Here is a 63,081-nt window from a genome sequence, read left to right on the forward strand (position 1 = left end):
AGTACCCCTTCGGAGCGTCAAGTTCCACTACAAGATGTACCACTATCGTCGCCGAAGACCGTCAAGTGTACAACTACCGCCGCCGTTGATTTGACAGGAAAACGTGTACCACTACTTCCCACGACGACCCCGTGAACAACTACTTCCCCGTCGACACGTGTACCCCTACCGTCGAACTCGATCCGTTTCGATAATGCTCGCTTCGAAGGTATAACCCTGAGACGACGTCCGTGAACGAATGCTTGCGATGTTTGTGATGCTCATATTTGCACCGTGTCCAATTTGTCACTCGTTTCCTTGTCACCCGTGGGAACCCGGTTACCGGGATCACCCCACCTTCTATCACATGTCACGCTCTCGTCACTTTCCCTTTGGCATCGGTATCTCCATGAGCTATCGGAACCGATATGTTGCCGTGGCATCACTTTCGGATTCGTTGCCGTGGCACCCCTTTCGTTTCCGCCACGATGACAAATGCCTCGTATCTTATCATGATAACATTTTCATAAATATTGCATAAAACTTGCTCATGTCATCCGCATCATCAAAACAACAATTAAAATGTTGTTTGTTTAAATTTTGCTTAAATGCCATGTTAAAATGATTTAATTCATAGCTATATAACCGTAACTCCGATTTTAATAAACTTTATATGTAAATGGGGTAGAAAAATGCCTAGTTTATCATGGTGACCTTACTTTGCATGTTAAACAACTCTAAAATTGTGTTTAGGACAGATCAGTACCAAATCTAAAATATGCTATGGGGAGTTTCCGGAATTGTTGTTCGTTGCTTCCGGCCTCATTTAACCTTGACTAGATAGGTAGTTTTTTTTATTTGCTTCACCCTCTCGCCATGTTAATCAACATTTAATATTGTTGGGTACATAAACGAGATCGAACTAAATAACTTGCTGTGGTGTTTTGTCAATATGCATCCCGATGCATATTGAGCTCCACTTAATTTGTAGGATCGTTTGTGCACTTTGCCATGCCATGCCTCCTTAAACCGGATATGCATCATATTTGGTTGTGCATCATGCCATGTTTATGTGGTGGTTGTTTACTATGTTGTGTGCTTCTTTTCCGGTGTTGCTTCTTCGGGTTGGTTCCGATAACGCCGAGTTTGTGAGGATCCGTTCGACTACGCCCGTTTGTCTTCTTCATGGACTCGTTCTTCTTCCTTGCGGGATTTCAGGCAAGATGATCATACCCTCGAAATCACTACTATCTTTGCTATGCTAGTTTGCTCGCTCTTTTGCTATGCCATTGCTACGATGCCTACCACTTGCTTGTCAGCCTCCCAAATTGCCATGTTCAGCCTCTAACCCACCTTTGTCCTAGCAAACCGTTGATTGGCTATGTTACCGCTTTGCTCAGCCCCTCTTATAGCGTTGTTAGTTGCAGGTGAAGATTGAAGTTTGTTCCTTGTTAGAACATGGAGATGTTGTTCCTTGTTGAGACATGTTTACTTGTTGGGATATCACAATATATCTTATTTAATTAATGCACCTATATACTTGGTAAAGGGTGGAAGGCTCGGCCTTGTGCCTGGTGTTTTGTTCCACTCTTGCCGCCCTAGTTTCCGTCATATCGGTGTTATGTTCCCGGATTTTGCGTCCCTTGCGCGGTTGGGTATATGGGAACCCCTTGACAGTTCGCTTTGAATAAAACTCCTCCAGCAAGGCCCAACCTTGGTTTTACCATTCGCCACCTAGCCTTTTTTCCCTTGGGTTAGGCCAGCCCAAGGGTCATCTTTATTTTAAACCCCCCCCCCCCCGGGCCAGTGCTTGTCTAAGTGTTGGTCCGAAATGGGCAGCCTGCGGGGCCACCTCGGGGAAACTTGAGGGCTGGTTTTACTCGTAGCTTGACCTATCCGGTGTTGCCCTGAGAACGAGATATGTGCAGCTCCCATCAGGATGTCGGCGCATCGGGCGGCTTTGCTGGACTTGTTTTACCATTGTCAAGGATGTCTTGGAGTACCGGGATACCGAGTCTGATCGGAATGTCTCGGGAGGAGGTCTATTCCTTCGTTGACCGTGAGAGCTTGTGATGGGCTAAGTTGGGACACCCCTGCAGGGATTTGAACTTTCGAAAGCCGTGCCCGCGGTTATGGGCAGATGGGAATTTGTTAACGTCCGGTTGTAGAAAACCTAAAGTTGACCTTAATTAAAATGAATCAACTGCGTGTGTAATCGTGATGGTCTCTTTCCGGCGGAGTCCGGGAAGTGAACACGGTTGTTGGAGTTATGCTTGACGTAGGTAGTCCAGGATCACTTCTTGATCATACTTTTATCGACCGTGCTTTGCCTTCTCTTCTCGCTCTCATTTGCGAATAGGTTAGCCACCATATATGCTAGTCGCTTGCTGCAGCTCCACCTCATACCTTTACCTTACCCATAAGCTTAAATAGTCTTGATCGCGAGGGTGCGAGATTGCTGAGTCCCTGTGGCTCACAGATACTTCCAAAACCAGCTTGCAGGTGCCGTTGAGATCGAGCAGATGATGCAACCAGGCTCAGGAGGAGCTCGATGAAGATCTTATCATTTATGTTGTTTCGTTCTAGTCGATCAGTAGTGGAGCCCAGTTGGGGTCGATCGGGGACCTTTGTCGCATTTAGGGTTCTTTTATTTAGGGTTCCGTAGTCGGACCCTGAGTGTATTTGATTGATGTAATGTTTATTCATGTAATTGTGTGAAGTGGCGATTGTAAGCCAATTATGTATCTCTTTCCTTATTATATTACATGGGTTGTGTGAAGATTACCTCACTTGCGACATATGCCTTCAATGCGATTATGCCTCTAAGTCGTGCCTCGACACGTGGGAGATATAGTCACATCGAGGGTGTGACACCACGACCATTGAGTGTTTCTACAAGTTCTGCAAGGCAGTGGTGGCAGTGTTTGGACCGCAATACTTGCGATCACCCAATGCTGAAGACACTGCTTGGATCCTAGCACAGAATGCAGCAAGGGGATTTCCTGGGATGCTTGGAAGCAGCGACTGCATGCATTGGAAATGGAAGAACTGTCCATTTGCTTGGCAGGGGTTGTACAAAGGCGCCAAAGGCGGTTGCAGTGTGGTACTTGAGGCAGTGGCCACACAGGACCTCTGGATTTGGCACTCTTTCTTTGGGATGCCAGGAACTCATAATGACATCAACATCCTGCAGTGCTCCCCTGTCTTTGCCAAGCTTGTTGAAGGTCATTCTCCTCCGGTGAACTTCGAGGTCAATGGACGGCACTACAACAAGGGGTACTACCTAGCTGATGGCATCTATCTGAGATGGTCGACATTTGTGAAGACTATCTCAAACGTTGTGCCAGCTGGAGGCAAGAAGTCCCACTTTGCCAAGGCTTAGGAGTCTTGCAGGAAGGATGTCGAGCGGACATTTGGTGTGCTCCAATCTCGATTAGTTGTTGTCCGGTACCCTGCTCAGACCTGGTCAAAAGATCAAATGTGGGAGATCATGACTTGTTGTGTCATCTTGCACAATATGATCATTGAGAGCGAGCAAGAAGAGCCAGTGTTTGACACTGAACCATACTACAGGCAGGGTCCTCTTGCCCAAGTTGATCACCAGCTACCGGCAACTTGGACTGCCTACCTCAATATGTGTCAGGAGATCCGAGACCCACATGTGCATCAACAACTGCAGCAGGATCTGGTGGAGCACCTATGGAGGATCAAGGGTGACGCCTAGCTTGACGTGTGATGAAATATGAGTTTTTATTTGTTAAACTATATAATTTGTATTGAACTATTTAATTTCTATTGATTTTCTATAATGAACTATGCGATAAAAAATATTTATGTTGAGAATTCACGCCAAACCACACCAAATAGATTCGCGGCGATATCGAGCCATTTTTCACTGAAAATAAGCCAAAATATGAGCGGACATCGGCGCCTGGGACGACGGCTGAGTGTCCAACCATCTCCAGAACCGATTATATCACCGGCTCGCCCCCAGGAGACGATTTTTATGCCTCCTGGTGTGCCAACGGCTGACCATGCTCTAACCTCCGAAAGCTGGGTGTCACTGTTGGCCCGGCTGCGGCACACCAGCGCATGCATGCATGTCTAGCTCGGTGCAGGTTTGGCGCACACGTATATAAGCATGCACTTTGACTGTATCGCTCTTACGTGTAGGCTGAGTCCTCGGTGTAAAAATTTCTCCTACTGTACAACTTCTCTTAACACGAACAAACCTCCTCTTCAACCAACCGAAAAACAAGAACAAACCTCATCTCCGATTCACTCGGTAGACCACTATTTCAACGAGCTCATGACAAGCCATGTCATACACATAAAGATAAAACACACTGTCAACGTTAGCCCCATATGGCGAACCAACATATGGTTGGATAGTTAGAGGGACTGTGGTATCTTTAACCCATCAGGATTCAAATCATGTTGCTCGCATTTATTTCTGGATTTATTTCAGGATTTTCGGCGATGCGCATTTAGTGGGAGGAGACGTTCCCGTCGACGACGAGGCGCCTACGGTGACTTCGTAAATCTCAAGATAATTGCCAGCTCAGTATTTCGAAGATGCTCACAAGGATATGATGTGCGTGTGTGCGTTCATAGGAGTGAATATATGCGCGTGTATATGAGCTCTTGTGTCTGTACTGATGTTCAAAAAAAACGTTAACCTTGTGTCCGCCACAGTGCCCTCAACGCCGGTCACCGGACGGCCAGGGGCTGACCCGCAGCCATCAACCATCCTAAACATTCAAAAGTGATCGCCATAGAGGAATGAAATGACCGACGACAATATCTTCACCATGACGAACCGAGCAAAATAAGCTCGGGACATGATTGCCACGGGCAAAGCAAGGATAACAAGCTTGGCACATGGTCGTCGCGGGCAAGGCAACGATAACAATCTTGGGGCATGGTCACCACGGGCAAAAAGATGATACCGAGCTTCAGACATTGTCGCTAGAGTAAGGCAATGATCATAAGCTTTGTGCCTGGTTGCCACCGACAAACATATGATAACGAGACCAGGACATGGTCGTCGACACCAGGGTAACGAGACTACAACGAGACGATGATGCCTTGAGGAATGGACTGAAGAGCGTCTTGTGGAGCCTTGAGCACTTCACACCGTTGAGTATGGCATGACGGCCTGAGCACGAAGCTTGAAGGCAAGGCCATGCTCGTGGCAATTTTTGGCCTAAACTACCTACATTATTTAATATGCATAGTGCTGGTATACATAACCCAATCAAATTCTTTTAAGCTACCACTGTACATATGTATTTTTTGAAACCAGGACAGGACGGACTTATGTTGAGGTTGTGGGGTTGGGCATTTTGTGGTCTTGTTTGAGAGTCAATACAAACTTTGTGAAGTGTCGGATCTGCCTATTGCCGTGATACGCTTTGTTCATCAAAAAACTACACATGGCACTATTGTGAACTAACCGACCGTAACTTATTCAAAGTAGAGTCGATATATAACTCACTAAATTAAAGTGAATTGAACCATGACAAGATATTCTCACCATTACATGGTCGTATAGCTTGTATGGTTCTTCACGTCCGTCGTGTGGCGAGCGTGATGGACGATTTCCGAGCCATCAAAAGCATGATCATCCATCTCCGAACGACTGAACACGCCGAACGCATGACCAAGGAAGCCAACATCAAACTCGTGAGAAAAAAATTTAAACAGGCGAAAAACAATATTTCTAAAAATTTGCTTTTGGATTTCGAGAAAGCACACTGCCTGGTAGAGTGAACCACTGATCGTCCAATGAAAGCATTCCTCGCGGATCGCTGGCGTGGCGTGCTCGTCTCGGCGTGTCACATCACTCGAGGCCCCGCATAATAAATCACCCGGTCCCACCTGTAATACGCTTTGTGGGTAGCCAAACCATGTGGTCGAGCATGCATGATGCATAGCACCCACCAGCAACGTAGCTGTCACAAATTGTATTCTAGTACGTCAATATTTTTGCTGTTGTATTCTATTAGCAGTAGTACGTGTTGTAGATGGAAAGCTTTCAATTTGGCGCTACTCCTGTACTAGTATTTTAGTGGTGCATGCGCCATGCACAAGGAAAGGGTCAAAATCTTGGCTATTTAAAAAGGGTAATTACCTGCTAAAAAGAGGGTAGATGCACATATCAAAGCCGCGATTGTAGGGACGGGCGGTTGGTGGTGATGGGTGCGTGTCCACCGGGTTCTCCCATCCTATATAAGCTGCCCTCGCAGCCCCCACCTTGAGCCTTGGTTCCGTACCCCTGTAGTTCTTCTTCCTCCTCCCTCCAAAGCAAAGCAAGTTCTTGCTTCCTCTTCCCATGCAAAGCTCTGCTCGTGGGTCAAAGCAAGGCCAAGTTCTTGGTTCTCATCCGGTTCAAGGTTCTTGTGTACTTGGGCATGTGTTGAGCACCACGGCGCCAGTCCATCTTTCTCGCGCCCACAACGGAGAAACCGGCCAGCCGGCCGGTTCCTCTCTTGTTTGCGAAGAGAAAGACGGATGGCTTGGCTGGGTTTCACCGGTACAAGGGAGGGAGAAGAATTTGGGAGCAAGTTGTTTGTTGTTGAAGCACTTGTAATTTTCTGTCCTTTTTGCAGCGACGAACAAGGGACGGATCCACCCAAACCCAACCCGCGCCCATTGGATCCATGCCGCGTCCGACCCGGCTGGAATGGACCCACCGGAACGGAACGCTGGCCGCCGTTCCTCTCAGCGCCCCGTTCCCCCCGTTAAGCCCGCTGGCCGCCGTTCCAACCCACCGGAACGTAACCCACACCGTCCCGACGGCTGGAACGCCGTTAGGGTTGCGCGGCCCTACAAATAGGCGCGCCGTACGCCCATTCCCCCTCCCGTCCTCCCACCCCGCCGCCGCAGCGCTCGCCCCGAGCCTGGATCCTTCGCCTCGACGGGTCTGGGATCTGGATCCCCGCCCCTCTCTCCCCCCAAAATTCCTCCAGTTCCTCGAATCGGTGTTCATCTGCATCTGATTTTCCGTTGGTTTGTGATCTGCAGGTGCGATTGGATCGATCCGCCGGCCTCTCTCCCCTCTCGCCACCGCCGACGAGAAGACCGTGAGGTGAGACCTTCGTCCCCCTCCCGTGATCTCCGCCGTGGTTCTACCCCGTCTGTCATATGTGCGTGCTTGATCTGCTTGGTGTTGTTTAGATCTGATCGGTACACCCCCCCTTCAACTGTTTAGATGTGGGTTTTGTTTGTATAAGGGGAGGTGAGGGGAACAAGCGTACGGCTCAGTACCATAGCTCGTATTGTAGGTTTATATAAGGGAGGTAATCTTTGGGGTGGAATTCAGTGTTCAGAATCCTGCAGGCTGTTCCTTCTATGCACAAATCTATCTGTTGATTCATGGGCTATATTTTATCCGTGGTGAGATCTGTCAGTTCCTGCTGTTTGATGTGTCATAGATAGCTTGTTGCATTTCATTTTACATGTGTCATGATTTGTAGACAGAGCTTGTAGATTAATATAATTTGTTTGTCAGCGATTGGTTACTGTTTTTGTGTCATCTTTTAGGTCTGTTCTTCTCAAAAGCATCGTACATGCCCTGTGTATATGCTTGTTTTTGAGCAATACTTGCATTTTATGTGTCCACTACTGTTGACTTTTGGCATCTTGTTTGGCTTAATCTGATTGCCCTCTGATTTAGTCCATAGTACTGTTAGTTTGTGCCAGTTCATTTCACCAGACAGGTCATTATACCTGATTTAGTTTCAGTTTTGCACTTGCGCAGCTTAGAGTTGACAAAAGATCGTACATATGTTTGTCTCAACATGCCTTCTTGTTTGCAAGTGTGAAGTAGCTTTTACTTTGACCTTGTTTTGTTACTCTAGTTTATCTATCAATTCGCCTCGCCCGTACAAAGTTTTATAGGTCGTTCCTTTTCGCTGTTCGTTGCCCTGACTTAATTTGTTCGTCCGTGATATGTACAAAGCTTTACAATAGATCGGTACACCCCCCTTCCACTGTTTAGATGTGGGTTCTGTTTGTTAAGATATATTAGTTGACCCATTAAATAGATCCAGACCATGATAGAGTACCTGTTTAACTCCTATAATTCTTTGTGATGCGGTCTGTAATTTGTTCTTAGTATTGGTACAAATGTCATTATTGTAACAGGCCCTTTCCTTAAATTTGCAGGTGATGGCTCGTGGGAAACAGCTCCCACGTGGGTATGTAATCGCGACTCAATTTCTCATATTAACAGTCATCACTGCATTTGCTCAATATTGTGATTCTGCAGTCAGAGGGACCTTCCCTCAGACAGGCCTGCGCACACCCGCACAACAAGACCCATCGAGATCCGTGAAGTTACCGCTGATGGGATCGTCATGGCCTCAGAAGGTTAATTGTGCTTCATTCTTGTCTACTTTTGAAAGATGCAACTAAACTGACTTTTTTGCCTGTGTTAAATTTCAGTACCGTTCTACGAGGTCATGCCTAAGGCCTGCACCAAGCGCCAGCTGAAGTGGCGCCGTCTTATACAGAAGCTGGGCACCTATGGCAACGCAACAATTGTCTATCCCCTGACAGAAATTGAGCAGGAGCTGTATGATTCATACATTTGATTTTTGTATATACCGCTGATGTTTTTTGTTGCACCTGTGTTTCTCATCTTCAGTTGGTTGATTTTCAGTCTTAATGCGATGGGAGCATTGGCCGTTCAGCAGTTTGAGGACTGAAGGTTGGAAACCCACTTTTTTTGCTCAGGTTAGTTTACTGATAGAAGTGTTTAATTTGATTACCTTGTGAAGCAGCATGTGTTTGCATTTTGTATGCTATCCTTCATGTTTGGATCATCAGGGCCTGTTGTAGATCGAATGCTGTTGTCTCATTATCTGCTTTGAGTTATGATGTGCTATTTGTCATCATCTATGGAATAGAAGCTAGTGTCACAATATGCCCCTCTCTTTTTGTGAGTGGCTGAATTTAGCTGGTAGTTGTGAAGTGCTATATCTTTGTGCTCTTGAACATGGTTGCATTGTCTTTCTGAGGTTACCTAATAATTAACAACATTGTATTTCTTAATTACATCTTTTACCATTGTGAAGTACTTTAGCTGGAATCATCTAGGCTTCTACATTTCCAGCTGCCAGTAAATATTGTATTTCTTTAGCTGGTAGTTGTGAAGTGCTATCTCTTTGTGCTGTTGAACATGGTTGCATTGTAGAAACTTGTCTTTCTTTAGCTGGTAGTTGTGAAGTGCTATCTCTTTGTGCTCTTGAACATGGTTGCATTATAGTAACTTGTCTTTCCAAGGTTACCTAATAATTTACTACATTGTATTTCTTAATTACATCTTTTACCATTGTGAAGTACTTTAGCTGGAATATTCCCTGTGCTGCCAGTAAATATTGTATTTCTTTATCCTAATTGCCCTTTTTTGTACAGTTAACTGGTAAGGAGTAGATTGCAGTATCTGTTTGTTTATAAGCTCTTGTAATGTTCTGATGAATGACCTTTCATGTTTTAAATTATTCTTTTTATTTGTACAGTTAACTGTCATAACTTTTGAATGGCTTGCTGCAAATAATTATAATCCTTAATATATTTCTCTTTCCTAAAATGTATTTTGATTCACTTTTCAGGTGAAGGTTCTCGTCTCATTTTGCTTAGTCTTTGCTGCAAGTTAAATGATCTTCCATGTGCCTAGCGAACATTCCTCTTGATTTTCGAACTCCTGTTGTGGTCTGTATAACGTCCGTCACCTTATAAGCTATGTGCCACTTATGCTGAGATGTTAACGACTCTATGCTATGCCACTTGTGCTGAGATGCCACTTACGCTGAGATGTTAACTACTATGCTATGCCACTTCACTCGTTTATATGTCTTGTTATCCGAATGTGATGGAACAAAATGCTTTTTGTTTATGATAAAATCGGGGTTGAAAAGTAAGTGCTTATTTCCCTTGTTTTGCTTTTTGAAGTGCTGGAGTAGTGCAGCATACTGGTAAGGAGTAGATTGCAGTAGCTGTTTGTTTATTTGAGCTATCATTTTGCTTCCGTTGGAATCTCACTTTTAGTATGGTCAATGTTTGAGGTGTTTGTGGATGAATGGGTAGATATGCTGTAGTCGGTAAGCTGAATTCTCTTTCTTAGTTAGTTTTTTGAAATCAGACGATGGTCGCGCCAACTGCGTTCTGTTTCCTCGGTTTGTTGCAAACAGAATATACTTTAGGGCTATAAAATGGGGATTGAAGTGGATTAAATTCTATACAAGTCAAAACCTCACTCAATCCCCTCCAAACCTCTTAAATCCCCTCCAGGAGAGGTTTAACTGACTAAGGCTTTAGTTGCCCCATCTGTGATGTTGCTTGCTCGGTTCATCACAAACACCAAACACAGGATAGTGAGGTTGAACTGTTCGCAATCAGCAAATGCCAACGCAAACAAATGTTTTTTTTAATACATTGAGATTGGAAAGCTCCACTTTCCATGCAACGGGTGAACTATTCCAAGAAACAAACAGTGATCTATCGTCTTGCACACCAAATCTCTACTCCTAATGAAGCAGTTGGTAGCCTGGTACTCCGGTTTTATTTTCGTCCGGTTTTATTTCATCCTACCTCCCACTACTGACTTTTTTCTTAATTAATAACTCCATCCTCCTGCTGGTTTTTTTTCTAATCTAATTCAATCTATTGATCCTTCCTTAGTCACAATGCACTTACATGTAGCCCGACAGATCGGTTTCCATATGAAATAAAACACAATCATCAATCAATCCTTGGTTCTCTTTTATAGGACTTGTTGCCATACATGAACCATACGATAACTTCCATATACAAAATAAAGGGAAACACAATCAGGTTTCCTTCCTTTCCAAAGTTCTAGCCACCAACCCCCTCCCCAGACCGCGTTCTTTTTCCCATGCCACCATCGACAATCTGCTCTCCCATTTCCTCGTCCTCCCCACGTTGTGAAGTTCCAACGCACAACTACACAAACACCAGTGACATAGAAAACCACCGCCTCCTCCTCCGCGCCACCGCCTACTCTATTTTTCCCCTAGGCGGTGGATCTGGGATGCGCCTGGTTCCACAAGACGTCAGGCGTAAGGAAGGATGGAAAACCACCGGCTGGATGGCCAAGGGTGGCCCATTGAAGGTTTGAAACCTCTTATGGTGTAATTTTGTGCAACCTGCATGAAGATTGTAGGAGCTATCCATGTGGTCGTTCCATCAATAACAAGTACGTATTGGATAGCACATAATTTGAAATTCTTGATGGAGTTGACTGACCATGACTTTGATTCTCACAATGTTGCATGTTCTTCGGAGTTGACTGGTGGCGTTTTTAGGTTATTACTACCATGAAGATGAGAGGAACATCGAGAAAAATCCTTTCCCAAAAAAATGGATGGGAGGAATATCTTGGTCTATGATTTCATGATGAATAGGACCCTGAGAAAGCAGTGGATGATGCCCCGTTGATTCTCTTTGAATTCGGCTACAATGGGAATGTGTATAGTCAGGCTTGGAGTGAGCGCTTCATGCATGTGTGTCACTGGCACTCAGAGATTGGTTGTGCCGCTCTTGTGAGGGTGTGTGGGAGTGGTGTGCTCGAGACAAGCCAATCTCATGAGCAGGTGCGGAGATGAGTTGCACAAGAGAAACATTGGTGGGATGAACCCAAACCTTTATTTTTTTTAATATAAATGATCCTTCCTTCTTAGAAAAACATGTTTTGAGTAAAGTTATCTTTACTGTAGACATATATTGACAATTAATCAAGTATCAACATCATTGCATGCTTATTGTGTGGAATGTGTGTCCCAATGTTGACAGAAGGTATAAAAAGATTGTCTTGGAATTATTATTTTCTTGGGAAGATATTGCCCTGAATTCTCATTTCTCATCAGAAATTTAGTATCCATTTTCGTTGATCTTATTTGCAACATGTACAAAGTAATAATCTAAGAGGGTGCCCTACCGGAGAAAATTATGATAGTTGGACAAGAAACTTGGTACTGTCGTGCAAGATAGAGGTAGGAGAAATAGGAGATAAAAGCATGCATGATGGGAGAAGGAAGTCGAGTGTCGCGTGATAGCTCAGACATGCAGTGTGGAAGAAAGACAATGACGAGATGTATGTACCTACTAGATCATGACCATGAGATATCATCCCATAAAAATGGCCTTTGACTCTCATGTCACATGAATTTTCTTTTTGTATATATATATTTGTTAGTCCGTGGCAACGCACGACACTTAGCTAGTAAGAAATTAAAAAAGGACTTCAACTAGAGTTAGGACCATAAACAGATTGTGTTGTACAAGATTTTGTTATGAGCCATCAACGACCTGACTTGGTGCATTAAATCTTTTATTTTGCAGGAAAAAATATATTTAAATCTGATAATTTGTTTCAACGGCTTCCTACTTCATTTTACTAATCTTATGTTTTACAATGTTAGGAAGCTTAGTGGTGGAGATACATGTCTGATGAGTTCAAAGGCCTCTTTGCCCCCTACGCCATGAGATAACTACTGTAATTCTTGCAACCTTTTGTGGTGGTTAGAGAGAAAGAACAAATCACCAGCAAAACAGGGCGTCCGCACTGGCAGAGTTCATGTTGATTTACATGCCGAAGCATGTCGAAAACAACCTGCCGCACCCATGTTGGAACCTGCGTGTGCATGTAGGATGTTTTCTGGTTTGAAGTAAAAGAACGGATGGCAGTGGTATTTTGTTCGAGCTAGTCGTGTGGAAGTCCATTTATGTTGTTACTCAGATTTGACTGAGCAAAAGCCTTTATATGCATAGCTGTTTCTGAAGCACAAAGTAAAGTGCACATAAGCAGCTTTTGAAGAAAAGAAATGCAATCTACAACGATTTCCACCGGGCAAGACATGAACGTTCCAGATATACTAGATACACAACTAATACATTTGAACAAAAAATGCAATCTACAATGATTTCCATTGGGCAAGACATGAACGTTCCAGATATACTAGATACACAACTAATACATTTGAACAAAAAATGCAATCTACAATGATTTCCACTGGGCAAGACATGAACGTTCCAGATATACTAGATACACAACTAATACATTTGAACAAAAAATGCAATCTACAATGATTTCCATTGGGCAAGACATGAACGTTCCAGATATACTAGATACACAACTAATACATTTGAACAAAAAATGCAATCTACAATGATTTCCACTGGGCAAGACATGAACGTTCCAGATATACTAGATACACAACTAATACATTTGAACAAAAATGCAATGTGATCTGACGGCCAAGATACGGCTTCCCAACGTTTTATCGCTTTTGATTTATCCAATTTATTTATTTGTTACTATCCTTCACCTACCAGTAACTCTCGTATTACCAATTACTAAAATTAATGTTACCACAATCAGAGAGAACTCGTATAATTTCTCTCGCTGGATTTGATAGAGAACACGATTATCTTGTCCTGACATCATAGGACTCCTTATGTTAATTTTTTGTCTGGCACATTACAAAGTAGCATCATCTGCCCCATTTCTTAGAAATCATAGTACGACAAAGAATGGTTAATGATAGATTTTCACATGAGTAACAGGTAGACGCAAATGTCATAATCCTGGAACCTTGCAAATTATCACCTAAATCGACAATCTGTGCATTGTAATAAGACTGCAATGGAAACAGTATTTATAGTAACCTGACCTGAAATCAAAGTTTTTAAACCAATCCATTTTTCCAAGTGGTGTATCTAAACTTAGGAAAGTTTTACAGTTGAGGAACCAATGGATCCATAGCTGTTCTTCGAGCGAAAATTATTCTGGATAGATGAGCTAGTGCCTTGTATAAAACGCTCCTTCATGAACCCTGTTATCAAAGGTGTGCGTTCATCTTAAAAGAATTTATCATCAGTACAAAAAAAGTGCAGCACCTAAATATATAAAACGAAATATGTAAGTGGCAATCGTGTGGCAGATTGCAAAACTGCCAGACGCATCCAGCACCGTCAGTTCCGGCTGCCCTCCCGATCTCCTTCCTTTCAATCATCAGTTACGGCCCCACGCGCCTTCCCTATTTATGGGCAAAAATAATGCTTGGATTGAGATTTGATCTCGGATCTGCAGGTAATCAACAAAGAGAGCTAACCACCTTGCCTATGACACTCATTGTTGAATAAGCTAAGGAAAATACTGTTTTTGACATGTTTTGTATTTAATATTTTAGCACCGGAAAACTTTTGCTTCACTTATCAAATCTGGCACATAAACTTTTCCCGTGGTAAATTCTCCATCACCACCATGATAAATGACGCACCACCAACATGATAAGTTTTGTATACCACGTGGTACATTATGTGTGAGTAGCACGGTCATAAGCATTGAAGGCGTGATAACTTTGGTGAAAGCATCGTGGTAACTTTGATCATTGGGAAGAAATTTGTTGAACCCCGGCCCTCAGTAATTTCTGTAAATAACACGATAACATTCACACCATAGACCTGATTATTTAGATACAAACATTATGATAACTTTAACCATTGGGGAAGAAAAATGTGAAAAAATACCAAATAATTTATATGTAAATAGATGGTAATATACACAACGCACATATGATAACTGAGGTAGAAACACCATGGTAACTTTGACCATAAGGAATTTTTTTTGAAAAAGATACTCCGGTAAATAGCACGGTACTATACATCCCTCCCCTGGTATTTTTATGTGTAAATAGCATGAAAACATATGCACCGCGATAACTAAACACCATTGTAAGTTTTTGACCCGTGGGGGGGGAAATTTTTGCTGAAACATACCCCTGATAAATTTTGTGTAAATAGCACGATATTTTAAGCACTGCGGGCTTGATAGGTTACCTAGAACCACCATGATAACCTTTTGTCCCGGGAAAAAGTTGTTCAAAACATTCCCTATATTTTTTGTGTGAATAACATGATAATATAAGCACCGCATAACCAATAACTTACAATATAAACATGATGGTAACTTTTTATCAAAGGAAAACAAGTTGTTAAAAACATACATTCGCTTCGCGGGGCCTCTTAGATGAACACACCACATATGTGCCACGGAAAAGCCACATAATGTTTAGTGTCATGAGGGGCACACGTGCTCGTGGGTTGGCCAAGAAAAACGGCCCACTTTGACCCGCTATAGGCGTGATAAGTTACGCAGAAACATCATGGTAGTTTTTGACCTATGGAAAAAGTTACCGAAACACACCCAGGTTTTTAGGTGTAAGTACCATGATAATATATGAACTGTAGACCCGATAACTCATGTACAATTCCCCATGGTAACTTTGACCAGGGCGAGGTTGATGTACACATATCCTAATAACTTATGTGTAAGTACCATGGTATTTTACACATCGAAGACCTTATAACTTGTGTACAAACATAGTGGTAACTTTGAAAGGGGTGTAGTTGTTGAAACATAGTACCTGGTAAGTTCTATGTAAATAGCACGGTAACTTACACAACACAGGCTTGATAACTTGCATGCGAATACCATGGTGACTTTGTCCTGAGGGGAAATCGTGGTAATTTTCTGTACTTTTTTGTAGCAACACAATTGGAAAGAAAAGGGGTCAAAATGATTAGTTTCTTTAGTTTAACCAACAAACACCTAAGGGTGAGTTGGTTGTGGTGGTGTGCTTTGGTGCCAAGGAGGTGTGGGTTCGAATCCCACATGCACAATATTTTTTTATCATGTGGTAGACGTGAAGAAGTGACAGTTTCTCGGGGGTGGACGCACGAGATGTGCAGGAGAAGCAGGTTTCTCGGGCGAGCCTGTGGGATCGAAAGAAGGGGGGTCGTGTGGTACTTTAAAGTGAAAGAAGTAGAAGTGTGACAATTTTGCTTATATAGCACACATGTACCAAATATCACAGTCCTATATAAAAAACTGAAACTGGAAAAGGCACATCACAGAGACGCTTTGTCTTTCTTTTCAGTTTTTTTTTCCTAGAGAAGCCAATCAACTAAAGAACCACTTATGTGAATCACCGATTTCTTGAATTGGGTTATCAACTTACTCACAGATTTAAATACCGAGTTTCCAAATTCTCTCGAGCCTGGACTCTGCAGTAAACATGTGGGAAAATGTTGTTAAATATAATGAAGAATGTGCTACCGTCAGCATTTATATGTTGATGATCGCAGGGCAACTCAACAATATGTTGGAATAAATTTAAGAAACTTAGCCAAAAAAGGTAAGCAGAGGGTGCTTTATGGCTGACATGAACACACATTATGCAACAAAACAGAGAAAGATATCATGTGAAGTGAATCGAGAGGAAAGGTCATCTCAGTGATGGCAATGGTCTGTCCATGGAAAGCAAATGTGCAGACTCTGTTAATTTGTGCTCTCTTATGTGCGGAAATCTAAATTTTGTAAGAAAGGTCGACGTTGTATCCACCGCTGAAAGTTGCAGTGTGTCGAATCCTGCTTCGCTTACTTTTGCTATGATACCCAGACCCAGTAGGTGTCCTTGTGTCTTGCTGAGTTGTAGCCATACAGGTGAGTTCTGACAGATTGTTCGTTATAGCGTTTTGGTGGCTTGGAAAACAAATGAAAACTCTACTTTCGCTTGCTGTATGAGTGATTGGTTGAACCCAAGCCCCCAAAATGACTTGTATATAAATTATAAAATGAGCTGAATGGAAGGCACATAGAGTGTTTAGTCTGCTGGTTAATAGGTCTTGTCTTGTATTTCAATATCCGACCTGGTTAATTTCATAGCAGAGAGAAAAGTTTAGCCTTCTGGTTTCTAAAGTAACAGATCAGCTGTTGATTTGATCATAAAGATCGGTCATAAGACATTCATACAGCTAGCTTTCTGAATAGAAGAATGTTTGATGGGCAAATGCTCTCTCTCTCTCTCTCTCTCTCTATATATATATATATATATATATATATATATATATATATATATATATATATATATATGCATGCCGTTCAAATTCAGTTGTGGCAAACAATTTTAGGCAGTTGGTATCTATGCGTGAAACTTGTATGATGACAGTATAACAATGCTGAGATGTTATTTTCTTTTCATGCATGAGCTGTTATTTAATTAGTACGAGTATAGTCTACAAATTTGTGGCATATATAGTATTTAGAGTATCTGTCAAATTTGTGACTTGTACTACAAAACCATACAATTCGTGTAAGACCATGCCAGCAATTCAAAGTGCAGGTTCAGAAATAATCATCAGCCATATTTTCCATAGGTAATCATCAAACTTAAGTAGCATTTAATAAAAAAGAGTTTCACTAACAATTTTATAGCTTGAAAATCACCACCTAAATTAGAAACAGAATAAAATTCTGGCTGCAGAAATCCAGGTGAACACATGATCTGCTTTCTATCTATGACGTTCTACTTAATTGAGAGACAATGTCCCAATATCCATTGGCGACACACATGGTCGAGAATGCCGAATTCACTGTTAGGACAGCGAAGGATCGCATCACTGAAATCCACGCCGTCGGCCTGGGCCTGGAGCTTGTGCTGCTGGAAGAGCTACTGCAGCGTGTAACGGCGGTCGCGCTGCTGCTGCTGCTGGAGGGTGCAGGTGGAGGCGGAGCTGGAGTGCTGGACCACGGAGTCCATGGCGAACTCGACGGCGTCCACATGCGGGGGCAAGCGGAGGCCGGCGCCGGCGAGCAGCGAGTGGAGCGCGTCGACGGAGCCGTGGTGGAGCACAGAGCTGGCGGCGAGCAGGAGCACGCATCGAACATCTTGACGATGCGCGCGCCGGGCTGGTGGCGTCTCGGCCATGGCCCGGAGCGCGCCCACGATCTTGAGCGCGGACGCACTGTCGAGGCCCGAGCACCAGCACGGCGGGGTCGCGCACGGCCTCGACGCCGATGGACAAGCGCCGGCGCTCGCCGCCGGAGAGGTCCTTGACCCTGGCATCGGCGACGCGGGGCGAGCACAAGGTCGTCGACGAGCGCGTCAACCGTGGCGCGCGCTGAAGTGGAGCGTCTCGCGCACCGTGAGCAGCGGGAACCGGGAAGAGGATGTCGCGCTGGGTGACGTAGCCGCAGAGTCCGCGCAGGGCCGCGGCGTCCACAGGCGAGCCATTGACGCGGAGTTCAGTAGGAGGAGAGGAGCTGGGCTCAAGGTGGGCGGAGAGGATCTCGAGCAGCGTGGACTTGCCGGCGCCGACGATGGCGAGCAGCTCGCCGGGGGCGCGCGCGTCAGCTCACGTTGCGGAGCACTAGGCTGCTGCGGCTCACCGGCGGAGGTGTAGGCGCAGCAGGGTCGCCAGCGGCGTCGAGGAGGAGGTCGACTCGTCGGGCCTGCTCCATATCTTGAGCGGTTGAGGCCGGGCAGAGACAGTGATGTGGTAGTTGATGCCTCGCACCTGCTGCTTTCTACTCCTCCGCTCTTCATTTATTCGCTCGCTAGCTCGTCGTCTTCCTGGATGGTTGCTAGCTAGTTTAGCCTAGTGAAGGGGGTGCTTCACCTGCCGGATGCATGGATGGAAGACGATGAGCTTCGTGGTTGCTAGCTTTATCGTTTGCGTTGGCTGAAGCTCAGTGAAGCGTGGATGATTGGGCTTGGGTGAGCTTAGTTTGGCTTGCTCGGTGGGTACGGTGTACATGCATGGCCATGGGAGCGTGAGCTTGGAGTGGAGTGGCACATGATGATACCATGTAGTACGTGCTGGTCTTCTTGGAAGGTGGCGGGCGCCGTTGGGGCCGACGATGGCGGGCAGAGAGGTCCTTACCCTGGTGCCCGCGATGCGGGTCAGGGCGAGGTCGTCGACCGCGGCGGAGGCGTGCGCTGAAGTGGAGCTCATCGTCTCGCGCTGCCGCTGCCGCTGGGTCTGGGTCGAGTCTAGCCGGTTTGTGGCGATCGAGATAGCGTACAGCAGCAGGTGCAACAGGAGGAACCTGGCGTCCAGGTCGGGCGGACGGCCGGAGACGGCCGGAGAGGATCTCGAGCAACGCCGACGATGGCCGGGGCGAGCGTGGCACGAGGCGGCACCGGCGGAGGTGCCCCGCCCCGCCCCGCTGGCACAAACAGCTGGTCTGTTGCGTCCTCTTCTCTTCTCTTCTTCAGAGGACAGCGACAGCGAGGGGGAGCGTCCAAGTGGATCCGAGTTGACCTTCTCTTTTGTTTATTATTAAGGATAGTTTACGAGTACGATTGTTCAGAGTTCAAAATGTGTCATGGGTGCACAGGTTCATCCAGTTATGTATGGTTTCCCCTCACTTCTCTTTATTAGAAGATTAGAGGTTCAACTAGGAGAGGGGCCACTCTCGACATACTTGATGTACTCCCTCCATTTCTAAATATAAGTCTTTTTTAGACATTTCAAGTGGACTACAACATATGAAGGATGCATCTAGATATATTTTAGAGTATAGATTCACTCATTTTGTTTCGTATGTAGTAACTTCTTGTAATATCTAAAAAGACTTGTATTTGGTGGAGGGAGTACAATATCGGAAGCAACATGCACCTCATCGTAGGATGTTGCAGCATTTGTAATCATAGAAATAACATCATATTTGATGGAGACACTATTGGTAATGAACTTGTTTCGTGCTATTCAAGCTATTGTTTGATGTACACGACAGAACCTTATCTTTTGATGTACAGAAATAAAATGATGACTTGAAGCTTATTTTTCATTGCTACGGACTGTTCTGCTTCAATGGGAGCTGCTCCCGATTTGCATTTTCATTGTAAATACACTTAGCTTACCAAAACAAGGCATGCTTATTCATGTTCCTTCTTTTGAAACAATTGACGACACATTAGCCAACATGTCACTTAAATTTATGCGAATAATAGTTCAGTATTCATCATCCTTCCATCATCATAAAATAAGAATACAGTTCATAAGGTCAAAACAAAATTAGAAGAACTCTTAACAAAAGTAACCAACACTTCCAACAATGTTAAATCAAGGAGTTGAGGTGTTGGAAATCAGCTTGTCCTCACTATATGATTCTTTTTTCCTCTTATCCTCATCCATCTCCATTGAGGAGTAACTAACACTTCCAACAGCTTCAATGTTAAATCAGCAACTTGTGTCAAACCGTGAGCACTCCGGGTACAGAATCTTTGCTTGATGATCTTCCCTTACCATCTTGTTGGAGTGAATTATGGCAAAGGACTCAATCCCCACAGTTATTCTCTTCTTCAATGAAATCCTCTGCCTTTTAGTCCAGGGGAACCTGACCTGCTTTTCGTCTTTGCAGTTAGCACACAACAACCTACTATACAGGAACACATCCTCTAGATTCACGGCCGCTGCCATAACACGTCTGACATAATTCACAAAGTAATCTTCAGATTCAAAGCCACAGATGACAAGTGTAACCAAACTGCGGTGTTGGAAATCAGCTGTGGCCGAGTCCCACTCTACACCCTTGTCCTCACTATATAATTCTTTTTTCCTCTTCTCCTCATCCATCTCCATTGAACACGCATGATCCCATACCTGCATGACATAAAAACAACAAAGATGAAAATAAATTCAATAGAGCAGACATTTGTACTCATATTAAGCCCATGTAGCAAAAAGAGATGTATAGGTAAGCACATACTGTGATGTATAGATCCTTCAGTAAGGGTGCAGCTTCAAGAATAAACATTGTCCAGGTGAGATCATACCCTTCAGGAAGATTAACCAGATTCACAAATCTTAGCTGGCAAAAGACAGATGCCAGACTTTGAGTTGGGCATTCTGGCTGAACCCAAATCTGCAAGGAATAAAAACGCATGATGAGATGAGCAGAGTAAGTGAAGTACGGCTCACAAAGCTACAATCTCGACTTACCTTTTCGGATCTAAATCCCAACTTCAGATTTTGTACAGAGGTACTGCTAAGAAACTCACTTAACTTGAACATTTTGTTGAAACTAAGGGCAACGTTTGTGAGGCTTACAGACGTGAGCAATGGGACATGACCAATAAATAGTGGATCATCAAAATCTATCCAACCATCAAAGACCAACAGTGTGAGTTGAGGGAGCCAGCTCAGCTTAACATGTGTGAGACGACACTGGGTGATACAAAGCTCATTGAGATGAGCATGTTCAACTTGGAGCGTGCTGTGTTCACCAGAGTCACAATTGTACAAGTGCAGATGCTTCAACCGCTTGCAGGAGACTAGGATGCTGGATATGTCCGATTCACCAAATCTCAAATTCTGTAGTTCAAGGCTAGTGAGACCACCAAATGCATTTGAACAAGCATCAAAGAACACCATGAATTTTCTCCCACAGGTGACAAGTTCATCATCGTCTATTTCAGCAATGTCATCCGTCCCTGTCCTAACACTGAATTTGGCAACCTCAACCAAGTGCGTCGCCATGGCATGACCAACAGCACGTCCGATGGATAGGGGGGCATCATCTCTCAAGTAGAATGTCGTAGATAGTAGGCGGATGGTGTGTTCACCTGGATTTCTGCGTGCTAGTATGCTCTCTGTCGCTTGGACCACAGCCGCATTGGTCCGGACCAATTCATCAACAGAGACGTTGCTGTGTAACACACCCTCGGGGAGGAAGTCCTGCACGCTTATTATAAGCCGAGACAGCTTGCCGCAAAGCTGACCCCACCGTCTGGCCAGGATGCTGGTTCTTGCAGCCTCAGGGACATTGAGTCGGTCAAGAATGTTGACCAGAATGTCGTCAGGCAATGCGCTGAGCATATCATCTCTACTGCCTTTCTGCATTTGGCATGGAAACAAATAAGAGTTAATTTCACAAGTCGCAAATATTCTCAGATATGCAATTACAATCACAAAGACATAACCTTGATTTAGTATAAATATTACAAACTTGGCATATTTTTCTTGCAATATTAAAAAAGCAACTTTTATACAATCGCAAAGTTGCAAGTTTCTTAGAATAACAGGATGCTCCATTGCATAATTTTTAACTCCCACTAAAGGGTTCTCTCTGAAAACAAAATATCTTATGTAAAGGAAGGGCAATTCCAATGTAGTACAAGCCACACAGACTTGCATATTTTTTGGCACGCAAAAAATGCAATTATCAAATTTTGATTCAGTTTCGAAGATGTTAAATTTTATACAATTGCAGAGATGCGATTTGATGTAGTCCAAGAGCAAAAAAAAAAAACTACTCCCTGTAATAAGACTTCAAATAGATGCAATTTGGAGCACAATTTTTAGACAGAAGACCTAGAGGAGAAGAGGACAGTGAACTCACCCCCATGGCTCCTGCGTAGATCCGCCGAGGCCCGAGAAGAATTGGTCACCGTGAATTGGCTCACGAGTTGCCGTCTCCTCCGAAGATTGGCTGCGAGAAGCACGGTGTCCGCCCGGCCAGATATGCATATATCTGCTGGGTTGCCGCCACCAATGGAGACTCGGAGACTGAATTCGAAAGAGGGCCTGTTTCTGATTGTAATCCGGAAAGGACTGCTTTGATTCCGGATTAGCCACTAAAGAAGGGAGCTGCTTCGATTGCGGACTGCGGCTCGGAGAGGAGCCGCTTGATTGCTTGGATTGCCGGTCGCAGCTCGGAAAGGAGCCGCTTGATTGCGGACCGCCGCTCCCAAAAGAGCTGCTGCTCTTGCTGATTCGATTGGGGGCTGCAGCTCCCAAAGGGGGAGCTGCTTATTTGGTCGCCTGTTCGCAAGCGGCAGTGGATCCTCATTCGAGGCATCCGACGGCGATTGCGACGGCGAGAGGGGGGAGATCGTCGCACGGCAGGCGGTGGCGCATAACTGACACCCGATCCCCTTTGCTCTCTGGTGGAACCCTAGTTTTTTTTCTTTTTCTTTTGACAAGATGGTGGAACCCTAGGTGGGAGGGGGCGGCGTGGAAGGGAGGATCGCCATTTATATACTGCGGCCTGCGATGGAGGAATGATGGGCTAAGGCCCATTGTTCATCACCCCTAAAAATTTGTTTACATGCGGCCTGCCATGGAGGGATGATGTGCTAAAGCCCAATGTTCATCACCATATTTATATAGAGGGATGATGTGCTAAAGCCCAATGTTCATCACCATATTTATATAGAGGGATGATGTGCTAAAGCCCAATGTTCATCACCATATTTATATAGAGGGATGATGTGCTAAAGCCCAATGTTCATCACCATATTTATATAGAGGGATGATGTGCTAAAGCCCAATGTTCATCACCATATTTATATAGAGGGATGATGTGCTAAAGCCCAATGTTCATCACCATATTTATATAGAGGGATGATGTGCTAAAGCCCAATGTTCATCACCATATTTATATAGAGGGATGATGTGCTAAAGCCCAATGTTCATCACCATTTATATATGCGGCATGGTTGGGAGGATCACCATTTATATAAGCAACCTGCTAATGACAGAAAGTTGCAAGCAAAAACATCCCTAGTGTGCGTGTGCATCACCCCTAAAAAAATGTGTATGTGCTTCCCTTTCTTGTACTAGTACTTCGCAAAAAAGTAGCCATTCGACTGCTGACACAGATCTGCCAGCAAAACGCGACAAAAAAAGAACTATATGGTGCAAGTACAAGAAAAATCACTTTGCTGGACGAGCTCTAGACGCGAGCCCTATTTTTTTAGTAGCGCCAAAATGGTATTTCAAAGTTTCAAAAAAATTCAAAAAAAATCAACATGTTTATATGGATGTGCTACTACACGTGTGCAAATTCTGATGATGAAATAAGTAGCCATGTGAGTTACGTAAAAATGACAAAATCGTGATTTTGTAAAGATGAACATTGCTTCTACTATTCACTATTTAGAGATAACCATTTTGTCATTTTTGTATAGCTCACATGTTTACTTATTTCATCACCAAACTTTATATGTGTGTAATATATATCCATATGATCATGAAGAATTCTTTTTATTTTTTATTTCATATGATTTTTAAACTATTTAAATTAAATTCCTCCAATGCACCCGTGCAAAAAAAAATCCACTCTCGCAAGTACTTCCCTGCATTATTTGTTTTCCACATGTAACCTGCATGAAAAGCACGCCCACGAAACCACACTGGATAATGTCGCCCTTTGTGGATGCGAGCTTTTTGGCTGATTCTAATAAAAGTGCAATTGCGAGTATTACAGGAATCCTCATCTTACCTGTCTGAGATCAGAGAAACCATTACAGACAGTAAAATTGCATAGCGTGCGGCCATCCCGTTTCATCTGCATAGACAATCCAAGACTCAGAAATAGAGCCGAAATATTCTTTCAGTATCAGAAAACAACAGTTCCTAAAAATTTAAATTCATCCATGGCAGCAACTAGTTTAGCATGCACACTCCACAAACAAGAAACAATATAGTATTTAAACATATCAGTAGTCTGTCACTGCCTAAGAGGCAGATCAAGAGGTATTACACTAGGAGAACTAGATTAGAACATAAATAGTAGTACTACTCACAGAAGTGGGAAGATTAGCAATGTGAGAGTGCTCATCTCCTGATATCATTTCAACAGCTATTTGATGGCCATCTGGTGATTCAGACTCAAGAAGGCAAATTATGTAGTGGGATTGATCAACTATACCTGCCATGTGTGAAGTTTTAGAACAAGAGTTAGAACTAAGAGCATAATAAGATTATGCGTGCACAAGAAGAAACAAACCCACCTCTACAGAAATACTGCACGGTGAAAAACAAGTCTTCTAATGTTTCGACTATTTTTTGCATCCTCCTAGTCGAATAGCCTGTTCAAGGCCACTGTCACTATCTTCAGTCTCACAAGTCTAGCCACTGACACTATCTTCAAGGCCGCTGCCGAATCCCACTTTACAAAAATCAAACTTTACATCTTACCTAAGTCATTACCTAAACCACGTTCCTCCTACTCCGGCATGTGCACTACTCCGCACGAGCTTCACATTCTCCTCCGTGCGGCGGGAGCTGTTCATCAGGTCGTCAGCACTAATCTACCTCCTCCAATGAGTTTAGTTTGCAGACGCAAAACAAAGGTCATTCTCCTACTCTTCTAAAACTTGAAGTCCATCTTCTTGCTCTTCTTCTTCCAAGAAAACCGCGACGGCCAGCTCCCTTCCCTGCCGATCTCCCCCCTCCTCTTCCTCTTGCCCGCACCTCTCTCCCTCCTCCCATAACTCCCTGCACCTGTCAACCGAAACACATAGGTAGGTAACCAAAACATGTCGCACCATGCATAATATCCCTGCACTCTGCAGCAGAAAATGGCCGGTGAGACGGTCTTACTTTGCCACCAGAGTGTCGTGCACGGCGTCAAGCTGGTCCAGGTGGATGGTGACGTCCACTCTCTCCAGCCCCTGGTTCTTAAGCAGCAAAGACTCAATATCAGGCAAGGAACATGTTTAAATAACACGTGACAACAACTACACTGCACGTTTATCGTTTATCTTGTGCTCCCACCAGCACGTACCTGTGATTAACGCGAGAATGCGCATGCAGCTTGTGAGTTGTGACTTTATGGCTGACAAGCTAAGCGTGAATCGAGGGAGGCGGCAGTGTACAGTGCCCCCGGCAGAGGCGGTCCTTTCTTCCTTCTGTTCAAGAACCTACAGAGGGAGGAAAGAGCAAACTGACGGTTATCAGCACCGACTAGCAAACTTAACAGGGAGCACTATGTTAATTACCAACAACTTGATGATCAATAGCACTTTTCTTTCTTGGACACAGAGAGCACATTACATCACCTGGTATAATGGCCTTTCTGCCTGGTTATTATCTGCTTCCTTCATCGATGGCTTCCGAAGGTCAATGACATCAGGTGTTTCCACGCCAGCTGGAGTGCTGTCACAGTAACAAGGACAAGTGAATACCTAGTGTCTACTGCACTATTAAATTGGAAAATAAAATGGCAACTGACAGTAGAAGAACACACGTACCCCCCCTCCTCTTCTTGCCAAAATACCTTGTACTATTTCCCATCTTCCGGCTCCTCTTCTTCCTCTTGCTGAGTAGCTTCTTCTATTTCCCCGTCTTCCTCCAGTTCCTCCTCCTCTTCTACGTCTTCCCGAATAGCTTCTTCTATTTAACCATCTTCCAGTTCATCCTCCTCATCTTCCTCTTCCTGAGTGCCTTCTTCTTCTTCTATTTCCCCATCTTTCAGTACCTCTTCCTCTTTTAGAATGCGTTTTTCTATTTTCCCATCTTCCGGTTCCTTCTCTTCTTCGTCCAATTCCTCTCCCTACATAATTGCAGAAAGCAAATGTTAGTTCTGCTCAAGAGAAACCATACTGCAATGCGACTAACTTAATTTAAAGTTCATCGTGATGCAGGAATCCAAAAACATTTTCATATACTGGGTTGGGTGCCTATGCGGTTGGAAAGAAACGATAGCAGGTTTACAAAGGAAATGTAGCAATTATTAGATGGTGTAAAACGAAACTTTTTAATAGGTAAGTTACCTGTCACTTGGAGGCTTTCCCAATTCCCCAGGTCCATCACCAATACTGCCGCCTGATGACACGGTTTATCTTGAGCTGCCACCAGCACGTACCTGCAAAGTGAGGCCATGCGGCGTGTGACTTTTATGGTTGACAAACTATATGGGAATCGAGGGAGAACTACGCGATAGGTTTGGCTAGGGAAGCATATGGGTGGTTCGACGCGAACAGCGCCCGTGGGGTGATCATTTCTTCTTTCTGTTCAAGAACTTTCAGAGGGAAGAAACAGCGTGTTGATGATTAACAGCAACGACTAGCCAAGCTAAGCGGTGCCATAATAGAATGATTTGTCAACCATCAAGACATTGATGATTAACACCACTTTGCTTTCTCGTACACAGAGAGCAGTTTACTGACCTGGCTGGTTATCTGCATCCTTCCTCTGCAGCTTCGAAGGTCGATAACATCAGGTGTTTCCACAGCAGCTGGAGTACTGTTACAGCAACAACGAAAATTAGAAACTAAGTGTCTACTGCACTATTTAATTGAAATAAGAAAACTGGTAACTGGCACTTAAAATAACTGGCAACAAAAGAACAGGAGTATAGAGAATTACCTTGAGATGGTGTCAACAGACCGAATGCCTTCTTCTATTTCCGCATGAATAATTAGTTCCTCCTCTTCTTCCTCTTCATCCTCTTCGTCTTCTGAATCTACCCAGTGTTTGCTGCGATTGAGAGGTTCTTCCTAGATAATCGCAGAAAGCAAATGTTAGTGCTGCTCACGAAAACCACAATACACTGCAACTAACTATTGACAAGCTTTGACTTGCTGCAGGAATCCAAAAAACATGTTCATATACTGGGATATGGTACAGAGAAATAATAGCAGGTTTGGTTTAGGTAAGGTACCTCATCGGGTCCATCACCAAAACTGTCCCCACGAGAGATTGGGGCATTTAAACCTGGGATCTTCAGATAAGGATAAGAGGTTGGACGACCAAAGAACTGGCAAAAATGAAGCGGGGTCAACTGGCTAATGATGAAAGCATTGCCAATAAGAAAACCAGACGAACATAGGTTAGTTAATACAGTGCATACCTGCAACCTGGTAAGCCATGAGGGCAGGGCATCATCAGGCATACCAAGAGCTTTCTTAAGCTCCTGGGACAGCATACCTGGTTTCATTATCTTAAGTTTCAGCTGTAGAATGTGCAAGTAGAACTTATCATCAGAATCATATATGGACTCATGGATAGTCTCTGCCTTTATTTGCTGTGTAAATATTGTAGAGTACATACCTCAAGCTCTTTCCCTTCATAATGCAGATCACCATGACTAGTGAACTTGGGTTTTGTTTGATATTTGAAAAATGCATTATGAAAAACCTGTGGAAAACAAAAGATTATTAGCCTTGAATGACAACCATGGTACAAACTAATAACTGGGCAGATCTAATATTAAAGTTACATCAATTATCAATTACACACCAGCACTAGCATTATTAGTTGTGTAAGTTACCTAAACGTTACAATGGCACTCAGGAAGTTACTCTGATGGGTTCGTATTTGCAGATAACTCATGGAGGATTTAGGTTTGCATCAAAAAGAGGGCCTAAAATACAAACACAGTGATAAAACTAGAGAAGGCACTATAAAGTAGCAAAATATATGTACTCATGGTTGTATGGAAGAAAGCAGAGGAAGCAAGATCCACAAATTGCTTCATATGCAGCTTTGGCAACATAACTAAACTAGTATGATATGCAGCTGGAGATGTTGACCTGATAATCCATATCCATATTACCCATCTTGGGCTGCATATGGTCGCGTTGCTTCTGTTCAACGTCTTGCTGTTCTCCTTCTCAATGTATGCCTGCATAAAAAATTATCTATTAGGCTTTCCTTTTTGTGCAGGAAATAACTGGACATAAACATGAGTATGCAAATCATTTGGCTGCCCACAGTAGCCAAATGAAAACAGAGTCTACAGAAATGAAATGACCTCTGGAATATGGAGGCAACCATTTTGAAATGGCACCGGTGAATATAACACTGGGACGTATGTGGCAGATAATGAATTCAGAAAGAACCTGAAAATCACAAAATTAGATTATACAACATAAAATTCTGGCAGGTCAAAAGGAACAGAATAATAACTAGAGAGTAAGCACCCTACTTGTAGTTCAACAAGACATAATATAAGCCATGAATGCTCTTATTGCCAGTAAATGAAAGGAGTGACTGTGTAGTGTTGTCCACCTCAGATAAAGCATCTATATGAAGTGTCTGCAAGTTCAAGAAAAATAAAACACAAACTGTCACTAACTGCAGCCTGACTAGCAAATAAGGGGAAAGGTTGATAAGCAAATAGAACCTGGCCCAGATAGAGTGCTTGGATTTTTTAAAATTCGTCAGCAGCCTGCTCCACTTCAGCATTGCAAAGAGGCATAGAAAAGCGAACGCCCTGTGACAATCCAGACACATAGTCACACAATCATAACCCTAACAGTAAAAATGATTTTGAGCTAGTACAAAGCTCAAAAGAAAAGCTTTAATTGTCTTAAGCAGTTGGATGACTTAGAGACCATCAGGCCAATATTATATATCTCACTCCTGTTAGGGTACCACATACGGGTAGAAAAATCACTTAAACTACTGAAGCAATGTTACTTTCAGCAAAATGGGAAATCGAAAGCAATTATTACATAACAAAATATAATGTTTTATTCCCATGTAGAACTAGAAAGCCGTAAGTTCTCAGAAAATTAAAACAAGACTCAAAGAGTAGCCTTGGTAACCAATAAGTTGATCTACTTGATTAAAGTGACACAAAATTGCAAGCAAGATCATAGTGAAAATAATGATTGGTCAATGACAGAAATATGTCATAGTAACTTGCAGGCATGAAAGGGTTCATTGTAATGTGGAAATTAAACCAAAGTAGAAACAGAAACAGAATGGAGAGCTTACGCATTTTCGCAGTAGTGACCTTACGCCACGTGTAGATTGTGATAAGTAGGCATTACAGGACCGCTTCTTTGAACAGTTTCCACAGATGAATAGAGCAGGAAATTGTGCAGTATAAACTAGATGACAAAACCAGTGGTCAGTACAGTGAAGGACATTAATCATAGATAGTCATAGTCTAAGGCAGGAAGGTGATCTTGAGCAAATGAAGGTGACCTTGAGCAAAATGTTGGATTACATGCTCAAAGTTCTCACTCATGTTTGAATAACAGAAGTGTAAGGCAGGAAGAAATTCATATTGTATACTGCCAGAAATACATCTTCCACCCAATAAAAATGTTCACTGCTTAACATAGATAAATCATACTTTGCATCAGCTGTCATGAGCTAATGTTTTTCTTAACAAAGATATACCTTTTTTGAACATGTACAAATGAAGACATTATGGAAATTAAAATAGTTAGGTTTATCATATAAGTGACTTATCAAGATATTATGAATGAATAATTGAGGTCTGAGGAGTAAGAAGATACCATAAAGATGTTCAACAGATTCTTGCGGAGCATGTAATGACGATTCTGAAACAAGTCTTCCCAGTCCTGATACCTTTTGAGAAGGAACTCATTTTCTACAAGCCAGAAGGGGGGAAACGTAAGGAGTTACATCCGCAGGAATTACAGGGATGTTTATTTTTAAAATACAGGAATCATTCAGTTCTACTTCTAGTGATTACCTCATGTATTTGATGAGAGCATAGCAGATATGATGGAAGCAGGTAACATGGATTGTGGATATAGCCATGATTGCAGTGCCCTTGAGAACAACAATTCCTTCTTACTCTCAGGCCTTATGAATCGTGAACTTTGAGACCCACCACGATAACTCTGAGTGATGGGCCCAGCAATACTCAAATTTGACACCTGTTAAATAGAAGAGTTCTTAGCAGGCGTATTTCATACTTTGGGTCTTTGAGGCAGATAATCTAAACAAAAAAAAAAGACAATATAGTTTCTGAAATTTATCAGCTTGCCAAAGGACTGCACCAACATGCAATATTTCCCATGATAGAACAGACACTAACACTAGCTCACCAATTTAACACTGGATTTACCAGCCAGTGAGCCAATAAACCCAAATAGTAGCTTCACGGAAACCAACATAAACAGTCCATGTATGTTCCTCAACTCCAAGAAAGTAAGTTACCTGTCTTATTTTTTTCAATTCCAGATGCAGCAATGAAGTCTGGAAGCTGGAACTGTTGTTTTTCAATACCCCTCTTTCCCTGAAACAACAGCATAATGCATGAATCCAAGAATATGAACAGAGTAATAGGTTAAAATTGGTAGTGCTAGATGATATCTTGAGTTTTAGAATTTTTTAGTCTTCAACAAAAACATAACAGTTCAGGAAGTGCGATCTGATTCTAATGCACGAAATATCAAAGGCGATGGACTCTAGTTGGACTCTAATTTGTACAGCAGAATAGGCATCAAATAAATACACAGTAGATTCAACTATCCTATATACACTACAGAAACCATTCAAGCAGTGCAACACCATTTCCAGCTTCCTTGGATGTTACAGGAGTCCCTGCAAGAATTGCACATCCATATAAGAAGGGTGAAACATGTTGGACATCATGGGCATGTTTGGTTTGTTGCCCCAAATAGCCAAGCCACAATTTTTTGTAAAGCATAATCAAGAGTTCAATATGTCTCCAAAATGACAGTAAAGTTGAGATAATTGGAGTACAGACAATGACAACTTCTCTAGTTGTTGCTGTGGCAAATGTGTCCCACATGTCATATACTAGTACTTTCCATCAAAATATAGTTAATGTAGGTCTTGGTTTACTGATTAAATCACAAGGTATATAGCTGTTCAAACAGATCGCAAATTGGATTGACATTTCAGAAGAATTAATGTTTAAAGTATGTTACTCAAATAAATAACTATTTAGTACAGCCAGCTATCTCTAGCCATGTCAGCAAACGGAGGCCTCAAATAAATAACTAATTAGTATAGCCAACTATCTCTATCCATGTCAGCAAAAAGGGCACAAGCAACAGGCGTGCCAATGAGTTGAGTTTTCCTACTTTGCACCAACAAAAGCCTTGGCGCAACCAAAATATTGCAAAGCACACTAAATATTGGAATTAGGCCAAGCGACCAAATCTTAGGGACTCCCTGGCTGACTTGGAAGAAAATGCAACCATCTTCTGCATACCGACTTACCGAGCAACTAATTTGTTACCATACTAAAAAATAGATGTTTCAAAACTCACAAACCTGCAAGAAAATTCCGTTTCTGGCACCAGTGTCTTGGAACAGGGACGGTGTTCCAGTAGGACTTCGGATAAACGAGCAACTTCAGATCTAGCAAGGGAAACAAACAACAAGGCACATGTGAGATGATGCATCCATGTAAACATGCCATATGGATATCCAACAGCATCAATATGTCCAACAGCGTGGCAGTTCGACAAGTTTAGACATTGCACTGTTATGCACGAGTGATCCACGAGGAAAAGCACCTCAACAAGATCAGGCTTGTCGCACATTTGCTTCAGCTCTGCAATCTTCATCCTCCGCAACTGCATCTGACCCCTTTCTTCTTCATGGCATTTGGGGTGCGCCTGCATTCTCCTTCTCCTCGCCCTACCAGCAACAAAAGTTTAGTCCTTCAAGTCCCGATTCCAGTTCAACCAGAAAGCACATTTGCTGCTACCACGCACCAAACCCTCACGCCCAAATTAAATCACCGAAACCCCTTCATAAACCCTACACTATTTCTTAGAAATGAGCAAAAAGGGAGGAGGAAGCCTCGGATACCTCGTCGGGAGGAGAGGAGGACCCGGAAACCGCGGGAGGTGCGGCGGCGGGGGCTCCTTGAAGCCAAATTTCTCGAAGACGGCAGCGGAGGGCGGAGGCGCCGAGGAGGGGGGGTCGCCGGCGTCGAGGCCGGGCTTCTCCGGCACGTACTCCGCCCCCATCTGCGGGAAACACAGGCGTTAGGCGCGGTCCGAGCAGACTATGGAGCGGCGGCACCGGAACTCACCTGGGGGGCAGGTCGGGGCCGGGGCTCTCCTTGGAGCCCTCGCCCGCCGCGGCATTGGCACCCGCGGCCCCGCTCTTCCCGGCCCTTCCGCGGCAGCGGCGGAGGTGGCGGCCGCGCCAGGCGTCCCTCGGTTTGGGGCGCGCGGCATCAGCCGCCGCGGCGACGGTGACGGCGGTGGCTGTTTGCTGTCCGACGTCGGCAGAAGCAAGGCGACGAGAGCGAGAGGAGAGACGGGCTTTGCCAGTGGGCGCGACGAGTTGAGCTATGTGCCGCCCGCTGCACGAGTTGAGCCGGCCCGATAACCGCGGGCCATCTGACGTCATGTTCTTTTTGGTTTTTCTTCCTTTTTTACTCACATTTCCCCCTTTTTGTTTTTTGTTTTTCAAAATTTATATTTACAAATATTATGAATAAATATATTACAAAAAGTACTTCACATAAAACATTGAAAAATGTTAACCATGTATAAAAAATGTTAATCATCCGTAGAAAAGTGTTTGTGACGTTTTAAAAATGTGACATGGTTAAAAAACATGTACATGACATTTTAAGAAATGTTTATATTATGTACCAAAAATGTTGGCATAATTCAAAACCATGTTTTGAACATTAGAAAAAATCAAAACTTTCAGAATTGCATTTGTGACATTTTTAAAAAACTGTATGCAATATAAAAAAATGTGTTCAGATGTTACAAAATGTTTCATCACATTAAACTTTAAACAAATGTACATGACATTTTAAAGATAAAATCTACCATGTCCAAAAAAGTTCATGACTTTTCTAAAAAATGTTTAATCAATGTAAAAAATCTCCCCGTTGGTTCAAAAATTTGTTTATGTCCATTAAAAAATTTAGGTGACATTTGAAAGAAAGATTCACATGTTTCCAAAAAGTGTCAATGGAAATTTCAAAAAAGAAAATACAATGTAAAAAAATTTGATGTAAACGTGTATTTGGAAAATGTTACAATGTTTTCAGAAAAGTGTTCAAAACATGGCTGTGAAGTGTTTGGGAAATGTTTGAAGTGTATTAAAAAAATGTTTCACATGTGCACTATAACTGTACATTGTGTAATGAGAAAAGGAAGACATGTGTTAAAAAACAAGAAGAAACCCCAATAATACGAATAAAACCATGGAAAAAATTTAAAAGTAAAGAAAAAACCATTGATAAAACACATGAAAGTAACGTTTGACAAAACGAAAAGGAAAAACCCGAAGAAAACCAGTGAAAAGAAATAAAAGAGAACGAGAAAAAAAGAAAAAAAAGAAACCAAAGCATATCGAGCGACCTACAGTGACACGCGAGCAACAGCGGCCCTGCTCTTCCTAGACGTTCCACGGCAGTGGTGGAGGTGGTGGTCGTGCCAGACATCCCGCGGCTTGGGGCTCGCGGCATCATTGGCGACAATGACGGTGATGCTGGTGGCAATGCGCATGATCCTCGTCGGCTTATTTGCAATGGGCATTGTGAGTTTCCTTTTCTCACTTTTTTCCCTCGATCTTTTCAATAGTTGTGTCAACCAGTATGCATATGGTTGACGTTTTCTCACATCTTCTTTTAGATACTTTTCCTGTCAGGTTTGGGTTTGACAATTGGTCTGAAATTAACCACGCAGTTATTCGCAAAGCCTAAGAATTACAAGGTTTGGCAACCACAAAATCGCCACAGTTGTTCTGATTTTCAACATTTGTATTGCATAATAAACTGGCGCTGGCTTTTTCCTGGTTCTGGCGGGGTGGCCTTTCTTCGGCATGCTCTTAGAGGCATATGCAAAAAAAAAAAGGTTTGGTTTCTTTATTGTTTCTTTCTTGCCCATTTTATGTTTTGAGAAAACCTAGAAAATGTTGCTACGATTTTATCTCCAAAAACCAATGTGTTGACATCACATCACATCACAGGACAAAACATTCTCATTTTTTGATCTCCCGGTGACTAGTCCTGTTGCTTCATGCACCGCTACAGAAGGAAACAAGTGCCGGTCTCGCACTTGTGATGTAGCACCTGAAGTTTTTTTTCTCTTTCCGGGGACAAGAGCGTCTTTTCCTTTACCTGTTTACTTATTACCGGTGGAAGAGAAGGTACTATTTTTTTCATGGTAATACATGTCTCATTCATATCATAACGAACAAAGTACAAGTCACGTAAAGACCGACACAACAAAACTGAAAAGATAGTAGAACATATTTAAGCTTGACACCAATGCCAACCACCTGCCTCCGGCACCACCACAACAACTACCGAAGAAAAGAATGACGAATCACCTCCTCACTCGAGCTCGACGCGGCTCCATCGCTGATATGCAGCTTTGCGGACCTCCAAGGTGGCTCACCAAAAGTGAATCCCTTGTCGTTGAACAAATCAGACCGGGGCAACACCCCGGACATGCCATCGAACTCCAGATCTGGCACCCCACCACGAATAAAACACCGAAGGAGGAAACCATACCTGCCATCCACGAACCACGAGCCCAGCACATGCTCCGTCTTCCAGATGTCATCAATGCAGACCACAATCTGCATCCGCTCCTTGACTACCTCCCAAGCTTCGCGCCGACGCTGGAGCAAACGCCATCGCAACGGCGGAGCCCGAGGACACAGGTCCACCACGAGGATGCCGCCGCCGCCACGCCATCCTTACTTGAACAGACTGGTTTCCAAATCCATCCCCAACCATAGGACCGATGGCCTCGTCAGGGAAGGATCCGAAGAATCTTTATTCAGCGCTGTCATCGTTACCGCCGAAGCAAAAACAATGAACAACCTAAAAACCTAGACTACGAGGGAGTAAAAAATAATCCACACGCGTGGATCCAGCGACCCCCCTCACGCGACCCCCCTCACCACCGACGACCGAGGTCGCCGGCGGAGTGGAGCCACCGGAGAACGGCGTTGGAAGATCGGCCTCCCTGGCGGCGGCTAGGGTTCCAGCCGCACGGACAAGAGGAAAACAGCCTCCGGAGGTACTGTTCTTTGTAAATTGTTACACCACCGTGCATCGATCATACTAGCTGTAGAGGAAGTACTGCTCTTGAAGTATATATTCTCTGTTATCTTTTGAACCCCTATTGAGCTCGTGTTGGTTTTATTTCTTAATAGCCTAAAAAATGAAAACGTGCTGGAATCAAATCAAACTTAATTCATGATTCATACACAAATTGCGTGTGTTCTCTGTTGTTGCATGAGGTTTGGAATTTCGGCTAGCAGTTTCGCATGCAGTAACATCAATTTTCTGGTTAATCATAGACCATAACCAACATAGCAACAAGACCATTGTTTTGCTAACATTGCAACAAGTCACATGCACCGATTCTGTCCTCCATATGTACCAATTTAGAGGTACAAAAAACACTGAAACAAGCTCTCAACCAAAGATAACAACACTTGACTACTGTAAAATCAACACCTTTTAGCCTCACGCAAAACCCTTTTTTGCCTTGAGCATTGAGCACTCTGGGTACTCCATTTTTGCTAGATGACCAGGCCTCATCTCACCATAGTGCAATATGGCACCCGACTCGATCCCAGCGTTGAGTCTCACTCAGGGAAATCCTCTGCCATTCAGTCCAGGGGTACCTGACAAGCTTCTTCTCCTTGCAACTGCGACACTTCAACCCGCTATACAGGAAGACATCCTCTAGATTGACAGCCGCCACCAGAACACGCCTCACATAACTCACAAAGCAATCTTCAGATTCAAAGCCAAAAATGACAAGTGTTGGAAACCTGCTGCGACCAAGTCCCACTCTACACCCTTGTTCTCACTATATGATTCTTCTTTCCTCTTCTCCTTGTCCATTTCCATATTACACACATGATCCCATACCTGCATGCTAGCAAAAAGGTCCAAGATAAAAATAATTTGTCAATAGAGCAGCCATCTTTTGTATCTATCTGGTGAAAGAATCTTCTAAAACCTAACATTAAGCCCATGTGGCTAAAAAGAGATCTGAAGGTATCGTGCACAAACTGATTCGTAATAAAGCAATAATATACTTATACCCTCAGAAAAAGTCAGTGTTTCTTCTTCTAAACATAATAGTAATACAGTTGCTGAGGTAACAATTTAACAATACAGTTCATGCGGTCAAAATAAAAACTAAAACAAGCTCACAACCAAAGATAACAACTCTTGTAACACACCTCACACCTGTAAAATCAACACCTTTTTGCCTCTTTTTCCTCGAGCAGTGAGCACTCTGGGTACTCCATTTTTGCTACATGACCAGGCCTCATCTCACCATAGTGAAATATCGCAAACGACTCAATCCCAATGGTGAGTCTCTTCTTCATGGAGATCCTCTGCCTTTTAGTCCAGGGGTACCTGCCAAGCTTCTTCTCCTTGCAGCTGCCACACTCCAACCTACTATACAGGAACACGTCCTCTAGATTGACCGCCGCCACCAGAACACGTCTCACATAATTCACGAAGCAATCTTCAGATTCAAAGCCAAAAATGACGAGTGTGGCCAAACTGTGGTGTTGGAAATCTGCTGCCACCAAGTCCCACTCTACACCCCGGTTCTCACTATACGATTCTTCTTTCCTCTTCTCCTCGTCCATTTCCATATTACAGGCATGATCCCATACCTGCATGCCAGCAAAAAGGGCAAAGATAAAAATAAATTGTCAATAGAGCACCCATCTTTTGTATCTATCTGGTGAGAGTATCTTGCAATACCTAACATTAAGCCAATGTGGCAAAAGAGATATATTAATACCTAACATTAAGCCCATGTGGCAAAAGAGATATCTTTACGTAAACACATACCGTCATGTATAGCTCCTTCAGTAAGGGGGCAGCTTCAAGAATATACATTGTCCAGGTGAGATCATACCCTTCAGGAAGATGAAGCAGATTAACAAACCTTAGTTGGCGGAAAACAGATGACAGACATGGCGTCGGAAATTCTGGCTGCACCCAAATCTGCAACAAATAAGCACGTGATGAGATGGGCAAAGAAGAAGTCAAGCCACAGCTCACAAAGTGACAATCTCGACATACCTTTTCAGAATTAAATGCCAACTTCAGATCTCGTATAGAGGTACCGCTAAGAAACTCACTTAACAACACCATCTTGTGGTAACTAAGGGCAAGATTTGTGAGGCTTACAACCTCCAGCAATGGGACATGCCCAATGAACAGTGGATCTTGGAATTGTAGCCAACCTTCAAAGACCATCGTTGTGAGTTGAGGGAGCCACTTCAGCTCAACTCGTTCAAGCATACAGTGGACGATACTAAGCTCACTGAGATGAGCGTGCTCAACTTGCAGCGTGCTGCAATCACCAGAGTCACAATTGTACAAACGGAGATGCTTCAAGCGCTTGCAAGTGATGAGGACGTTGGATATGTCTGATTCCCCAAATCTCAAATTCTCTAGGTCAAGGGTAGTGAGACCACCAAATGCACTTGGACAGGCATCAAAGAACAACATGAAATTTCTCGCAGAGGTGATCAGATCATCCTCAGCCATGTCACTGATCTCATACTTCCCTGTCATAACACTGAATTTGGCATTGTCAACCAAGTGTGCCGCCATGGCATGACCAACAGCACGCCCAATGGATATGGGGACATCATCTCTCAAGTAGAACCTTGTGGACAGAAGGCGGATCGTGTGCTCTCCAGGATTTCTGCGTGTCAATATGCTATCTGTCGCTTGAACCACAGCTGCATTGATGCGGAACAATTCATCATCAGAGATGTCGGTGCACAACACACCCTTTGGCAGGAAATCCAGAGTGCTTATTATAAGCCGAGACAGCTTGGCGCAGAGCTGAGTCCACCGTCTCGAGAGGATGCTGGTTCTTGCAGCCTCACGGACATTGAGTCGGTCAAGAATGTTGACCAGAACGTCATCAGGCAGTGCGCTGAGCCTATCAACTTTCTTGCCCTTCTGCATTTGGCATCAAGACAAATATAAGAGTTTATTCCACACTAGTTGTAAAAATATTTTAACATATGCAACTTCTATGCAATTGCAAACATGTAATTTCGATGGTATCAGACACCCAGACTCGACATACTTTTTGTCGTGCAGAAATTGCAATTTTGATTCAGTTGCAAAGATGCAATTTTATAGTCACAAAGATGGAAATTTGATGTAGAAGTGCAAATTTTCAACTCTGATTAGCTCTAATCTATATAAAGGGTTCTCCCTTCGAAAACAAAAGATCGGTCAAGGAAAAGAGGACAATGAACTCACCGCCATGGCTGCCACGAAGATCCGGCGACGCCCGAGAAGATTAGGTCACCGTGAATTTGACAGCTGAAGGCTCACGAGTTGCGGCACTGGATCCTCATTCGCGGCATCCGACGGCAATTGCGGCGGCGGGAGGGGGAAGATGGGCGCACGGCAGGCGGCGGCGCATAACTGACCCCCGATGCCCTTTTGCTCTCTGGTGGAACCCTAGGCTAGGTGGGAGGGGGCGGCGTGGTTGGGAGGATCACCAGCCTGTGATGGAGGAATGATGGGCTAAGGCCCATTGTTCATCACCCCTAAAAAAATGTGTATATGCGGCCTGCGATGGAGGAATGATGGGCTAAAGCCCAATGTTCATCACCATTTATATAAGCAACCTGCTAATGACAGAAAGTTGCAAGCAAAAACATCCCCAGTGTGTGTGTGTGTGTGTGTGTGTGCATCACCCTTAAAAAAATGTTTATGTGCACCCCTTTCTTGTAGTACTTCGCAAAAATGTAGCCACTCGACTAAAGCTACCCGAACATAGACATAAACACCACATAAACGCTCTTATATGGTGCTCAGTGCTCAAAAAATCACTTTGCTGGACAAGCTCTAGACTCTAGTGAGCCCTATATTTTGAGTAGTGCCAAAATGGTATTTCGAAGTTTCAAAAAAATCCAGAAAAAATTCAACATGTTTATATGGATGTACATGTGTAGATTCTGATGATGAAACAAGTAACCATGTGAGTTACACAAAAATGACAAAATCGTGATTTTGTCAAGATGAACATTGCATGTATTATATTCACTATTTAGATATCAACATTTTGTCATTTTTTATAGCTCACATGTTTACTTATTTCATCACCAATCTTTAAACGTGTGTAATATACATCCATATGATCATGAATAATTTCTTTTTTTGGAAAATTTTAATATGCTTTTTAACTATTTAAAATATATTCCTTCAATGCACGCGTGCTAAAAAAATCCACTCTCACAAGTACTCCATCCGTCCCACAATATAAGAGCGTTTTTTACCATTAGTGTAAAAAATGCTCTTATATTGTGGGACGGATGGAGTACTTCCCTACATTGTTTGTTTTTCATATGTAACCTGCATGAAAAGCACGCTCACGAAACCACACTGGATAATATCACCCTTTGTGAATGCGAGCTTTTTGGCTGATTCTAATAAAGGTGCAATTGTGAGTATTTACAAGGAATCCTCATCTTACCTGTCTGAGATCAGAGAATCCATTACAGCCCGTAAAATTGCATGGCGTGTAGCCATCCCGTTTCATCTGCATAGATAATCCAAGACTCAGAAATAGAGCTAAAATATTCTTTCAGTATCAGAAAACGACGGTTCCTGAACATTTAAATTCATCCATGGCAGCAACTAGTTTAGCATGCACACTCCACAAACAAGAAACAATGCAGTATTTAAACATATCAACAATCTGTCACTGCCTAAGAAGCAGATCACGAGGTATTACACTAGGAGAACTAAGTTGATCATAAATAGTATTCACATAAGTGGGAAGATTGGCAATGTGAGAGTGCTCATCTCCTGATACCATTTCAACAGCTATTTGATGGCCATCCGGTGCTAGATTTTTTTTATTTTTTTAAAACATTCTATGGCATCTGGAGCACCGGTAGCACCACAAGTGCGGGTGCACCGAATACATTCCCCTACCTAAGGCATCACCTAAACCACATTCCTCCTACTCCAGCATCTACACTACTCTGCACAAGCTACACATTTTCCTCCATGCGACAGGAGATGTTCATTAGGTCGTCAAACACTAATCTACCTCCTCCAATGAATTAGTTCACAGACGAAAAATAGATGTCATTCTCTTACTCTTCTAAAACTTGAAGTCCATCTTCTTGCTCTTCTTCCAAGAAAACCGCGACGGCCAGCTCCCTTCCCTGCCGATCTTCCCCCTCCTCTTCCTCTTTCCCGCACCTCTCTCCCTCCTCCCATAACTCCCTATACCTGTAAACCGGAACAGATAGGTAGGTAACCAAAACATGACGCACCATGCATAGTATCCCTACACTCTGCAGCAGAAAATGGCCGGTGAGACGGTCTTACTTTGCCACCAGTGTCCTGCACGGCGTCAAGCTGGTCCAGGTGGATGGTGATGTCCACTCTCTCCAGCCCCTGGTTCTTAAAAGCAGCAAAGACTCAATATTAGGCAAGGAGCATGTTTAAATAACACGTGACGACAACTCTACTGCTCACCCTTTTTGGGGCTGATGACAATTACAACGATGGTGGTTTATCTTGTGTTCCCACCAGCACGTACTCCCTCCGTTCCATATTACTCGTCGCTGATTGAGTAATATGGAACAGAGGGAGTACCTGTGATTACATGTATTCATGATGGTGGTTTACTAGCAAATCCAAACAGGGAGCACTATGTTAATCACCAACAACTTGATGATCAATAGAACTTTGCTTTCTCGGACACAGAGAGCACATCACATCACCTGGTATAATGGCCTTTCTGCCTGGTTATTATCTGCTTCCTTCATCTGTGGCTTCCAAAGGTCAATGACATCAAGTGTTTCCACGCCAGCTGGAGTACTGTCACATAGTGTCTACTGCATTATAAAATTGGAAAATAAAATGGCAACTGACAATAGAAGAACACAAGTATAGATAATTACCTTAAGATGGTGTCAACAGAGCGTATGCCTTCTACTATTTCCCGATCTTCCAGTTCCTCCTCCTCTTCCTCTTGACAAATGCCTTCTACTATTTCCCCCTCTTCCAGTTCCTCCTCTTGTTCCTCTTGCCGGATCCTTCCGCTATTTCACCATCTTCCAGTTCCTCCACCTCCTCTTGCCGAATACCTTGTACTATTTCCCATCTTCCAGTTCCTCCTCTTCCTCTTGCCAAGTGCTTCTTCTATTTCCCCGTCTTCCAGTTCCTCCTCCTCATCTTCCTCTTTCGGAATGCCTTCTTCTATTTTCTCATCTTCCAGTACCTCTTCCTTTTCTTCCTCTTCTAGAATGCCCTTCTCTATTTTTTCCATCTTCCAGTTCCTTGTCCTCCTCTTCCTCTTCCTCTTCTTTGTCCAATTCTCCCCGGAGTGTGCTGCGATCAATAGGTTCCTCTCCCCACATAATTGCCGAAAGCAAATGTGTTAATTCTGCTCAAGAGAAACCATACTGCAATACGACTAATATAACATAATTTACAAGGTTCGTCATGCTGCAGGAATCCAAAAACATTTTCATATACTGGGTTGGGTGCCTATGCGGTTGGCAAGAGACAATGGCAGGTTTACAAAGGAGATGTAGCAATTATTAGACGGTGTAAATAGCAACTTTTTAATAAATAAGGTAGCTCGTCACTTGGGGGTTTCCCCACTCCCCAGGTCCATCACCAATGCTGTCGCCTGAGGCTGGTCACAATGGGCAGGAACATAAGCTAGTAACCTACACAGTTTCCTAGACTATGTTAGTACCTCCATAGTGGGTAGGAACATGTATGTAGTGTCATGCAGCGATGTATTTATTAGGATATAGACTCATTGTTTCTTGAAGTGTGTGATGTTTCGGTAACTTAGCTAGTTACCACAAGCATCTCTCTTTTCATTAAATATGTATCACATAAGCAAACTTGTATTGGAGTGTGTGATGTTACTCCTAAGTTCCTGCCCATTGTGACCAGCCTGATGACGACGATGGTTTTATCTTAGCTCCCACCAGCACATACCTGCAAAGTTAGAACATGTGGCGTGTGACTTTTATGGTTGACAAACTATACAGGGATCGAGAAAGAATTACTCGATAGGTTTGGCTAGGGAAGCATACGCGTGGCTCGACGCGAGCAGTGCCCGTGAGAATCATTTCTTCTTTCTGTTCAAGAACCTTCAGAGGGAAGAAACAGCATGTTGATGATTAACAACAACGACTAGCCAAGCCAAGTGGTGCTATAACAGAATGATTTGTTAACCATCAAGAAATTGATGTATAATGGCCATTTGTCCTGGTTACCTGGCTCCTTCCTCTGCATCTTCGAAGGTCAATAACATCAGGTGTTTCCACAGCTTGGAGTACTGTTACAGCAACAAGGAAAATGAGAAACTAAGTATCTACTACACTATGTAATTGAAGTAAAAATGGTAAATGGCGATTAAAATTACTGGCAACAAGAACAGAAGTATGTGTATCCACCATATGTGATAAAAATGGTAAATGGCAATTAAAATAACTGGCGATTAAAAATGGTAAATGGCACGTTAGCAAGGCCACGTCAACGCTAGTTGTGTATCCGCCATATGTGATATGTCCTTTTTTTGCGGGATATATGTTTTTTCTTTTGGAAAAGAAGGATGACCCCCGACCTTTATATCTGAAAAATGCATGTGGTCATTTTATTAATTATTCTCGAGGACCTTACAAAGTAGAATAAAAATATGCCTGAATCCGCCATCTTGGCAACATCTGTCGCTACTCCTATCTAAATGATGAAGGGATGCAAGCTGAGCCACATATCCAGACCTCTCACCTAAGCCTAACATCTAAAGCCGGAAGCCCCGACCGAGCCATCTGCTAAGTCCGGTGCTCAAACCGGTCCGACACACTCACATGTGTCGTCGTCGCCGTCTTCCACTGGTCCATCTTCATAGCATAGTGAGGTGACAACCTTGGCAGGTCCTCCGCCATCGACGCCATCACGACACCAAACGACGACCTCCACCTACGCGAGCATTGGCAGGTCCTCCGCCATTGACGCCACCACGACGCCAGCCGACGACCTCCACCTACGCGAGTCCATCTCCAAGCAACAGATGTAAATCCATGCTAGGATAGGGCCGCACCACCGCCGTCGCCCAAAACCAACGTCGCCCACCACCCACAAGCGCCACCCAACCCCAAGGTTCCCAAAGCGGCGCCTTCAAGAAGGGAACGACGCCGTGAGCGCCGTCGCCCGGGAGACCTAGGGGAAGGTGAAGTGAGGAGATCAATCCATACCGACGCCTCCAAGGAGGGGAACGACGCCCTCAGGCGTCGCCGTCGGCGTGGCCGGTCAAGGCCGGCCAATGATTTCGCCCGAACTAGATCCCCGCCAACATCAGCGCCTCCTGTACAGAACCGGCGACCAAGAGGAAGTGCGGCCCGACCAGGCTGGCCGGCATGCTGAACAGGGGAGGAGGGGAGGCGCCAGATCGCGCGCACCGGTCGTCGCAGAAACTGCCGCCGGCCGCCAACGACCACCGAATCCCGCCGCCCGCGCGGCCGGGACACAAGATCCACCGCCCGCACGGATGCTAGCCGGTCGTGCCTTGCCAACGAAGCCGCCGCTCCAGATCCTGTGTTACACACGCAGAAACAGGACAACCGAGGCCCCGCCGCCACCATCCTTGACGCCCCGGGCTTGCCCGGCGGCTGCCTCAGGCGGCAGCGAGGAGGTGGGGAGGGGGCCCCGGCGGCGCGGCTAGGGTTCCCCCGCCGCCGGCCGGGGAGGCAACGCGGGGGTCGCGAGAGGAGAGGGTCGCCTTGCGGGATATATGTGATATGTCCTCAACGTCGGTCATTGAACCCTCAGGGCTGGCCACCCACATCCACTTGGACGCGGTCTGAGGCCGTTGGTACAAGTGTGTAAATGATCGACGACTACATCCTAACAAAATTTGGACATGGCCATTGCCGACGAAGTGTAGATAACAAACTTGGATCATTTTCATCACGGCCAAATTGATGATAACGAGCTTGGGACATGGTCACCGCGGGCAAGGCGGCGACAACAAGCTTGGGGCATGGTCGTCAGGCGAATACCCCGTCATAAAATAAAATAAGTGTCTCAACTATATACTAGCTTTAGTATAAAAGTAGTACTAAGATTAAGACACTTATTTTCGGACGAAGGGACTAGATGATTACGACCAAGATGCCTTGAGAAATGGACTGAAGAGCACCCCATGGAGCCTTGAGCATCTTACATCGTCGAGCATGGGCTGACGGCCCGAGTCCGAGGCGCCGGCAAGGCCATGCTCGTGGCAAGTTTTGGTCTAAATATCTACATTTTTTTTAACATGCATTGACATATACACCCTAACCGATCTTTTGAATCTACCATTGTTTGTTTGTATTTTTTTTTTGAACAAGGATAGGTCAGGCTCAGGTTGAGGTTGTCGAGTTGGACATTTTAAGGTCTTGTTGGAGAGTCAATACACAAGCTGTCAAGTGTCGGAGTAATACTATCGACGTGATACATTTTATTCATCCAAAAACTATGCATGCCACAATTGTGACATAACGTCCGTGAATTATTCAAAGTAGAACCGACGAATCACTAAACTACAGTGAACCGAACCATGACAAGGTTCTCTCACCATTACACGGTCACATAGCTTGTTTGTTCATTCATGCCCGTCGTGTGGCGAGCATGATGGACGATTTACGAGCAACCAAAAGCATGACCATCCATCTTCGAACGACCAGCCATGCCGAAAGCATGGCCAAGAAGCGAGCGTCAAACTCGTGACAATTTTTTTTGCCTGGTCAAGCGCTGTTTGGTTCGTTCCCTGGCCTGGGGAGCGCTAAAAAGTCGAGCTGGCCTCCGACACAAGGATTTGGTTCCTCCTCTAACGCGTCGTTTCTTGGGCCCTGCGATTAATAAGCCCCGTACACGCTTGTTCTTCCTCCTCCCTCCTCCATGGCGAGCTAAACAAGATATTCAACCCCTGTTCTTCCTCAATAGCTGCAATATTTCCTACCTTGTGCACAAGAGAGGAACCGGCCGTGTGGCTAGGGATGAACACGGAGCGAAAACGGACGCAACTGGGTGCTATCAGTTTTTTTTTGCAGAAGCGGAAACGAATATAAAACCTCCGGAAATGAATACGAAAACAGAAACTACCGGAAACAGACACGGAGCAAATACAGAGCAGACACGAAAACAAAATGATGTGTTGACCGGAACTTAAAACCCTCTTGAATCATAGAGAAATACACAAAAAGCAAAGAAATTTAAGAATTTGTTAACATGGCTACATAATAATATGGTTGTGCTGGCAACATAGGATAGCATTATAGTAGTACAACAATTCCGTACAGTGTCTAATTGAGAACGTGTGTGGTAGTAAAAGTTGGTCCTCAAATGATCCAGTCTGCTCGTTATGTCATTATGTGTTGTTTGGTAGTTGGGCTACAAAGCAACCACGGCCCTATAGTAGAAATGAAAATTCCATATTCACGGAAACGGAAAGTTCCGTTTTCACTTCTGTTCCACCGGAAAACACCGTTCTGTTTTTGTTTTTGTTTCCGCATAAAAAATTTCACTTCCATATCAATTTTGCAAATTTCCGTTTCTATTTTCATATTTCCTCTCCGTTTCCATTTTTCCTCCGGAAAAGCAGAAACTTTCCACTCCATCTTCATCCCTACGTGTGGCCGACTTCTCTCTTGTCCGCAAAGAAAGAAAATAATCGTATATGCCATCCTCAAGGTAAGAAGGATTGTATATGCCATCATGAAGGTAAGAATGAGAATTTGTGGCGGCTAGTATCCAACCAAGATTTATTCTCTTGACGTGTTTGTTTCGTTCCATTGTTCATACTGTTCGTGTTCATGTGTTGCTTTTCTGACCAAATCAAGCAACTTCTCTCATAGCAAACGCAGGTGCCATCCATCAAGGATAAAGAGGAAACAAAGGTTATTCGCCAAAAAAAAGAAGAAGAGGAAACAAAGGTTATTCGCCAAAAAAGAGAGGAAACGAAGGTAGTGTTCGTGGGCGTTATCCAATAGAGTGATGATCCCTTCTTCAAAAAAGATATATCCTGAGGAGGTAAAAACAAGGCATCGTTTTTTATTGTGTTGCTGTTTTGTGATGAAAATTGATAAGCGCAATCTTTTTTTCTGGTCTGCATTATTTTTTGACCCATCAAATTATGCAAGTTCAGCAGCCCCTGATGGCTAGAACCCAACCCGCCAGCCGCAGCTCGCGTCCTTGCCTCGGCCCACGACCGCCGCTCCCACGCACGCCACTTGCGAGCCCAGCTCGCGTCCACGGCCTCGGCCCAAGCCCGCTGCTCCCACCCCATGTATAGTTGGCCCACGAGCACGCCTGCACGGCCCGCCATGGACCAGGCATGGCACGGGCTAAACAGGCCGGGCCTGGCACGCATTGGGCCATGCTTGGGCTGCTAGGCTGAGCACACGGGTCGGCACGACACGACCTAATTATCTGTTTTTTTATTTTTATTTTTTATATATCTCTATATGGCCTAATACTAGCCCAGTGGGAAAAATAGGCCCGAAAACAGCAAATATGCCAAACAGCAGGTGGGCCAGCGTGCCTGGCGTGCTGGCCCCATTACCAGCTGGGCCGTGCCTGGGCTGCATGCTGCAGCCTGCAGCACGCGGACCAGCACGACACGACACGACCCATATAATAATCGTGCCATGGCGGGCCGGGCCGGGTCGTGCAAGGCACGATTACAATCGGCCGGGCCGGCCGACCCGTTTGGCCAGCTTTGCGCACCCACTCCCGCCCACCGGAGGAGGAGGCGGACTGCTCCGATGCGCCAGAGGAGGCGAAGGAGTGCCCCCACGCGCAGGAGGAGCCGGAGAAGGAGGCGGAGTGCCCTGATCACTCACCGGAGGAGGAGGAGGAGGAGGAGGAGGCGGTGTGCCCTGACTCGTCGAAGGAGGAGGAGGTGGTGGAGGCGCCCAATTCGGAAGCTTGATGTACTCCTACCGCCATAGACATGTAATCCTCAAAGCATAAACCAGCCGAGTCTCCCCTTCACCTATAGGATGGTCAAGCTCGAGCTCGTCAAATCCCTCCATTACTTCATCCACCGTCACAACAGCATAGCCATGTGGAATCGGACAGCAGGGAAAAGTTCCGTCAGGTTGAGGACGTGCAACAGAGCCGACATCCGCCTTCAAGGTGAGGTTCTGACATTTCGTCATAAGCTGGCAATATTGAGCCTCCGTGATAACATCCATGGGGTAGCTAGGAGCTGTGAAGTCAGGCCGCTGAATGAGCTCGATGGAAGCCACGCTGCTTCTCCGCTGAGATGGCGGGGTAGCTTCTGGGGTAGCTTCATGCCGCTGAGATGGTTGGTCGGCAGCTCGATGGCTCTGAACTTGTTCCTCTAGCTTTAGTACTCTTGCATTGAGCTTCTACATTTCGCTCAGCTCCTGTTTCCTCTTCCTCTCCCGGGTTTTGTAACCGCCTGCGCCGAGAAACCCAATCTTCCACGCAACGGAGCCTGGCGTGCCTCGTGTTCGTCCAGGGTGCTCAGGATTCCCGAGGGCGTCGGTCAGCTCGTCCTTCTCTCTGTCGGGAATGAACGTCCCTGCCTGCGCTGCGGCGATATATTTCTGAAGCTTCTTGACGGGTATTGCAAGTTGCTCGTCCGTCCAATGGCACTTCCCTGTTTCAGGGTCCAAAGTTTCCCCAACCCCAAAGAACCAAGTCCTTGAATGGTCTGGCTAGTTCAATGTCTCTGGTTTGACCCCTTTAGCAATCAGGTCATTCTCAGCTTTGTCCCACAACGGTCGGGCTTTGAGATAGCCGCCTGACCCCGTGCGATGGTGATACAGCTTCTTTGCAGCATTTATCTTGTTTATCTCTGACATTTTCTTACTCTTTTCTGATGTCTTGTAGGCCACAAATGCGGGCCAGTGATATCTTATCTTCTCAAATCGGCCGGTGAATTCTGGAGTCTTCCCTTTGTCGACAAACATTGATTTCAACTCATTCTTCCACCTCCTGAATAGATCTGCCATCTTTTTAAGAGCACACACCTTGACCAATGGCTCTATAACTGGCTTATTCATATCCTCCTCTGGTGATAGGGAGAAATTTGCCTTCAGCAAGGTCCAAAGATCATCTTTCTGTCTATCGGTGACATAAGAAACATGAGGGTCTTCGTTCTTAGGCTTATTCAATAGTTGGGTGCTGATCGGGATGCTGTCCCTAACAATAGCTCCGCACCGAGTAGAAAATGCATCCTTGGTCCGCCTGGGTTCAATCGGTTGGCAATCGTCTGCGATTGCTGTGATCTTGAACCTTTTATCCTGGCGCAACATTTTCTTCGGGTTCAATCGGTTTGGCTCGATCCGGAGGGCTATAAAAGACGAAAGAAGAGTTAATACATGTACATACCAAAACAATTAATGCATCAATTAGCTAGTCAACATAGGCTTAATTAATATATATACCTCGCGGGACTTTGTAATAGCTCCCTCCTCCGTTCGGTCCGGAGCCATCATCACGGTCTCCTTCTTCCACCGGCATTCGGTCAATGGAGCCATCATGATCATGTCTTTCCTCCTCCATTGTTCGATCACTGAAGCCTTCATCCTCTCCTTCCAGACCATCGGTGTCGTCGAGAAACGACAAGACATCACGTTCGTCGCGGATTATGTCCCCCAAGAACTCTTCTTGTTCTAAGTCTCTTTGATCCATAGTTTCTGCAAATATTACAACATGGCAATTAATATACAAACATGAGAAGTGGATATATTAGTGGCAAACATAGACCTAGCTAGCTAATCACAACAAGGAATATTAATTAGTGGCCTCGACGCTTCTACGGTTTGGGTGGCCTCGACAACGCTTCTAGGGTTTGGGGTGGCCTCGACAACGCTCTTTTAACTTGGTAAATTTGGGTGGCCTCAATGCTTCTAGGGTTTGGGGTGGCCTCAATGCTTCTAGGGTTTGGGGTGGCCTCGCAGCAACGCTTCTAGGGTTTGGGGTGGCCTCGACGCTTCTAGGGTTTGGTCGGGCGAGAGGGGGTTGATCGACGCCCCCCCCCCTCATGTTGAAGAGTTACCGGAGTTATCTCATGAATGTCTGGCGTTTGGACCGCCTCTCTCATGAATGACAAACAAGGGATTTAACAAAATGGCGCCATTCTGGATGTGCAGAAAATGGTCCATATTTTTCCTGATCTCATCTACCCTTCTATATGTCACGTTGTCAATATCAAACGATTCAAGAAAACCATGGCTTCATCATTAGCCGGAAGTAACAGGCGCATAATGGTACGAAGCTCTCCAAAATTGTTTTGGAACAGAGTCCCGGATAGGATAATTAGTTTTTTGGTATGAAGTTCAGCAAGAGCCTTTCGAATATCACTATTTGGAAGGCCTTTGTTGAAATTCATACCAAAAAGCGAATTATTCTATCTGAAACTCCGTTCCAAAACAACTTTGAAGAGCTTCATAGCATCATACGCCTGTTACTTCCGGCTAATGATGAAGCCATGGATTTCTTCAATACTTTGACAGACAATGTGACATATAGAAGAATATATATATAGATGAGATCAGGAAAAAATTGGATCAACTTGTGCACATCCATAATGGGGGCATTCTTGATAAATCTATGTCAAAAGTCAAACTTTGACATATGATCAAATATCGTTGCATATGTCAAAATTCAAACTTTGACATATGATCGAACTTTGATATATGATCAAATGTTGGATATGTCAAAATCCATATCTGATGTCCCCCCCTCATGTCGAAGTTATCGGGGAGGGGGTAGATCGACAACGCTTTTTCAGTCCCGGTTTGGCAAGAGGGGGTTGATCGATCGACGTCCCCCTCATGTTGAAGAGTTACCGGAGTTTTCTATGAACAAGAAAAAATACTACCTATCACATCTCAGTCCGACCGGTTTGGGTGGACTCGAGAGTTTGGTCGGGCGAGAGGGGGTTGATCGACGTCCCCCCCTCACGTTGAAGAGTTACTGGAGTTTTCTATGAACAAAAAAATACTACCTATCACATATCAGTCTCGGTTTGGGTGGACTCGAGAGTTAGGTCGGGCGAGAGGGGGGTTGATCGACGTCCCCCCTCATGTCGAGGTGCTAGGAGTTTTCTATGAACCAAAAAATGCCACATGGCATGTCCGACGACCGGACCACCTCTCTCATGAATGCCCGATGTCCCTGCCTCTCTCATGAACAAAACAAATTCTATGAATAAAAAGACATCATATTCTATGAACAAAAAAACATCATATTCCATCCACATCCATGCATACATCATATATATGATCATCTATGAACAAAAACACATCATATTCTATGAAAAAAATCATCATATATATGAACAAAAACAATTATGAAAAATCAAGACATATCATCATGAAGGAAATATGCCCTAGAGGCAATAATAAAGTTATTATTTATTTCCTTATATCATGATAAATATTTATTATTCATGCTAGAATTGTATTAACCGGAAACATAATACATGTGTGAATACATAGACAAACAGAGTGTCACTAGTATGCCTCTACTTGACTAGCTCGTTAATCAAAGATGGTTATGTTTCCTAACCATGGACAAAGAGTTGTTATTTGATTAATGGGATCACATCATTAGATGAATGATCTGATTGACATGACCCATTCCATTAGCTTAGCACCTGATCGTTTAGTATGTTGCTATTGCTTTCTTCATGACTTATACATGTTCCTATGACTATGAGATTATGCAACTCCCGTTTACCGGAGGAACACTTTGGGTACTACCAAACGTCACAACGTAACTGGGTGATTATAAAGGAGTACTACAGGTGTCTCCAAAGGTAGATGTTGGGTTGGCGTATTTCGAGATTAGGATTTGTCACTCCGATTGTCGGAGAGGTATCTCTGGGCCCTCTCGGTAATGCACATCACTTAAAGCCTTGCAAGCATTGCAACTAATGAGTTAGTTGCGGGATGTTGTATTACGGAACGAGTAAAGAGACTTGCCGGTAACGAGATTGAACTAGGTATTGGATACCGACGATCGAATCTCGGGCAAGTAACATACCGATGACAAAGGGAACAACGTATGTTGTTATGCGGTCTGACCGATAAAGATCTTCGTAGAATATGTAGGAGCCAATATGGGCATCCAGGTCCCGCTATTGGTTATTTGACCGGAGACGTGTCTCGGTCATGTCTACATTGTTCTCGAACCGTAGGGTCCGCATGCTTAAGGTTTCGATGGCAGTTATATTATGAGTTTATGAGTTTTGATGTACCGAAGGAGTTCGGAGTCCCGGATGAGATCAGGGACATGACGAGGAGTCTCGAAATGGTCGAGACGTAAAGATCGATATATTGGACGACTATATTCGGACATCGGAAAGGTTCCGAGTGATTCAGGTATTTTTCGGAGTACCGGGTAGTTACGGGAGAAGTAATGGGCCTTGATGGGCTTTAGTGGGAAGAGGAAAAAAGGCTGCTGCGCCCCCCTCCCCTCTAGTCCGAATTGGACTAGGGAAAAGGGGGCCGGCCACCTTTCCTACTCCTCCACTTCCTTCTCCATTCCTCCCCTCTTGGTGGACTCCTACTAGGACTTGGAGTCCTAGTAGGATTCCAAACCTGGCGCGCCTCTCCTATGGGCGGCCTCCTCCCCCTTGCTCCTTTATATACGGGGGCAGGGGGGCACCTCTAGACACACAAGTTGATCATTGAGATCGTTCCTTAGCCGTGTGCGGTGCCCCCTGCCACCATATTCCACCTCGATCATATCGTTGTAGTGCTTAGGCGAAGCCCTGCGTCGGTAGAACATCAAGATCGTCACCACGCCGTCGTGCTGGCAGAACTCCTCCCCGAAGCTTTGCTGGATCGGAGCCCGGGGATCGTCATCGAGCTGTACGTGTGCTAAGAACTCGGAGGTGCCGTAGTAATGGTGCTTGGATCGGTCGGATCGGGAAGAAGACGTACGACTACTTCCTCTACGTTGTGTCAACGCTTCCGTTGTGATCTACAAGGGTACGTAGATCAGACTCTCCCCCTCGTTGCTATGCATCACCATGATCTTGCGTGTGCGTAGGAAAATCTCTGAAATTACTACGTTACCCAACAGTGGTATCAGAGCCAGGTTTTATGGTTTGATGTTATATGCACGAGTAGAACACAAGTGAGTTGTGAGCGATATAAGTCATACTGCCTACCAGCATGTCATACTTTGGTTCGGCGGTATTGTTGGATGAAGCGGCCCGGACCGACATTACGCGTACGCTTACGCGAGACCGGTTCTCCCGACGTGCTTTGCACAAAGGTGGCTTGCGGGTGACTGTTTCTCCAACTTTAGTTGAACCGAGTATGGCTACGCCCGGTCCTTGAGAAGGTTAAAACGGAGTCTATTTGACAAACTATCGTTGTGGTTTTGATGCGTAGGTGAGATGAGTTCTTGCTTAAGCCTGTAGCAGCCACGTAAAACTTGCAAAAACAAAGTAGAGGACGTCTAACTTGTTTTTGCAGGGCATGTTGTGATGTGATATGGTCAAGGCATAATTTTATTGTATGAGATGATCATGTTTTGTAACCAAGTTATCGGCAACTGGCAGGAGCCATATGGTTGTCGCTTTATTGTATGCAATGCAATCGCGATGTAATGCTTTACTTTATTACTAAGCGGTAGTGATAGTCGTGGAAGCATAAGATTGGCGAGACGACAACGATGCTACGATGGAGATCAAGGTGTCGCGCCGGTGACAATGGTGATCATGACGGTGCTTCGGAGATGGAGATCACAATCACAAGATGATGATGGCCATATCATATCACTTATATTGATTGCATGTGATGTTTATCTTTTTATGCATCTTATATTGCTTTGATTGACGGTAGAATTATAAGATGATCTCTCACTAAATTATCAAGAAGTGTTCTCCTTGAGTATGCACCGTTGCCAAAGTTCGTCATGCCCAGACACCACGTGATGATCGGGTGTGATAAGCTCTACGTCCATCTACAACGGGTGCAAGCAGTTTTGCACACGCAGAATACTCAGGTTAAACTTGACGAGCCTAGCATATGCAGATATGGCCTCGGAACACAGAGACCGAAAGGTCGAGCGTGAATCATATAGTAGATATGATCAACATAATGATGTTCACCATTGAAATCTACTCCATCTCACGTGATGATCGGTTATGGTTTAGTTGATTTGGATCACGTGATCACTTAGAGGATTAGAGGGATGTCTATCTAAGTGGGAGTTCTTAATTAATATGATTAATTGAACTTTAATTTATCATGAACTTAGTCCTGGTAGTATTAGCATATCTATGTTGTAGATCAATAGCTCGCGTTGTTGCTTTCATATGTTTATTTTGATATGTTCCTAGAGAAAATTGTGTTGAAAGATGTTAGTAGCAATGATGCGGATTGGATTCGTGATCTGAGGTTTATCCTCATTGCTGCACAGAAGAATTATGTCCTTGATGCACCGCTAGGTGACAGACCTATTGCAGGAGCAGATGCAGACGTTATGAACGTTTGGCTAGCTCAATATGATGACTACTTGATAGTTTAGTGCACCATGCTTAACGGCTTAGAATCGGGATTTCAAAGACATTTTGAACGTCATGGACCATATGAGATGTTCCAGGAGTTGAAGTTAATATTTCAAGAAAATACCCGAGTTGAGAGATATGAAGTCTCCAAACAAGTTCTATAGCTAAAAGATGGAGGAGAATCACTCAACTAGTGAGCATGTGCTCAGATTGTCTGGGTACTACAATCGCTTGAATCAAGTGGGAGTTAATCTTCCAGATAAGATAGTGATTGACAGAATTCTCTAGTCACCATGACCAAGTTAGTAGAACTTCGTGATGAACTATAGTATGCAAGGGATGACAAAAACGACTCCCGAGCTTTTCATGATGATGAAATCGATGAATGTAGAAATCAAGAAAAACATCAAGTGTTGATGGTAGACAAGACCACTAGTTTCAAGAAAAGGACAGAGGGAAGAAGGGGAACTTCAAAAAGAACAGCAAGCAAGTTGCTGCTCAAGTGAAGAAGCCCAAGTCTGGACCTAAGCCTGAGACTGAGTGCTTCTACTGCAAAGGGACTGGTCACTGGAAACGGAACTACCCCAAGTGATTGGCGGATAAGAAGGATGGCAAAGTGAACATAAGTATATTTGATATACATGTTATTGATGTGTACTTTACTAGTGTTTATAGCAAGCCCTCGGTATTTGATACTAGTTCAGTTGCTAAGATTAGTAACTCGAAACAGGAGTTGCAGAATAAACAGAGACTAGTTAAGGGTGAAGTGACGATGTGTGTTGGAAGTAGTTCCAAGATTGATATGATCATCATCGCACACTCCCCTATACTTTCGGGATTAGTGTTGAACTTAAATAAGTGTTATTTGGTTTTTGCGTTGAGCATGAATATGATTTGATCATGTTTATTGCAATACGGTTATTCATTAAAGTCAGAGAATAATTGTTGTTCTGTTTACATGAATAAAATCTTCGATGGTCATACACCCAATGAAACAAGTTCGTTGGATCTCGATCGTAGTGATACACATATTCATAATATTGAAACCAAAAGATGCAAAGTTAATAATGATAGTGCAACTTGTTTGTGGCACTGCCGTTTAGGTCATATTGGTATAATGCGCATGAAGAAACTCCATGCTGATGGGCTTTCGGAATCACTTGATTATGAATCACTTGATGCTTGCGAACCATGCCTTTTGGGCAAGATGACTAAAACGCCGTTCTCTGGAACAATGGAGCAAGCAACAGATTTGTTGGAAATCATACATATTGATGTATGTGGTCCGATGAATACTTAAGGCTTGCAGCGGGTATCATTATTTTTTGACCTTCACAGATGATTTGAGCAGATATGGGTATATCTACTTAATGAAATAGAAGTCTGATATATTTGAAAAGTTCATATAATTTCAGAGTGAAGTGGAAAATCATCATAACAAGAAAATAAAGTTTCTACGATCTGATCGTGGAAAAGAGTATTTGAGTTACGAGTTTGGTCTTCAGTTAAAACAATGTGAAATAGTTTCACTACTCACGCCACCTGGAACACCACAGCATAATGGTGTGTCCGAACGTCATAACCGTACTTTATTGGATATAGTGCAATCTATGATGTTTCTTACCGATTTACCACTATCGTTTTTGGGGTCATGCATTAGAGATAGCTGCATTCACATTAAAAAAGGGGCACCATCTATATCCGTCGAGACGACGCCTTATGAACTATGGTTTGGCAAGAAACCAAAGTTGTCGTTTCTTGAAGTTTGGGGTTGCGATGCTTATGAGAAAAAGTTTCATCCTGATAAGCTCAAACCCAAATCGGAGAAATATGTCTTCATAGGATACCCAAAGGAGACTGTTGGGTACACCTTCTATCACAGATCCTAAGGCAAGACATTCGTTGCTTATAATGGATCATTTCTAGAGAAGGAGTTTCTCTTGAAAGAAGTAAGTGGGAGGAAAGTAGAAAACTTGATAAGGTAATTGTACCTTCTACCTTATTGGAAAGTAGTTCATCACAAAAATCTGTTCTTGTGATTACTACACCAATTAGTGAGGAAGCTAATGATGATGATCATGTAACTTCAGATCAAGTTACTACCGAATCTCGTAGGTAAACCAGAGTGAGATCCGCACCAGAGTGGTACGGTAATCCTGTTCTGGAGGTCATGTTACTTGACCATGATGAACCTACGAACTATGAGGAAGCGATGATGAGCCCAGATTCCGCGAAATGGTTTGAGGCCATGAAATCTGAGATATGATCCATGTATGAGAACAAAGTTTGGACTTTGGTTGACTTGCCCGATGATCGGCAAGCAATTGAGAATAAATGGATCTTCAAGAGGAAGACGGACGCTGATAGTAGTGTTACTATCTACAAAGCTAGAATTGTCGCAAAAGGTTTTCGACAAGTTCAAGGTGTTGACTACGATGAGAGCTTCTCACTCGTATCTATGCTTGAGTCTGTCCGAATCATGTTAGTAATTGCCGCATTTTATGAAATCTGGCAAATGGATAAACAAAACTGCATTCCTTAATGGATTTATTAAAGAAGAGTTGTATATGATGCAACAGAAGGTTTTGTCAATCCGAAAGGTGCTAACAAAATGTGCAAGCTCCAGCGATCCATCTGTGGACTGGTGCAAGCATCTCGGAGTTAGAATATACGCTTTGATGAGTTGATCAAAGCATATAGTTTTTACAGACTTGCGGTGAAGCCTGTATTTACAAGAAAGTGAGTGGGAGCACTACAACATTTCTGATAAGTATATGTGAATGACATATTGTTGATCGGAAATAATGTAGAATTATTCTGTAAAGCATAAAGGAGTGTTTGAAAGGAGTTTTTCAAAGAAAGACTTCGGTGAAGCTGCTTACATATTGAGCTTCAAGATCTATAGAGATAGATCAAGACGCTTGATAAGTTTTTTCAATGAGTACATACCTTGACAAGATTTTGAAGTAGTTCAAAATGGAGCAGTCAAAGAAAGAGTTCTTGCCTGTATTATAAGGTGTGAAGTTGAGTAAGACTCAAAGCCCGACCACGGCAGAAGATAGAAAGAGAATGAAAGTCATTCCCTATGCCTTGGCCATAGGTTCTATAAAGTATGTCATGCTGTATACCAGATCTATTGTATACCCTGCACTGATTTGGCAAGGGAGTACAATAGTGATCTAGGAGTAGATCACTGGACAGCGGTCAGAATTATCCTTAGTGAAATAAGGATATGTTTCTCGATTATGGACGTGATAAAAAGTTTCGTCGTAAAGGGTTACGCCGATGCAAGTTTTGACACTAATCTAGATGACTCTAAGTCTCGGTCTAGATACATATTGAAAGTGGGAGCAATTATCTAGAGTAGCTCCATGCAGAGCATTGTTGACATAGAAATTTGCAAAATACATGTGGATCTGAATGTGGCAGACCCGTTGACTAAGATTCTCTCACAAGCAAAACATGATCACACCTTAGTAATCTTTGGGTGTTAATCACATAGCGATGTGAACTAGATTACTGAATCTAGTAAACCCTTTGGGTGTTGGTCACATGGCGATGTGAACTATGGGTGTTAATCACATGATGATGTGAACTATCGATGTTAATCACATGGTGATGTGATCTAGATTATTGACTCTAGTGCAAGTGGGAGACTGAAGGAAATATGCCCTAGAAGCAATAATAAATTTATTATTTATTTCCTTATATCATGATAAATATTTATTATTCATGCTAGAATTGTATTAACCGGAAACATAATACATGTGTGAATACATAGACAAACAGAGTGTCACTAGTTTGCCTCTACTTGACTAGCTCGTTAATCAAAGATGGTTATGTTTCCTAACCATGGACAAAGAGTTGTTATTTGATTAATGGGATCACATCATTAGATGAATGATCTGATTGACATGACCCATTCCATTAGCTTAGCACCCGATCGTTTAGTATGTTGGTATTGCTTTCTTCATGACTTATACATATTCCTATGACTATGAGATTATGCAACTCCCGTTTACCGGAGGAACACTTTGGGTACTACCAAACATCACAACGTAACTGGGTGATTATAAAGGAGTACTATAGGTGTCTCCAAAGGTAGATGTTGGGTTGGCGTATTTCGAGATTAGGATTTGTCACTCCGATTGTCGGAGAGGTATCTCTGGGCCCTCTCGGTAATGCACATCACTTAAAGCCTTGCAAGCATTGCAACTAATGAGTTAGTTGCGGGATGTTGTATTATGGAACGAGTAAAGAGACTTGCCGGTAACGAGATTGAACTAGGTATTGGATACCGACGATCGAATCTCGGGCAAGTAACATACCGATGACAAAGGGAACAACGTATGTTGTTATGCGGTCTGACCGATAAAGATCTTCGTATAATATGTAGGAGCCAATATGGGCATCCAGGTCCCGCTATTGGTTATTGACCGAAGACGTGTCTCGGTCATGTCTACATTGTTCTCGAACCGTAGGGTCCGCACGCTTAAGGTTTCGATGACAGTTATATTATGAGTTTATGAGTTTTGATTTACCGAAGGAGTTCGGAGTCCCGGATGAGATCAGGGACATGACGAGGAGTCTCGAAATGGTCGAGACGTAAAGATCGATATATTGGACGACTATATTCGGACATCGGAAAGGTTCCGAGTGATTCAGGTATTTTTCGGAGTACCGGGTAGTTACGGGAGAAGTAATGGGCCTTGATGGGCTTTAGTGGGAAGAGGAAAAAAGGCTGCTGCGCCCCCCTCCCCTCTAGTCCGAATTGGACTAGGGAAAAGGGGGCCGGCCACCTTTCCTACTCCTCCACTTCCTTCTCCCTTCCTCCCCTCTTGGTGGACTCCTACTAGGACTTGGAGTCCTAGTAGGACTCCACACCTGGCGCGCCTCTCCTATGGGCGGCCTCCTCCCCCTTGCTCCTTTATATACGGTGGCAGGGGGGCACCTCTAGACACACAAGTTGATCATTGAGATCGTTCCTTAGCCGTGTGCGGTGCCCCCTGCCACCATATTCCACCTCGATCATATCGTTGTAGTGCTTAGGCGAAGCCCTGCGTCGGTAGAACATCAAGATCGTCACCACGCCGTCGTGCTGGCGGAACTCCTCCCCGAAGCTTTGCTGGATCAGAGCCCGGGGATCGTCATCGAGCTGTACGTGTGCTAAGAACTCGGAGGTGCCGGAGTAACGGTGCTTGGATCGGTCGGATCGGGAAGAAGACGTACGACTACTTCCTCTACGTTGTGTCAACGCTTCCGTTGCGATCTACAAGGGTACGTAGATCAGACTCTCCCCCTCGTTGCTATGCATCACCATGATCTTGCGTGTGCGTAGGAAAATCTCTGAAATTACTACGTTACCCAACACATCATATATACACATACATATCATCATATATATGAACAAAAAACATGCATATATATGAAAAAAGGGAAATGGGAGAGGGAGGAGGACAGGAGGGCGCCGGCTGGACCAAGGTGAGGAGGGGCAGGGGCGCGGGGTCGGCGGCGAGGACGGCGATGGCGACCACATCGACGGGGCAGGGGCGCGCGCTCGGGGCAGGGGGCGATGGCGACGATGGGGGCGGGGCAGGGGCGACGACGACGACGGGGCCGGGCCGGGACAGGGGCGCGGGCGACGGCAACGGCTGCAGGCCAGTGATGGGGTCGACGAGGACGGCGGGGACGATGACGGCGACGTCGGGGCAGGGGCGCGGCGTCGAGGAGCAGAGCAGGAGCCTGGCGGCATTCGAGGGAAGAATGGCGGGTGGGAGGGAAATTCCTAAGTGTTGGGTTATATAGGAAATCCTTTGTTCCCAATTCATGGCATTAACCGGGACCAATGCCCCCCTTTACTACCAGTTGGTGCCACCAACCGGGACCAAAGGTCAGTTTTCAGCAGCCCAAAGGGCGGGAAACAAAGCCCTTTGGTCCCGGTTGATGGCATGAACCGGGACCAAAGGGGAGCATTGGTCCCGGTTGGTGCCTCGAACTGGGACCAAAGGGTGGCATTGGTCCCGGTTCGTGCCACCAACTGGGACCAATGTGAAGGAAATATGCCCTAGAGGCAATAATAAAGTTATTATTTATTTCCTTATATCATGATGAATGTTTATTATTCATGCTAGAATTGTATTAACCGGAAACATAATACATGTGTGAATACATAGACAAATAGAGTGTCACTAGTATGCCTCTACTTGACTAGCTCGTTAATCAAAGATGGTTATGTTTCCTAACCATGAACAAAGAGTTGTTATTTGATTAACGAGGTCACATCATTAGTTGAATGATCTGATTGACATGACCCATTCCATTAGCTTAGCACCCGATCGTTTAGTATGTTGCTATTGCTTTCTTCATGACTTATACATATTCCTATGACTATAAGATTATGCAACTCCCGTTTGCCGGAGGAACACTTTGGGTGCTACCAAACGTCACAACGTAACTGGGTGATTATAAAGGAGTACTACAGGTGTTTCCAATGGTAGATGTTGGGTTGGCGTATTTCGAGAATAGGATTTGTCACTCCGATTGTCGGAGAGGTATCTCTGGGCCCTCTCGGTAATGCACATCACATAAGCCTTGCAAGCATTACAACTAATTTGTTAGTTGTGAGATAATGTATTAAGGAACGAGTAAAGAGACTTGCCGGTAACGAGATTGAACTAGGTATTGGATACCGACGATCGAATCTCGGGCAAGTAACATACCGATGACAAAGGGAACAACGTATGTTGTTATGCGGTCTGACCGATAAAGATCTTCGTAGAATATGTAGGAGCCAATATGGGCATCCAGGTCCCGCTATTGGTTATTGACCGGAGACGTGTCTCGGTCATGTCTACATTGTTCTCGAACCGTAGGGTCCGCACGCTTAAGGTTTCGATGACAGTTATATTATGAGTTTATGAGTTTTGATGTACCGAAGGAGTTCGGAGTCTCGGATGAGATCGGGGACATGACGAGGAGTCTCGAAATGGTCGAGACGTAAAGATCGATATATTGGACGACTATATTCGGACTTCGGAAAGGTTCCGAGTGATTCGGGTATTTTTCGGAGTACCGGAGAGTTACGGGAATTCGCCGGGGAGTATATGGGCCTTATTGGGCCATACGGGAATAGAGGAGAGAGGCCAAAAGGAAGGAGGCCTGCGCCCCCCCTCTGGTCCGAATTGGACAAGGGGCGCAGCCCCCTTTTCCTTATTCCTCTCCCCCTCTTTCCCCTTCTACTACTCCAACAAGGAAAGAAGGAGTCCTACTCCCGGTGGGAGTAGGACTCCCCTTGGCGCGCCAACTCCCAGGCCGGCCGCCTCTCCTCCCCTGCTTCTTTATATACGGGGGCAGGGGGCACCCCATAGACACACAAGTTGATCCTTGAGATCGTTCCCTAGCCGTGTGCGGTGCCCCCTGCCACCAAATTCCACCTTGATCATACCGTTGTAGTGCTTAGGCGAAGCCATGCGTCGGTAGTACATCAAGATCGTCACCACGCCGTCGTGCTGACGGAACTCTTCCTCGACGCTTTGCTGGATCAGAGCCCGAGGATCGTCATCGAGCTGAACGTGTGCTAAGAACTCGGAGGTGCCGGAGTAACGGTGCTTGGATCGGTCGGATCGGGAAGACGTACGACTACTTCCTCTACGTTGTGTGATCGCTTCCGCAGTCGGTCTGCGTTGGTACGTAGACAACACTCTCCCCTCTCGTTGCTATGCATCGCCATGATCTTGCGTGTGCGTAGGAATTTTTTTGAAATTACTACGTTCCCCAACACAATGGGCTTGCATAGCGGTGTGGTGGTGGGAGTTTAGTCCCACCTCGCTAGTTGAGAGCGCCCCGCACCAGTTTATAAGCTCCGCTGCCTCATCCCTCTTGAACTCCTCTGAACTGCAGGCCTCGGCCTAATATAACACTGCTATGCTTGTGGGCCTACTGGGACCGCTGCGGTCATGCATCCATTGCCCAGTGCTGTGATTGCTGCTCTGCTCCCCAAAAGGATTAATGCCATCCGCACTTAAACCAAACCATACGTTCCTTGGGTCACCTGCAAAGTCCTCCCAGTACTTTCTCTCGATTTTTCTCCACTGCGACCCGTCAGTGGGTGCTCTCAACTTCCCGTCTTTCTTACGGTCATCTATGTGCCACCGCATCAACTTGGCATGCTCTTTATTTCTGAACAGACGTTTCAACTGTAGTATTATTGGAGCATACCACATCACCTTGTCAGTAACCCTCTTCCCGGGGCACTCGTCGTCAACATCACCAGGGTCATCTCGTCTGATCTTATACCGCAATGCACCGCATACCGGCATGCGTTCAAATCCTCGTACACACCACGGTAGAGGATGCAGTCATTAGGGCATGCATGTATCTTCTGCACCTCCAATCCTAGAGGGCATACAACCTTCTTTGTTGCGTACGTACTGTCGAGCAATTCGTTATCCTTTGGAAGCTTCTTCTTCAATATTTTCAGTAGCTTTTCAAATCCTTTGTCAGGTACACCATTCTCTGCCTTCCACTGCAGCAATTCCAGTGTGGTACCGAGCTTTGTGTTGCCATCTTTGTAATTGGGGTACAACCCTTTCTTATGATCCTCTAACATGTGATCGAACTTTAGCTTCTCCTTTTCACTTTTGCATTGTCTCTTTGCATCAACAATGACCCGACGAAGATCATCATCGGGCACATCGTCTGGTTCCTCTTGATCTTTAGCTTCCCCCGTTGCAGCATCACCGTATTCTGGGGGCACATAGTTGTGATCATCCTCTTCTTCTTTGCTGTCTTCCGTCATAACCCCTCTTTCTCCGTGCTTGGTCCAAACATTATAGTGTGGCATGAAACCCTTATAAAGCAGGTGGGTGTGAAGGGTTTTCGAGTCAGAGTACGACTTCGTATTCCCACATATAGGGCATGGACAACACATAAAACCATTCTGCTTGTTTGCCTCAGCCACTTCAAGAAAATTATGCACGCTCTTAATGTACTCGGAGGTGCGTCTGTCACCGTACATCCATTGCCGGTTCATCTACGTGCATTATATATAATTAAGTGTGTCAAAAACCATTATAGAACATCATGAATACAGAAATGAGCAAATTAATTAATAGAAGTTCATCATCACATTATGTAACGCCCTCGATGCGGCTATGTCTCCCACGTGTCGAGGCACGACTTAGAGACATAGGCGCATGGAAAGCAATGTCACAAGTCGGGAATCATTACACAACCCATGTACATATAT

At 44.4% G+C, this 63,081-nt stretch overlaps 3 protein-coding genes and 2 pseudogenes across 14 annotated transcripts; 2 read left to right on the top strand and 3 right to left on the bottom strand.

The window, feature by feature from the left end:
• The first annotated feature begins 6,241 nt into the window (after window positions 1-6,241).
• On the top strand, window positions 6,242-9,917 carry LOC123129103 (uncharacterized). Of its 4 annotated transcripts, XR_006463600.1 has the most exons (8): window positions 6,242-6,514; window positions 6,591-6,902; window positions 7,006-7,069; window positions 8,149-8,180; window positions 8,252-8,352; window positions 8,428-8,557; window positions 8,645-8,718; window positions 9,597-9,917. XR_006463600.1 is itself a non-coding variant. In XM_044549259.1 (7 exons), exons 3-6 carry the CDS (start codon window positions 8,152-8,154, stop codon window positions 8,688-8,690), a joined length of 306 nt encoding a protein of 101 aa, XP_044405194.1. In that variant the 5' UTR covers window positions 6,250-6,902; window positions 7,006-7,069; window positions 8,149-8,151; the 3' UTR covers window positions 8,691-8,718; window positions 9,597-9,917. The 4 variants fall into 4 exon arrangements, 3 of the variants coding, with proteins under 3 accessions (XP_044405194.1, XP_044405193.1, XP_044405192.1); XM_044549259.1 differs by having other exon boundaries at window positions 6,250-6,902; XM_044549258.1 differs by lacking the exons at window positions 6,242-6,514; window positions 6,591-6,902; window positions 7,006-7,069 and adding an exon at window positions 7,076-7,377 and having other exon boundaries at window positions 8,252-8,345; window positions 8,424-8,557.
• A 7,500-nt stretch (window positions 9,918-17,417) lies between these two features.
• Window positions 17,418-18,434, top strand: LOC123129830 (uncharacterized; annotated as a pseudogene).
• Window positions 18,435-19,765: 1,331 nt separating this feature from the next.
• Window positions 19,766-39,848, bottom strand: LOC123129104 (F-box/FBD/LRR-repeat protein At3g52680). 5 transcript variants are annotated; one of them, XM_044549260.1, is made up of 7 exons: window positions 24,775-25,047; window positions 24,588-24,665; window positions 24,381-24,505; window positions 24,077-24,142; window positions 20,794-21,687; window positions 20,561-20,716; window positions 19,766-20,454 (listed from the first exon to the last, which is right to left on the bottom strand). In XM_044549260.1, exons 2-7 carry the CDS (start codon window positions 24,646-24,648, stop codon window positions 20,032-20,034), a joined length of 1,725 nt encoding a protein of 574 aa, XP_044405195.1. In that variant the 5' UTR covers window positions 24,649-24,665; window positions 24,775-25,047; the 3' UTR covers window positions 19,766-20,031. The 5 variants fall into 5 exon arrangements, with proteins under 5 accessions (XP_044405195.1, XP_044405196.1, XP_044405197.1 ...); XM_044549261.1 differs by having other exon boundaries at window positions 24,588-24,678; XM_044549262.1 differs by lacking the exons at window positions 24,588-24,665; window positions 24,775-25,047 and adding an exon at window positions 22,193-23,957.
• Window positions 25,862-32,291, bottom strand: LOC123129831 (uncharacterized; annotated as a pseudogene).
• Window positions 35,578-38,845, bottom strand: LOC123129106 (putative F-box/FBD/LRR-repeat protein At3g49030). 5 transcript variants are annotated; one of them, XM_044549266.1, is made up of 5 exons: window positions 38,567-38,845; window positions 37,364-38,257; window positions 37,130-37,285; window positions 36,509-36,948; window positions 35,578-36,191 (listed from the first exon to the last, which is right to left on the bottom strand). In XM_044549266.1, the coding sequence occupies exons 1-4, from the start codon at window positions 38,570-38,572 to the stop codon at window positions 36,517-36,519; spliced, it is 1,488 nt and encodes a 495-aa protein (XP_044405201.1). In that variant the 5' UTR covers window positions 38,573-38,845; the 3' UTR covers window positions 35,578-36,191; window positions 36,509-36,516. The 5 variants fall into 5 exon arrangements, with proteins under 5 accessions (XP_044405201.1, XP_044405204.1, XP_044405203.1 ...); XM_044549269.1 differs by having other exon boundaries at window positions 35,578-36,184; window positions 38,567-38,785; XM_044549268.1 differs by having other exon boundaries at window positions 35,578-36,184; window positions 36,502-36,948; window positions 38,567-38,785.
• Window positions 39,849-63,081: the final 23,233 nt, after the last annotated feature.

The sequence above is a fragment of the Triticum aestivum genome, chromosome 6A (assembly GCF_018294505.1).
Source record: "Triticum aestivum cultivar Chinese Spring chromosome 6A, IWGSC CS RefSeq v2.1, whole genome shotgun sequence".
In the NCBI taxonomy this organism is placed as follows: Eukaryota; Viridiplantae; Streptophyta; class Magnoliopsida; order Poales; family Poaceae; genus Triticum; species Triticum aestivum.

Bases quoted from the DNA above. Each gene is read 5' to 3' on its own strand.
- LOC123129103 (XM_044549257.1), top strand. From the start codon at position 7,357: ATGGGCTATATTTTATCCGTG. The intron at 8,353-8,427 runs GTTAATTGTGCT...GTTAAATTTCAG, and splicing joins GATCGTCATGGCCTCAGAAG to TACCGTTCTACGAGGTCATG. The intron at 8,558-8,644 runs GTATGATTCATA...GTTGATTTTCAG, and splicing joins ACAGAAATTGAGCAGGAGCT to TCTTAATGCGATGGGAGCAT.
- LOC123129104 (XM_044549260.1), bottom strand. From the start codon at position 24,648: ATGCAAAAAATAGTCGAAACATTAGAAGACTTGTTTTTCACCGTGCAG. The intron at 24,506-24,587 runs GTGGGTTTGTTT...CACACATGGCAG, and splicing joins CGTGCAGTATTTCTGTAGAG to GTATAGTTGATCAATCCCAC. The intron at 24,143-24,380 runs GTGAGTAGTACT...TTGTCTATGCAG, and splicing joins TTGCTAATCTTCCCACTTCT to ATGAAACGGGATGGCCGCAC.
- LOC123129106 (XM_044549266.1), bottom strand. The intron at 37,286-37,363 runs GTATGTCGAGAT...TATTTGTTGCAG, and splicing joins TGGCATTTAATTCTGAAAAG to ATTTGGGTGCAGCCAGAATT. The intron at 36,949-37,129 runs GTATGTGTTTAC...GCTGGCATGCAG, and splicing joins TGAAGGAGCTATACATGACG to GTATGGGATCATGCCTGTAA.